The sequence below is a fragment of the Toxorhynchites rutilus genome, chromosome 3, assembly GCF_029784135.1.
Source record: "Toxorhynchites rutilus septentrionalis strain SRP chromosome 3, ASM2978413v1, whole genome shotgun sequence".
In the NCBI taxonomy this organism is placed as follows: Eukaryota; Metazoa; Arthropoda; class Insecta; order Diptera; family Culicidae; genus Toxorhynchites; species Toxorhynchites rutilus.
In genome coordinates this window covers 185,779,549-185,849,248 of record NC_073746.1, presented here as the reverse complement: position 1 = coordinate 185,849,248, position 69,700 = coordinate 185,779,549, and the positions used below count along the sequence as shown (strand labels likewise).

The following is a 69,700-nucleotide window of genomic DNA, read 5'->3' as shown; positions in this document are numbered from 1 at the left end:
GTGGTACGAAGCCAACGGGGTCACCTTCGTGCCAAAGGAAATGAACCCGCCCAACGCGCCGGAGCTTCGCCCAATAGAGAAATATTGGGCGATTATGAAGCAGGCCCTCCGGAAGAACCCAAAAGTTGTCAAATCGGAGGCGGACTTCAAGAGATAATGGATTTCTGTTAAAAAAAACTACAACCTGACGTTGTACAGAACTTTATGGACGGGGTAAAGAGGAAGGTGCGAGCATACGGGCTTGGGCTCGAAGTATGAATAAAAAAAAATGCCAAAAGTTGTTTAATAGTTTTTATTTTACTGTCTAAAATTTTCAAAAGGATCGGTCTACTGGGCGAATTTCTACAGCGTTTTTTCCGTGATGCAATTTGATGTGACACACCCTTTACTTCTAGTGAATATTTTGACTGTTGAATAAAAAAATAACTGAAGTATTGCAATACATGTACATACATGTACATACATGTATTGCAATACATGTGTGTTCAAATGTTTCAACGATCTATACAATTAATTGATTATGATCGATGAAGGATAGATTCCACGTGGATATCGAGCAGATACGTGAAGATTTGACCGTGTATTGCATTGGACCGTGGGAACTTCCCGAACCTGAGTGTGATGTGGAGATGGAGATGAGATCTATGATGTACAGAGAAATGGACCGGATCGATCGGATCTCAGGATTCATCTTTTGCATTCAGAAATCTGATCATTCGTGCTATGAAATGTAGCAACCTTGCCTCGGCGCAAAATAAACTTCAAAATAAGTAATCCGTATTCGTGGAGCAATTTAATCTGTATCAGATTAACAGACACGAAAATAATTTTAAATTGCTTAAATTTGGATGAAAATCATTACTCGATGTTGTTTAAATACATAGAAAACACTCCGAACTTAACGATTCTTCTATAAATCTTGTATACATCCAGCAACATGTTGGACGAAATACGTGTAATTTTGTAATAGAGCCCATTAAAGAATGCATTTCTTTTGTTTGAACACACGTGCTGTCGTTTGAACAAAGGCTGTGTAGGTTTTACTCATGATAGCGTCTCGCTATCATTCCTCGAACCACTTCCTTTGGTTGTCTCATAGGAATTGCAGTCGTTCGCTCTCTACCTTTGCGAATATGTTGACCATGGATTATTGACACAGCTCAAGACATCCTAGAATGACGTTGTCCTGACTGCGCCAATTCATCAAACGACACGCATAAGAATCCATCGAGGGCACTCTTTTGTATGTTTCGTCCCCCTCAACCACATAATATTAAAATATTAATTCAAAATGAGTAATGATGTTCCTAATAATTAAAGTAACTGTGTCGCATTGGATCTACACATGTGCTCTCCAATGGTTTTTTTATCAGGATTGACGACAATAGCGTGACTGTTATTTTGCATTCCGAGCATGGGTGTGATTAGAATAATTTCAATAATTCATTGTGCTCATCCAAAAAGGCTTCCAGCTCGCCGGCGATATTCCTAGTTTTAGTCGAATTGAGGTTACTGTATTGAGGTTACTTGCGTTTGTGTAGGGTGAAATTCGATGAAGAGGACGAAGTGCCATCTGGCATTAAACAACGAAAATAAATCCGTCCTGTTTAAAAAACGAACGACAAATCAATTATTTGGTATCGTTTATATAAAAAATACATACATCGCGATAAAAAAAGGAGATGAGGGTGAAAATTGGTTATATTAGGCTGTCAAAAAAGTCCTGCGGTATTTCCGCGAGGTGTCGTTGTAAGCGCGTAGTTCTAGTTGTATTCATTGTATCGAGTCATACTATAGCTTGTTGGCGCTATAATATAGTCCTTGACAGTGTTTTGTTTGGTTAAGTCGTTCGTGAGTTATAGTGTCGCAAATATGGAGCAAAATAAAAAGAAAATCCGACATATTTTACAGTACTACTATGACAAAGGCAAAAATGCATCTCAAGCTGCCAATAAAATTTGTGCAGTTTATGGACCCGATACAGTTTCCATTTCCACCGCACAACGATGGTTTCAACGTTTTCGTTCTGGTGTAGAGGTCGTCGAAGATGCGCCACGCTCCGGAAGGCCTGTCGTCGAAAATTGCGACAAAATCGTTGAATTTGCCGAGAAAGACCGGCATAGTAGCAGCCGTAGCATAGGCCAAGAGCTGGGGATAAGTCATCAAACCGTTATTAACCATTTGAAGAAGCTTGGATTCACAAAGAAGCTCGATGTATGGGTGCCACACACGTTGACGCAAAAAAACATCTTTGACCGTATCGACGCATGTGAATCGCTACAAAATCGACCCGTTTCTGAAGCGGATGGTGACTGGCGATGAAAAGTGGGTCACTTACGACAACGTGAAGCGCAAACGGTCGTGGTCGAAGCCCGCTGAAGCGGCTCAGACGGTGGCCAAGCCCTCTTTAACGGCCAGGAAGGTTCTGCTGTGTGTTTGGTGGGATTGTCAAGGAATAATCTATTATGAGCTGCTTCCCTATGGCCAAACGCTCAATTCGGACCTGTACGCCAACAACTGGACCGCTTGAAGGTAGCACTCATGAAGAAGAGGCCATCTTTGATAAATAGAGGCCGCATTGTCTTCCATCAGGACAACGCCAGTCCACACACTGCTTTGGTGACGCGCCAGAAGCTCCGGGAGCTCGGATGGGAGGTTCTTTTGCATCCGCCGTATAGTCCGGACCTTGCACCAAGTGACTACCACCTGTTTTTGTCCATGGCGAACGAGCTAGGTAGTCAGAAGTTAGCCACAAAAGAGGCCTGTGAAAATTGGCTATCCGAGTTTTTTGCCAATAAGGAAGCGAGCTTCTATAATAGGGGTATTATGAAGTTGGCATCTCGTTGGGAACAAGTCATCGAACAAAACGGCGCATATTTGACTTAAAACAGATGATTGTAACTAATTTTATGAACAAATGAAAATTCAACAAAAAAAACCGCAGAACTTTTTTGACAGCCTAATATATGGTTATAAGTTTTTTTTTTTCAAGCCAAATTTATGCAAAAAAAATACGAAAACAAAGTTTTTAAAATTTTATTTGCATGGGACCACCCTAATCGGTATCAAATATAAAGTAATAGTTATCCTAGCGGTATCATATATAGTTTACGACCTATTCTAATGCCTACCAAATTTTTTGAGTATAATATAATTAAAATCGGTCGAGCTGTTTCGGAGAAGTTTGACCACGAACATCGTGACACGAGAATTTTATACAGGGTGGGCCATTTAAAGTGGAAGGATTTGTTTTTGCAATAGCAAAGTAAAGAAGTGGAATTTAAAAATTTGTTTTTTTGAAATTCATTTATTTTGGTCCAAGGAGATTTGTTCTAACTACTTTTTGATTATGATATCTCGTAAATGATCGCCTCTGGCCTTGACCGCAAAATGTGCCCTTTTTTCGGCATTTTCCATCACTTTGCCCAATGTTTCGGCCGATATGGCAGCAATTTCTTGTCGGATATTGTCTTTCAGCGCAGCCAGGGTCCTTGGTTTACCAGTGTAGACCTTGGATTTTAAATATCCCCATAGAAAAAAGTCAGGAGGCGTCAAATCAGGTGATCTCGGTGGCCAGTCATAATCGCCGTTTTTCGATATTAATCTTCCGGGGAACATTTCGCGCAATAATTAGGTCGTGGCAGCCGCTGTATGGCATGTAGCGCCGTCCTGATGGAACCAGTAATTGTCCAATTCATTTTCACGAACAAATGGCAATAAAAAATCGGTTATCATTGTCCGATAACGCTCCCCATTCACGGTTACCGTTGCTCCATTTTCGTTTTCAAAGAAGTACGGGCCGATGACTTTATCGGCATAAATGCCACACCACACAGTAACTTTTTGGTCGTAAAGAGGTTGCGTTTCGATGAATTGAGGGTTTTCAGTAGCATAAAACCGACAATTTTGTTTATTCACTCCTCCATTCAAGTTGAAATACGCCTCATCAGACATTATGATTTTTTGCCAAAAGCCACGTTCATTTTTGGCCATTTCGATGGTCCATTTCGCAAAATCAAGTCGACGTGGTAAGTCAGATGGGTTAAGTTGTTGAGCCATTTGAATTTTATACGGAAACATTTTCAAATCAACACGAATTATGCGTCGGAGAGTGGTTCGAGCGATGCCTAACTCTTGCGAACGATGGCGACCTGATGTCGATGGAGTCTCTGCAACACTGGCTCGAACGGCATCAATATTCTCGTCGGAATGTCTTGGTCGTTGTCTGGACAGATGGCTGGCATTACCAACACTACCAGACGATATAAATTTGGCATATAATCGACGTATAGTGTTGTCTCCAGGCGATGTTTTAACTTTATTTTTATTTTTCCACGCACGTTTAGTTAACACAATTGAGAAGTTATTTTGAATGTACAGCTGAACAATTTCAGCGCGTTGTTTAGGTGTGTATTGTTCCATGGTTAAAATTGTACTGAAATGACGCTTCCAACGCGGTATGACATTTGTTAATCTGACATCTCTGTCAAAAGTTATGGGGTTGCCAGATGCTTCCACTTTAAATGGCCCACCCTGTATATAAGATGGCGAAGTTCTACACCGAAAATATGCGGTAGTATCCTAGATACAACCCCTTACAATTTTTCTGGATCTGATTCGCTCGTGAGGCCACATAGTTGGAATAAATTCCATTTTCCTACTGACTTCAGACATTGGCAGGCGAAGGAGGTACCATGCAGTTTCTTGTCCACACATCTCTACAGAGTCCACAACACCTTCAAGCTGCCCTTCTTCAACAAGGCCGTATAGTCCTGGTCAGGGTACTGTTCCTGAAGAGAGATAAGCTCCCGGTGCAAACCACTTATGCCTCGATTTGGCTTGTTAACATAGTTAATCAAGTAACATGCACAATAGTACACATCGAGTATAAGCTGTAGATACATGTTAAAGCGGTGTTTCTCAGCAATCCAAGGGTTGAAGGGATTCGTCCAGAGTTCATTCATCGCTCGCTTCAAGAAAATTGTGGGCCGTTGAACGGAAGACCGGAGCACATCAAGATAATATTCATAAGTGCGTCCACAGTCAGCAAGAAATTCCTATAGAGTTTCAAAAGCTTTGGTTTCTAACAGAGTGCCATCGAAACGAGAAGCATTTCGCGTGCGCGTTGTACAATTCTACGAACTGCACAGAAACATCGGCAAAAAGTATGCGGTACAAACCTACAACATTGTAAAAGCGAAAATGTTCTCTAGTACAGGGGTTTTTAGATTTTGTTTATGGCAGAGCACTTTTTATAGCAAAAATGTATGACATGGCATTTTTTCATCTATAAAACAAATTCTATCTGTATTGACATTACTCAACTGAGAACAACTCTATTTTGGTTACGCGTATCAGTTACACGACATCTAACCCAGAGAAAACAGAATAAATCACTATATTCTCAGTGAAATTGAATGGAAGATATTTTTTTCAAGGTGGGTTTTCAAGTGGGAGCATTTGCTATAACTTCACGGAGCTCAAATTTCCCGCGGAGCACCATTTGAAAACCCCTGTTCTAGTACATTTGCGAAACACTGAAAAGAGTCAGAATAAAGTACCGAAAGAAGACAAGAGCCCCGGAATACATACAAATGGACAATACGTATTTTGGCCGGATAAAGCGTCATCGGATTACGCAAAAAAAAAACACAATTGTTTCTAAATAACCATTCGATCCCATTTGGGTACAACCGCAAACCGACAAAACTGCCTTTGTGTCGCGCTATCGAGATTTCTTCGAGATTTTGAGTTCCTTGGTGTACAAAAATAATCGGAGAGCTACGAGAGAGCTACAGTTGATTGATAGAATCAAGAGATACATTAAAGGCTGATTTAGACGATGCCAGTCAGCGCTCTAGTTGAAGTATCCAGTGAACAGAGAACAGACACTCTGTTCAAGTTACTTGCACCAGTATCGAACAAGTAATTGGCCTCTAACTTAAACAGAGTATCTGTTCTCTATTCACTGGATACTTCAACTAGAGCGCTGACTGGCATCGTCTAAATCAGCCTTAACAAAGTAGACATAAAGGCCGTACAACGCTCCTGTTCCGACAACAAACTGAAGCTTCGCTCTCGCTGAAACTTTTGGGATGATAAGATTCAACTATCTTTCAAGGTCACTTCTTACTGCAGCCAGCCCATGGTGATAATTTATAATACACTACTTGCCTTTCAAAAAAGGTGTCTTCCATACTACCTCATACATCGGCATAGCCAGGAGTCACAAATTTCGAGAAACGACGAGCTTAAAAAAGGAAAAATAAATTCCCAAAATAAATAGACGGCTTACTGAAAATCAATTATAGATTAGATAGTTCGTAGAATTCTGTGGAATTTTGTGTTCCTAAATTAAGTTCTATATATCCTGGAAGTTCTACATAGCGGTGCAAATATTTCCATAGCACAATAAGCACCAACTTTCACTGAAATTAATTAACAAAATGTCTTTCTCACACCACCACCGCCTCGCAAACACAGGTTTAAGCTTCATGGGAACATTGGAAGCAAAAATCCTTACACCTGGATACCATGAGATAAGCTTTATCCACCTGTCGCTGGTGTCGAAGTGGTAATTTATTATATTCGTTCACAAAAAGTGCAAGTATATAATAATACGTACATTGTTTATAGGTAGACAAACTGATATAATTAGTGTCAATGGATGTTCGTCTCAGTTTCCGTGTTCGTTACGCTCACGAGTTTGTATCTCCTCATCAAGAAAAGTTTTAGCTACATTCAAACAAGTTTATATGTGAGTAACTGGTTGTTTGCATTGAGAATGATGTTCTAGTGACAATAAGCAATGGAACTATCATCTCACACCACTAAAAGATTAATATCAAAATGTGGATAATAACAGTGATTTGATCAATATTGCATTTGATCTGAATATACAAATGCAATACCGAAAAATGACTCGCCACTATCAACTATCTTTTTTTATTAAATCTTTTGATGACATCCATCGTCTTAACAAATTGAAGGCAAAATAAAAGAGACGCGTAGCTAATGAAATGGTTTCTTCCAAAGGCCGATACAAGCAAGAAAAAAGGCATCTCGATGAAACCCTGCCAACTGAACTTGGACGATGAAAGCGATGCAAAAGAAAAGCATTGCGTTAAATGGTGTACTTCATGGAAAATCCTCCGTATTTCTGCTTCAGCATTTATGCTTCTCGTCCTTTGGTGAGGAAGCGCGTTTTGCTATCCTCCTGCGTTGAATGCAAGCGAAACCAAAACTATGAATGGGGAACATTTTGCGCTTCATTTCATAATGACAGTATTTTCTCCTTATTCTCACCGTTGCAATCACCATTCATCCGAATAAATGTAGAGAAAATATAACTAATCAAGTATTAATTAAACACGAATGGGAAAACTTCCTAGTGATACCGCCGGATGAAAATTCTATTTAAATCTTTAGATAATTCCATGTATTATCTTCCAAAAATAGCGTAAGGAATATATCATAATAAACTTAAAAATATATATTTAGGATAAAAAAACTATAACTCTTCAACTAGATATTCTACATATTACTAAATGAGGCCGATATTTAACAAACTAATTAGGAATTAGCTCCGGACATGTAACATCATCGGCAATTTTATTGGACCACAAATACTCACCATTAAACAAGGTTATTTATCAAATAAGGATAATAGAATTCTATTAGCTCATCCCAGCCTATTAGGGTAATGAAAAATTTCACATTAGTAGACAACTGGTCATCAAGCTTACCTGTCATTTTAAGACGATGGATTGCGTCAAGAGCTTTGAAATACATATCTTCTCACGAAAATATCAATCAGTTATAAGAAAGTGCATATAAATACTTCCCATTCCCTTATATCATGGTACATTCGACTCCTATTTCATGTATACATGAATAGAAACCATGTACGGAAACAAAATAAAGGAAACAATCATAACTAATAAATGCTTGAGGCAACCATATGATTTAATGGTCGCGAGGCCTTTCAGTCTAGAAGGCACCTTTATTATTTAGTAGCGATTTCATGTTTCGCTCCACCTACCCTATGTAACGTTATTCATTCAACTCTTTAATTTATCTGATGAGAAGGCAACCATTCATACGGCTTCTGTACAAACAGGAAATGCAGCCTGGGCGGAAAAGCTAGAATTTCATACAATCATATGTTGTGAGTCTTATGCAAACGTCATATTTATTGTTTGTACGTGATATTATGTGTTAATTATTCTCAGATATTTTTCGTTACACGATCATTAGTAATTAAAAATCACAATAATGTATAACAAATGACGTAACTTCACTGATGAAGTGATGAAGATTGACTACAGAAGTTTTCAAATTTCTTCGATAGTACACACGTGAAGAAAACGAGGAGGTCTCGATGATGATGTAACTTGATGCGCGACCAACGATAAGATTATTTTGATGAATTTATTCAGAAAACCAAGATTGAATGCTACATATTGACGAATTTACGTTGGATTTACAACCAGATGGCGCAGCGAGTAAAATGAGGATATTTTGTTTTTTTGGTATGAAATTCGTTCAAATTTTCTAGACAAATCAGAATTTATCTTCAAATTTCCCGGTTTCATGTAATCTTTCCACGCTGAAAAGGTTAGAAAATCATCATTTTACAATGTGTTATGTACATTACGAGGAATGGCTTGTTATAAGTATTGTAACTTTAATTTTTTTCTACTAAGCAAACGATGAATAGGGTGTTTTGCGCTAAAAATACTGCAAATCCTTCTCGTATCGGCCCCTACATAATCAATTATATCAGCCAATTTGATATTATATCGATTTCATCGCAATTATCCATAGTATCAATAACCGGTATGCATTATCAAACTTAAAATTTTCGAAGATTTTCTATGACTTTGGTCAAATCGCGTGTTGAAACCATCGTAAGTATACAAAACTCCAACTTTCTTATCATATACTGACGACATCCAATGGCTGAAATGAATCTAAATTGAAATGAAATGAATAATCACCACCGAATCTTGCTTTTCAGTGCGTAAAATAAACAAACACCCTCACTTTTGTGGTTCTGAGCTCTAATGTAGATGTCGCAAGAGCTGATTCAGCTTTGCGTAAATTCGTCAATGGTGTTTACCACTTCCCACTACTCCACTAACCGGAATGAAAGCTGTAACACGAATTTGGCAATGATTTTCTCATTTAACTGTGGTTATCTTAACTGATGGAACTCGAGTGGTTAACTTCATCAAGGATGACGTTTTATCTTTATCCACTCCAATATCTCTGAGTTACCCAAGGACACTTTACGTTATGCGGTCGTGAAAGATAACTCAAATAGCGCGCTTTGAATCATCGTATTTGTTTGGTTCCTCATAACAATATATCGTTGACGCTTCTGGCTCTTGGATATATTCGATGCCCTGATCCGGTCCTTGTAAACCAAATTACGTTCCGACTTAGTCTTACGAATTCCGTAATCGTATCACAAACTGGATGATTTTTGATACTTTTGCATGCGTAGCGGAACGCAGTCCACTCAAGGCATCTAGAAGTATTAGAATACATCTGGTGGGTCCATTTTTTAAGAGTTCGGACACATCTTAACAAGGCTGTGCCTGCTATAATATTTTTTTCGGGATGATCCGACAAACGTCATAATCTTCATGATGCAAGACGAACTGCTTGCAGTTTATTGTTGGCATTCTCCAGATTAGGGGCGGTTCAAAACGGCGTCTGTTCTCCAGGTTAGGGGCAGTTGAATCACCGTCTACCGGTGTTCCGGCGAGACAAGGGGTTGGTCGCAGGACTTGCAAGCCGCCACCGTAAAAAAGAGTAAGCAGTGAATAATGAACAAGGAAATTCGAACCGGAACAATCGGCATGGACCCACGCGGACTATAGATTGGAAACTCGGGACGTGGCACTGTCGATCTCTCAACTTCCAAGGAAGCACTCGAGCGCTCCCCGACGTATTGAAGAGCCGCAAGTTCGACGTCGTAGCGGTGCAGGAGATGTGCTGGAAGGGCTCAACGGTACGTACGTTTCGGGATGGTTACACCACCTACCAGAGTAGCGGCAACACATACGAGCTTGGCACAGCTTTAATAATGATGGGCGAGATGCTAAAGAGGGTGGTGGTCAATTAATCCTCGAATGTGCAGGTTGAGAATCAAGGGCCGATTCTTCAACATTTGTATCATCAACGTACACAGCCCACACTTCGGGAGAACCGATGATGACAACGAAGAATTTTACGCGCAGTTAGAACGTTAATACCGTCACTGCCCAAAACATGATATTGGGATCGTCATCGGGGTTTTCTACGCTCAAGTTGGCCAGGAGGAACAATACAAACCGATAATTGGAGGGTTCAGCGCACACCAGCTGTCCAACGAAATGGGCTGGGCCTAAGACTTATCGACTTTGCCGCCTTCAAGAATATGGCCATTCGGAGTATCTTCTTCCAGCATAAACTCCTACACAAGTACACCTAAGGTGTTCTAATCAGACAGAAACACAAATCGACCACGTTCTGATTGACTGCCGGCACTTCTCGGATATCATCGGCGTCAGATCCTATCGGAGTGCTAACGTTGAATCGGTTGAATCGATTGAAGATGCGCCCGAAACTCGCTGTTGTCAACAACATCCGGTACCGACGTCCGCTTCGGTTGAATTTCTGATTAGAATGATTCATCCGAGGCTGATTAGAATGATTAAAGCTACAATGGATGGTAGGACATGCTGTGTGCAGATTTCGGGTGGACTGTCGAGTTCATTCGTACCCCACATGGGACTTCAGCAAGGTGATGGCCTCTCTTGCTTGCTATTCAACATAGTGTTACAGGGTGTTATGAGCCGAGCGGGAATAAACACGAGGGACACGATTCTCAACAAATCTAATCAGTTCATCTGCTTTGCTCATTCGCTATCCAACTCTTGACGAGTAAAGTTCAGTGTCGGTATTGTGCGTTGCCACTTTTGCTATTGTGCTATTGGTACGAGTGAATCGTGTACGAGTGAAGGTCATTGCTGTCCGCTTTCGACCTGACTTTTTGTGAAGTGGAACGAAGGAACAAAGGAAGCAGCGCTCTTGCAGCGAGCCGGATTGCGGCTGTTGAACTGATTCGGCATAACGGGATCGCCATCGCGTGACTGTCGCAAACGGGATTCATCATCACGTGGCTGCGTAAGCTATTCTTGCGCTATTGTGTTGTCTCCGTAGCGCGTAGCCTCTGTCTCTCCCTGATTAGGGCAGTAGAGCGCATTATTGGAACAACTTATATATTAAGGTACACATATTTATTATTAATATTATTATTCAATTCATTTGTTCATTGTTTGATATTATTATCATAATTTTTTTTTTTGCTATTTTTTTTTAAGATTATTGTTAAAATCAAAAATAATTTAGAAATAAGACAGAAATTTTTGTAAAATGGAGAATAGTGGAGGATCTCCAGAGATGGAGATCTCCGATAATGAATCTCATACAAGATCTGGGAAAAAACATAAACGAGTCCCTCATAAGGAAGATAATTCTTCTGGGGACGAATCCGCTCATCCTACCAAGCCCCCCTCTAAGAAAATTGCAAGCCTCCCTTCTCAACCCACTGTTACTTCCACTCCCCCTCTCCCATCATCGATTTCGCTTCCCCCTTCTGATGCTTCCGATCCAACCCAATCCTCGTCCTCGTCCTCATCCTCATCCTCGTCCTCGTCCTCGTCCTCGTCTTCCCCCTCTGTTGTCTCCGCTCCACGTGTCAGAGTTTATCCAGAAGATGCACCTGGAACTGGCCCTTGGGTTGTTTTCCTCCGGCCAAAACCGAAACGAAAAAACCTTAACGTGATTCAGATCATGAAAGATCTGGCCAGATACACTTCTGTATCTGAAATTCGCAGGGTTAGACCGAACAAATTGCGAGTTGTCGTGAATGAACGGAAACACGCAAACGAGATTGTTGCTGATCAACATTTCACTCTCGAATATCGAACATTTATACCCTCCCATAACGTAGAAATTGAGGGGGTGATAACTGAAACGGGTCTGACGAGCGAACAAATAAAAGCAGAAGGAAAAGGCAAGTTCAAGAAGCTCCCCTCAATGGAAGTGAAAATCTTGGACTGTCGCCAACTCGGGAAACTTTCCCATGATGGGGACCAAACTAAATTTACGCCGTCCGACTCGTTTCGAGTCACCTTTGCTGGTGCCGCCCTCCCTGACTACGTTATGGTGGACAAATTGAGACTACCTGTGCGACTCTTCGTGCCAAAGCCCATGACTTGCAACAAATGCAAGTCAGTTGGTCACACTTCGGATTATTGTGCCAACAAGGAGCGCTGTGCCACTTGCGGAGAGCAACATGAGGGGAAATCCTGCAGTGCGACTGAGCATAAATGTCCATATTGCGGGGGATCCCCACACGAGCTCTCAGTTTGTGAAAATTACAAGAGTCGCTGGGAGAAACAGAAGCGCTCTTTGATGGAACGCTCGAAACGCACTTTTGCGGATATTTTAAAGGGCGCTTCTCCACTGGCCCAACAACAACAACCAATCAACACACAAAATGTCTTCGCCACGTTGCCCGTTGACGAAATAGAAGCGGACACAGCTAACGGGGGCACACCGTTCATTTTCCAAGGGAATCCCCGGCGCAAAAATGTGACCACTCCCAAAGTTCAAGGACAAGCCCCTCCGGTGATACCCCCTGTTAGCATGCCTAAAAAATCGAGTGCAGCGGACAAGCAAAATCAGGTTCCTCCTGGTTTCCGTGGGAATAATTCACCTTCGAATGGCCCAGCACTCGAAGGGACATCAAAAACCCCAACTGTCCCTATTTTTCCGTCCAGTTCAACTTCCCAATCGGGATTTATAAAGTTGTCTGACCTTTTGGACCAAATCTTCAAGTGTTTTAATGTTTCCGACTCCATCAGAACCCTTGTCATCTCAATGCTTCCAGTATTAAAGACAATTTTGCAACAATTGATGCAAACATGGCCCCTCCTTGCAATGATTATCTCTCTTGATGTCTAATTTAAATAGAGAGGTCGGAGATATCACTGTTTTACAGTGGAATTGTCGTAGTCTTATCCCTAAATTGGATACATTCAAAATTTTAATTCATAACTACAATTGTGATGTTTTTGCTCTGTCCGAAACTTGGCTTTCTTCGCGAGATGATATCTCTTTCCACGATTTTAATATTATACGCTTGGACCGTGATGATAGATACGGAGGGGTGCTTTTGGGGATCAATAAGTGCCACTCATTTTTTAGAATTGACCTTCCACCTATTGGAGGGATCGAAGCTGTTGCTTGTCATGCAAACATCAGAGGCAAAGACCTCTGTATTGTCAGCTTGTATTGGCCTCCGAGAGCTGCGGTTAGCCGCAAACAACTTGATGACATGTGCTCACTCCTTCCTGAGCCACAATTGATCTTGGGAGACTTCAACTCTCACGGAACTGCCTGGGGGGAACAGTACGACGACAATCGTTCATTGTTGATATACGACCTTTGTAACAGCTTCAATATGACCGTTTTGAGCACTGGGGAAACAACACGTGTACCTAAACCTCCTGCTAACCCAAGTGCTCTTGACCTCTCGCTTTGCTCGAATTCACTATCGTTAGATTGCAAGTAGAATGTAATCCAGGACCCCAACGGTAGTGATCACTTGCCAATCAAAATTTCCATCACCATTGGGTCGAATTCTTCTGAATCTATAAACATGGCATATGACCTCACAAGACACATTGACTGGAAAAAATATGCGGACGCGATTGCTCTAGCCATCAATTCCAGAGATGGTTTACCTCCATTGGAGGAGTATAACTTCCTTTCTCGTTTGATCTATGACAGCGCGGTTCGCGCTCAAACGAAACCCATCCCAGGTTCCACCATTTCCCGAAGGCGTCCCAATCTATGGTGGGATAGCCAATGTTCCAAGCTTTATGTAGAAAAATCGAATGCATTTAAAGCTTTTCGGAAACGTGGAACCCCTGAAAATTTTCAAACGTATTTAGCCCTTGAAGATCAATTTAAAAACTTAATCAAAGGGAAAAAACGTGCTTATTGGCGAAATTTCGTGGGAGGTTTGTCACGAGAAACGTCAATGAAAAAATTATGGAAAGTGGCTCGAAACATGAGAAATCGCTCTTCAACGAATGAAAGCGAAAAATATTCACATCGATGGATTTTTAATTTTGCACGGAAGGTTTGTCCTGATTCCGCTCCTGTGCAAAAAATTGTTCGAGATATACCACAAGATAGGGGCGATCTTGATTCCGAGTTTTCGATGGTAGAATTCTCTCTTGCTCTGCTCTCATGTAACAATTCTGCTCCGGGATCGGATAGAATTAAGTTCAACTTGCTGAAAAACCTCCCTGATGTGGCGAAACATCGCTTGTTGAATTTATTCAATCGGTTTCTGGAGAATAATATTGTTCCAGATGATTGGAGACAAGTACGAGTTATAGCTATTCAAAAACCCGGAAAACCCGCGTCCGACTTCAATTCGTACCGCCCAATAGCAATGCTGTCTTGTATACGGAAATTGTTGGAGAAAATGATCTTGTTTCGCCTTGATCGATGGGTTGAAACGAATGGCCTACTCTCAGATACACAATATGGGTTCCGCAGGGGCAAGGGGACGAATGATTGTCTTGCGTTGCTTTCTTCAGAAATTCAAATGGCTTACGCCGAAAAAAAACAAATGGCTTCAGTATTCTTGGACATAAAGGGGGCCTTCGATTCTGTTTCAATAGAGGTTTTGTCGGACAAATTACACTCTCGGGGTCTGCCGCCTCTATTGAATAATATGTTATATAACTTGCTTTGTGAGAAACATTTGAACTTTTCTCACGGAGATTCGGCAGTAAGTCGGGTCTCTTACATGGGCCTCCCCCAGGGCTCATGTTTAAGCCCCCTTTTGTACAACTTCTATGTAAGCGACATCGACAATTGCCTTACACAAAATTGCAGCCTAAGACAACTTGCAGATGATGGAGTGGTGTCTGTCGTAGGATCAAACGAATCCGACCTGCAAGGACCCTTACAAGATACTTTGAACAATTTTTCAGCCTGGGCCATTGGTCTAGGGATCGAATTCTCCACGGAGAAAACAGAGATGATGGTTTTTTCTAGGAAGCATAGACCAGCAAAACCAAAGCTTCAACTTTTGGGTAAACCGATCACTCATGCTATGTCATTCAAGTATCTTGGGGTCTGGTTCGACTCCAAATGTACTTGGGGGGCCCATTTTAGGTATCTGAGTAAAAAATGCCAACAAAGAATAAACTTTCTCCGTACAATTACCGGCACCTGGTGGGGAGCCCACCCAGAAGATCTTATAATGTTGTATCGAACAACTATTCCCTCAGTGATGGAGTATGGCAGTTTCTGTTTTCAATCAGCTGCCAAAACACACCTCATTAAACTCGAGCGAATTCAGTATCTTTGTCTCCGTATTGCGTTGGGATGTATGCCCTCAACGCATACCATGAGTCTCGAGGTTTTGGCAGGCCTACTCCCACTAAAAGATCGCTTCAATTTATTATCTCTTCGGTTCTTCATCCGGTGTAAGGTCATGAACCCATTGGTGATCGGAAATTTTGAGCAGCTGATCGAGCTAAATTTTCACTCCGGATTCATGAGTTCATATCATGAATTCATCTCCATGCAGGTTGATCCTTCTTCGTATATTCCCAACCGTGTTTGTTTCCCTGACTACATCAATTCCTCTGTGCATTTTGATCTGTCCATGAAGCAAGATATCCATGGATATTCAGATTACCAACGATCGAGGATCGCTCCAACGATCTTCGATGAAAAGTATGGGGGTATCAATTGTGATAATATGTACTTTACTGATGGGTCCACTATAAACGAGTCCACAGGATTTGGAGTGTTCAACGAATTTTTTAGCACCTCACACAGTCTTCAGAATCCTTGCTCAGTGTATATTGCTGAATTGGCAGCAATTCATTGGGCGCTGGACAGCGTCGCCTCACGACCTGTTGAACACTATTACATTGTAACGGATAGTCTTAGCTCTGTCGAAGCTATCCGTTCAGTGAGGCCGGAAAAGCACTCGCCGTACTTCCTTGAGAGAATACGAGAAATTTTGAGTGCTTTATCCAGACGCTGTTATGTCATTACCTTTATCTGGGTCCCTTCACATTGCTCCATTCCGGGTAATGAGAGGGCTGACTCATTAGCAAAGGTAGGTGCAATTGAAGGCGATATTTATCAGCGTCAAATCGCCTTCAATGAATTTTATTCTTTAGTCCGCAAAAATACCATCGCTAACTGGCAACGCAAGTGGAATGAAGATGAATTGGGCCGGTGGTTTCACTCGATTATCCCTAAGGTTAGCCTCAAACCGTGGTTCAAAAGTCTGGACTTGAGTCGGGACTTTATTCGCACCTTCTCCCGACTCATGTCCAATCACTGTTCGTTAGATGCACTACTCTTCCGTTTCAATCTTGCCAGCAGCAATCTCTGCGTTTGTGGCCAAGGTTATCACGACATCGAGCACATTGTTTGGTCGTGCGAGGTGTATCTGGTCGCCAGATCGAATTTAAAAAACTCCCTTCGGGCCCGAGGAAGACAGCCCAATGTGCCGGTGAGAGATGTGTTGGCTCGGTTAGACCTTGATTACATGTCCCATATATATGTTTTCCTTAAAGCTATAGATCTTCGTGTGTGATTGCCCCTACATCCTTATACCCTCCTTTACTTCCTTTGCGGGTAATTCGTCCCCTTGCTATAAATAGTAGAATAAGTTGAAATGTAAATACACTATAGATATACGAATAGATTTATAAATTGAGTGTTCATCAACATTGTTACAATTTCCTTATATCCCATCCTTCTCCTAAAAATATGTCACCCTCCTAAACTCGAGTACACCGCGAGTAATCGGTTTTCCACCTTACTAACCATAGATGTAAGAAAATTGTTTATATATATAGTTTTAAAATTATATTTAAGAATTCGGCTCCTTTAAACTTAAGTAACTGAGCCTGTAAAAATAAACGAATTAAAAAAAAAAAAAAATCTGCTTTGCTGATGACATGGATATTGTAGGCAGAACATTCGCGGCGGTGGCTGAAGCGAACACCAGACTAAAACGCGAAGCAGTGAAGATTGGATTGAAGATAAATGCGTCCAAAACGAAGTACATGCTGGCAGGCAAAACCCGTCCGTCCGACGCCGCTTAGGCAGTAGTGTAACCATCGACGGCGATGAGTTCGAGGTTGTTGACGATTTCGTCTACCTTGGCTCACCGGTGACGGCGGACAATGACAAGAGTAGCGAGATTCGGAGGCGTATTATAAGCGGAAGTCGTGCCTACTATGAACTTCACAAGCAATTGTGGTTGAACAGACTGAGCCAAAATACAAAGTGTACACTGTACAAGACGCTCATTAGACCGGCTGTTCTCTACGGGCATGAAACGTGGATAATGCTAGAGGAGGACCTGCGTGTGCTCGGAGTTTTCAAAAGACGAGTACTAAGAACTATCTTCGGCGGCGTGCAGGAGAACGGAGTATGGAGGCGAAGAATGAACCATGAACTCGCACAGCTCTTCGGCGAACCCAGTATTCAGAAGGTGGTTAAAACTGGACGGATACGGTGGGCAGGGCATGTTACAAGAATGCCGGAACTACCCTGCGAAGATGGTGTTTGCCTCAAATCCGACAGGTACAAGACGACCAGGAGCACGGCGAGCTAGATGGTTAGATCAGGTGGAGCGAGATCTGGCGGCGAGCATGCGATGCCCAAGAAACTGTAGACCGACAGCTCACAACCGAGTGAATTGGAGAAATATTGTTCATCAGCTCTTGTCATGAGACGGAAAGCCAGTTAAATAATAAATACAAGTCATCCACCAATGATAATTACCCATTCAAGATCCAGGCCAGCTTTAGGCAAACCCATCGTGCTTTTGGAACTTCGTGAAGAGACGACAAAGTTCAACCAGCATTCCACATAAAGTTATCTTCGACGATGCTCAGGCTAACGCGGGCACATACGCTGCTAACCTGTTTGCCTCGAGATTATTATTATTATTATTATTATTATGTTTGGTTTATTTCGGCCGGCTTTAACCTTTTAGGTCATTCACCGTATCTCGGAAAATGTATGGTTTTACAAATGTAAACAATAATGCAATTACATGACATAATGGAAAATGAACAACACATTTAACAATATTTTCATCGTTGTCAATCAGTATATAACGAAACCTCCTCGTACAGGGGCGTTGCGGAGACGAGACGGGCAGCGGTCTTACAGAATAGATTGTCTCGTCCGTTTGTCTTATCTTCATCCTAGCAAATCCTGATTTTCAGTACAACGCATGTGATATTTGCGGGCTACACTCAGGTTCCCCGCAGCACCTGCCGCCGGAGGCTCATCAGTTGAAGTCGGAACTTCTCCGGACAGGGATGCTACAGGGAAGGTGCTCTTTTAAATTTCCCAAAACAGGCCGGCATCCTTCAGGAACGATAGAAGAACCTCCTCTCTAACAGGGTCATTGCTGAGAACATCCCTTATTGATGTTGATAGTTGGTAATGTTCTCGCAGGTCATGATACTCCGCACAGTTGATTAGCATATGTTCGACTGTTAATCTGGTGTTGCATGTTGTGCAGATTGGTGGATCACATCTGGTGATCGTGTGAGCGTGGGTGACCTTCGTGTGTCTCGCACGCAACCTGGACAGGACCCTTTGTTCCCGTCTGTCGTCCCTATCGTTCCATCGGTTCAAATCGCCTTTAACTTTGCTTAACAAGCCTGTCGAGCTTCTCCAGTGTCGCGTAAAGTGAATGATGGTCTCGTTTTTGAAGTTTTTAAATATGTCAGCCGCAGGAACGGTGTCCGTCGCGAATGCCTGTGCCGACCTACCAACTGCCGCCAGTATGTCCGCCCGCTCGTTGCCATGAATGTTGCTGTGACCGGGGACCCAACACAAAGTTGTCATCGCTGCGCAGTTTACCTCTATTGCCTGAATGAATGGGTGCCGTGACTCTCCCGCTTCCAAGGCTGAGAGCACCGACAGCGAATCGGTAAAAATGACCACTGGAGTATTAGCTGGAACACGACCTACAGCATGTGCTATGGCCGCCGCTTCCGCCGAAAAAACCGAGCACAACTTTGGCATTTTGAGACATAGGCCCCTTCCGATGCCGCTGATTCCGATGCCGACTGAATTGTTACACTTGGATCCGTCAGTGAACACTTGCATGTGGTGGGTGAATCTGGTGTTCACCAGTTCCGCGAACTTCGCTGTTGCCACGCTAGAGTTGGGGTTTGCCCCTAGTGATGATGCCAGGCTGGTGTCGATACTAAGTCCACTCTCGAACCATGGACGTTTGCATACACGGTGCAACCGGGCTAGCTTCGGAAGGTCAGTTCCAGTAAAACTGCGATGGATCTCTTTACTCACCTGGAGCAGCACACAGTCGTTCCCTGTGGTTTTTTCGAGATAACTGAGAGCACGTTTGATAATGGTGACCGCAACGATCCAACGGAAAGGAAGAACACCTGCCTCAACACAAGCATCAGTCGCCGGAGTACCGGGCAAAAGATTCGAACAGAGCCTCACCGATCTGTTGTAAAGTGGGGCAAGTACACTTGTTAAGCCGCTTCTGTTGGTGCACGTTGCTTCCACCCCGTAGAATATGCGACTATTGATAAGAGCTCTGCTGATATTCAACCCGGTATGTCTGTTCCATCTAGGGTGACGCGAATTGATCGTGCGTAGCAGTCTTAAGCGGCTCTCGCAATCTTGTTTGATCCTGCGAAAATGTGGTATGAAACAGAATTTCCGGTCGATGGTCACACCAAGTATCTTAGGTTCGCGTCTGAACGGGATGTTGATGCTTCCCAATTTCACCGGAACACCAGTTGCCACATGGTGTGTGTTGCAGCAGTGTGTTATCGAGCACTTTTCTGCAGCAATCGAGAATCCGACTGATTCAGCCCAGCGTCCAATCGCGTTTACTGCTGTTTGTATTTTTCTACGGACTGGGCGAACCCTTCTTCCTGACACTACGATGACAATGTCGTCCGCATACATGAAGGCATACACGTCCCTTGGCAAGCACTGGAACATGGAGTTGACACTAACTAAGAACAGTGTTACAGCAAGCGCGGAGCCCTGAGGAACACCGTTTACCTCCACAAATTCATCGGACTGGCATCCCCCAATCCCAACTCTGAACTTGCGGTTAGCTAGGTAATCCTGCAGGAATACGCCGAGTCTACCTTTTACGCCCCAATCGAGAAGCTGACGAAGGACTCCCTCACGCCAGACGGAATTGTACGCCTTGGCAATGTCGAGAATGCCTATATCGATGTGATGGATAACGTTATCCAACCCTGGTGAACTGCCTTTGGCTGTCGAAAGGGCATAATGCAGTTCAGCTCCAGCAAATGGCCTGTTATACATCTGCGCAGAATCGGGCGGGAAGACGACAGGAGATTGTCGTTCTATTCTTCGTTTACGTTCTAGAAAGCGCGCGGGCAGAGCAGTGTCAGCTGATAGCGAGGCGAAAAAAAATCCCATTCGGTTAGCGATCTCGATCGGATTTGTGATGGCGACATTGTTTTCCACTATGGTGAAACCAGTGTTTCTTCTTTTTCCGGCTAGTGCATTCACTCTTCTCCAGAGCTCAGCGGTCGACGATTCTGGGGAAATACGGTCTAGAAATGCTTCCCGGCTATTCTTTTTAGCCACTATGATGGCCGCCCTGGCCAAGTTTCTCACTCTGCGAAACTCTTCCAATTTCGCTGTGTAATCGCGATGGTTCGTCGGTATTTTGCGAAGAGCTCGGAGTGCCTTACGTCGAGATTTGATGGCTGTTTCCACCTCTGGGCACCACCAGTGGACGGCTCTCTTTGGAGGAGAACCACTTGTGCGAGGAATATGTTCACTCGCCACACGAACGATGATGTTTTCGAACTCTTCAAGTGAAATCCCACGATCCATCTCATTCGGGGTTAGTTCGCTTGATATTTCATTTTCATAACCATCCCAATCGGCCTTTTCGTATATCCACCTACGTCTCCGAGTGGTGGCCGGACGGCAGCTGCCGTGGCTCACCATTATGGGATAGTGATCACTGTGGCACTTATCTGGAAATGTTGACCAGCTGAGTGAATCAACTATTTGGTGGGAGGAGATAGAGAGGTCTATTGCTGACGTTGATCGACCCCGTGAGAAGGTGATGCTACCGTCGTTCAAAATTATCGCGTTCCGACTCTCTACAATATCTGCAATTTCCAACCCCCTTCGGCTGTCTCTGGCAGATCCCCAGAGCGTATGGTGTGCATTAAAGTCACCCAGGAGCAAGAATGGTGAGTCGATCTGGTCTATTAAGCCGTTAAGCATGGTGCAGAAATTGGGCTGGTTTCGCGGTACATAAATAGATACAACCGTAATGGCTGCTGGAAACAACATCTTTCTGGCTACTGCAATCAGTTCAGTGTCCAAATCTACAGAGGTGGACGGGATATCAGAACGGACCGCAATACCAACAGATTGGAAAATGTTCTCCCCGATTGCCGCCTCCCATGAATAGCGGCTACCAAGCCAACTCGATGGGTTTGTATCACTACGAATATGCGTCTCTTGTAGAGCTAAGCAGAGCGGATCTGTACGTGCGATGATGTTCTGCAAGTCTCCCAAGTTATTGCGGAGGCCATTCATGTTCCACTGAATAGCGAGTATGATGTTTGAGTTCCTACTGGTACTGGACGATGTTGGACTCGATGATAACGAGTGCTCTGGAGGAACGTAATCGGAAGCAGTGGACGTGTTCGAGTTGTATAAACATAAGGAACTTACCCGGGAACAACCCGGGTTCCCCGCAGCACCTGCCGCCGGAGGTTCATCATTTGTACACGGCACCTCCCCGGACAGGGATGCTGCGAGGACGGGTGTTGTGTGTGTTTCGTTGCTCGTTACATTTGTGATCTCCACTCTTCTACATCGCGTCAACGGATGAATACGAGGCAGGTAGAGAGAATTGACGAGTGGAATTGAAGATATGTATGGCATGGATTCTGTTGTACAGACATTTGCTGCTGTTTGTGAAGGTACTGAAAGCAAATAGGGAAGGGCGCCAGTTGTGTTCGTGGAAGTATTTATAGGAGAACTTACCCGGGAGCAACCCGGGTTCGCCGCAGCATCTGCCGCCGGAGGCTCATCGTTAGGAGTCGGAACTTCCCCGGGCAGGGATGCTGCGGAGATGGGAGCTATACTGACTACACTAGATGCTTCTTCCTGAGTTGAGATTATTGTTGTTGTTGTTATTGTGTCGTGCGTAAGATTTACTTCGAATGTTCTGAGTTGCGTTGTTTGTTGATGTAAAACTGTTGGAAATGGAGATATTCGATGACCGGTCCCAGAGGTGGTTTCACCATCAACGGGTTGGAGCAAGACGTCCCGGATGGATTCACTTTCCTGCTGCGCTTCTTCAAGAAGTGAGGGTGGTACTCCACATTCCCATCCCTCAAACCGGTTGCTTGTGTTGTTATGCTGCAGGCTTATGTTGGTTGTAGTGTTTGATTTGGGCTTTGGCGTAGGTTTATTGTTATTTCGTCTTTGCATTATTGGGTCGGTTAGGTGATTTAAACAAGTCTTGGCTGGTTTCGGAATCGGTTAGATCCACCTCTTCCACTGCAATGTTGTTGACTGCTTGTCTGGTCATGATTGGACTTCTTGCGTTGTTGGATACTTTTTTGGGAGGTGGTGACATGCCAGATGTTTGTTGTTGCGAATGAGAATGCTGCTGTATTGTTCCTCGTTTCGATTTCTTCCTAATTCCTTCATGTTCTGGTTCGCTGGTCTGTGAGTTCGATCGTGATCTGCTTTGAAGCGACGTGTCGATGAATTTTTTCATTTTCTGACTTTGTAATTCAAGCTTCTCAATTTTCGTGTCTCTGTCTCGGATTAGTTGTAGTAATTCATTGATTTTGTCGTCTTTCTCCTTGTTCTGTTCGATGATGGTATTCATTTTCTCTTCCAGTGCTTGTCTTTGTTCCAATTCCTTTCCAAGTTTAGAGATTGGGCAGCTACCTGTGCATAACTACCATTCCCAGTCGCTACACGTTTTCTCGCATCCACATACGAGAGATTGTAGTCTATCTTCGTGCGGATCACTGCAACTTCAGTTTTAAAAATCTCACATTGACGGCTGCTAGGTCGGTGGTCGCCTTTACAGTTTCGGCAGAATGGTTGTTCTTCGCACGTTTCTCTCTCTTCATGTTCGTTGGAGCAATTGTAGCATCTTCATTCAAATCAGAAATACTCATGTGTTGTTATTTGTCGATTTCATTGGGAATTGCTCAATAAATAAATTCGCAAGAAAATCGTTGCTTTAGTTGGATGTTTATTATAATGATTTTTCAGTTTTTTTATGGAATCAAATAAGATTGCTATATAGTTTCAGAAATTCATATTTCTTACGCTTGTCGATTTGGGGTGGAAAGCATCGAATACGAATGTGTAGAATATCAGTAGAAAAATTAAAATCTAGATCGATACATAAATAGAAAAAAATTAAATCATATCAATTAATTGGTACATTTTCCGCTACTTCGAACAAACCGTTCAATAAATTACCAACCATTTAATTGAAATTATCTCCTGCAACACAACTGAAATATACCACCCCGTGATTTCATTGTCGGCTATTAATACTTTGCTGAAGGTTTCTCCTGTTCCATTATCGTAGAAGTTCCGTTTACAAAACAGAGTGCGTTGAATGCGAGAATGTATAGAGAATGTATACAATATGAAGGATGTGGTGCGTAGGCGGTGGCGGTGGTCAATTGATGACGTACGAATGAAAAGCGGAGGGGTAAAAATCAGATTGACGTTGGTCATAGCTGCGTTGACCCATTGTGAATTGAAATTTTGTCGTCTTTCTCCTTGTTCTGTTAGATGATGGTATTCATTTTCTCTTCCAGTGCTTGTCTTTGTTCCAATTCCTTTCCAAGTTTAGAGATTTCCGCTTGCTTCTCTTTTAATTGGTTTGACAGAGTATTTAATCTGGCATGGTCGAGACGAGGTTGGGCAGCTACCTGTGCATAACTACCATTCCCAGTCGCTACACGTTTTCTCGCATCCACATACGAGAGATTGTAGTCTATCTTCGTGCGGATCACTGCAACTTCGGTTTTAAAAATCTCACATTGACGGCTGCTAGGTCGGTGGTCGCCTTTACAGTTTCGGCAGAATGGTTGTTCTTCGCACGTTTCTCTCTCTTCATGTTCGTTGGAGCAATTGTAGCATCTTTTTATATCATTAGGGCAGTTCAATCGTGGGTGGCCGTATTCGTAGCACTTGAAGCACAACATTGGGTTCGGATAGTAGGGACGTGTTCTTACGCGAAGTACTCCCACTTTCACTGTCTCCGGGTAAATGGATTTATTAAATGTCAGAATAATAGCTGGGATGTTCTCTTTATTGCTTTTTAAAATTCTCCTCGCTTTTATAACCCCTTGACCTTTCAATTCCTTTTCGATCACTTCCACACTAAGAGATAATAGATCGAACGAAGATATGACACAGCGGCTGATGTTGAGTGTAGGATGTAATACAATCGATACTTCCGTTCCGTCGAAAAGTTGGGACATTTGGAGTAGTTTTTTAACCTGGGTGGCACTTCTCGTTCTCAATATATATCGAGTGCATTTTGCCTCGCTTTTTGCACTCTCTATAGCTCCGGCGAAGTTTTCAATACTCTTCCCTATGATGAACGGATTACATGGTAGGTTTGCTCCGTTCTTTCCCGTGAGCAGAAGGGTGGTGACGGCTCCAAATTCACTTCTTGACCCGCCGGGATCGTCCCCGCTACTGCATGCCATGTGTTTCTGTACTAAGCAATTTTTTCGGGTTCGTCACTTACTGCTAACTTAATTATAGTGGATAAAAAAAAATTGGTGGAGACGCTTGGTCTTTATCGCACACTAATTTTGAATATTTGAATCCAATGGAGACGCGAAACACTGAAGTAGCTCTCTTTTGGTCTTGGACCCTGTTACTTCGGTGTGTGAAGTAAGACGGTAGCAATAATTCCACTCACGTTTACGACGCAATGGTTTCAAATATGATATCGCCGGGTGGCGGAGCACTAATTCGAACTATCTCGGGTGGCAGAGCCCAACTTTTGAATTGAATTCGATAAACACTTCTGAACTTAGGATAGCTTAGCAGAACGACCGATTGGTATGGAGGCTCTACATGAACTGTTGCCTCGAGATTATTTTCTACTGAAAAAATGCTTCATATAACTAGCGAGCCCTATTGTTCGTCTCATCAGCCAATCGCTTCAGGAAAAACAAATTCCAATGACTTGGAAAGCTGATTTTGTCGTTCCTATACATAAATCAGGTAACCGCAATCACATGGCTTTATGGTACACCTTTCAACCACAACGAATTTTATGTGCTACGTTATCGCACTATCACGTGAGGCAGAATACAGAAGGCAAGTTGATGCGGTGTATGTCGACTTCGCGAAAGCTTTTGACACAGTCTCACACTTTGTTACGAGACATTTAATATAATTTATTTTGCGTTATCGTTTCGTCTCGCTCTCTCTCATCATTCGCATGAAAATGCGGAGCTCACTCACCTTAAAACGCCGTACGTGGCGTCAGCGTCCTTTGTTCTTCAGCGTCACCTATTCCTTCTGCCAACCGGAGAATGTGATGGCCCGTGCACCGCGAGCACGTGGAATTCTTCCTTGTGGATTGGCGAAACACAGCCAAAGCCAAATTCACTGTGATATTGTCGATACGATGAAATTATGACACAACGCGCGACTTTCACGACGCGATCGGTAGCGGCTTTTAACAAGAATATTAACGCGATCTAAATAAACGCACAGACTCCCACGCACCGCACTTCTGACCAATACGAAAGTGGTCTTACGTTTATAACCACGTTTTTTCACAACACTCAGCCCGCGCGACTACCGGGTCTACAAAAATACCGCGACTACAATTCAGCAGCAATGGCGGAAATCCGGTCGGCCTCGCGAAATAGCCGTATCCACTCATCAATTTCTTCACTCCTGCACCACAACAGAGCAGCAGCAGTTCAGCAACCAGCAACAAGGCGTAAATCCGGTCGACTTCGCCAGACTTATTAATTTCTTCACTACCGCACCACGACAGAACAGCAGGCATTCAGCAACCCGCAACGATGGTGGAAATTCGGTCGGCCTCGCCAGACAGCCGTATCCGCTTATGATTTTCCTTCAGGCCGCACCACACAAAGCCCAACCGGCCACTTACGTAGTCAAACACCGCGGAAAAAGAAACACGACCGCGACCGTGCAAAGAAAAACTCCCGAATAATCTGCTCCTATTGTGATCTCAATCATACCACCATGCGGGTACCAAAAACTTTTCACGCTTCGAGCGCGACGGAGCACTCAACCGTACTTGTTGGCGGTACAATTACTTCTGCCCTTACTTGGTCCGCTTCAGGGAATATGGAATAATGAAACGGTGATGCTGGTGGAACAAATATTTAATCGCATATGGCCGAGTGTGTGTATGTCAAATGTGAAAAAGATCGTTGGGAGTGTAATGGATACTCAGTGCAATGCGTCTATTTTCATGAAGAAACAAATTGCGACATATGTCTACTCCGTATATTGTTCTTGCAAAGGCAAGAGAGAATTGGTGATCTAACGCAAAACGTAAACGATCGGTGAGACATCTGGATTTCGTTTTTGAACTAAGAAAATGATGATAATGTAACCTAAAACTCAAAAAACGAATAAGGTATGTTTTACTTCCGGGCTTTCCAAGATAGTTCTTACATGCAGGAACCATGCATTTTTCAATTTGTTTTTGATTGTGCACTCGAATTTCCTTTTTTGATTCAACCGTTGTCAATATTTATGCCGTTTTCACTACTGAAAGAGGTAAGAAAATAACATGTTATATATAAAATTACGCAGGATTATTTTTTTTCCATACTCATCGCAATCAACTAATCTTTTATGACTATAACATTGTAATTTATGGAAAGAACTACAAACCTTTCATAAACTCATATTACAAGTTTCAAAACCATCATCACTTTCACCGTAGCGCCGCCTAGGTGTAGATTTGTGCGTTAGATCGCCAATCGCTGCTTCTAGAACTCCTTTGACAAAGCTAAAGGGTTCAAACGGTGCGAGTAAGCATACGAGTCGGTCTAGTCAGTTACTGCAGTGCAGCTACTCACACCGTGTGAACACATCATGCCAGTTAATGTCATGTGTAATCCGGCGTGCGAGCTACTCCAAAGTTTTTTGAATTTAAGCCGGGTTCAGACGGTGCGAGCAAGCATACGAGTCGGTCTAGTCAGTTACTGCAGTGCAGCTACTCACACCGTGTGAACACATCATGCCAGTTATTGTCATGTGTGATCCGGCGTGCGAGCTACTTCAAAGTTTTTTGAATTTACTCGCACTCGCATGCTTCAAAACGTCAAAAACAGAATTTAGCGTTCGAATCAGGGATGCCAAATGTAAAGAAATGTCTCTATTTTTAAGATATTTGAAAATATGCGAAGATATTTATAGACTTGAAAATTATTGGAAAAACAAATAAAACCCTCATAGTTTCTTAACGAAATCATTGTTATTCTGTTTTGCACGCTGGCGGGGCACGCTTTCTTTTTGAGATAGTTTTCTGGAGAATGTCTAATATAGAATCATTATCAGGCACAATTTTCATTCAAAATTCACTCACAACTTGCGAAAAAAAGTAAGGTTCTAAGAAACAGAATACATATTCGATTTAAAAAAGTACATTTTCATTCATTATTTTAATTTTTGACGCGTGTGAATAAAATTTTAAAAAGTCTTCTAGACTATCATTTAAAGCATCACATACTTCCGGAATTATCTTAGCTATGGATGCTTTCGAGATTCTAAAAAATATCGACAACAATCTGAACAATATTCCAGAAGAAAGGCATATCAATGTCATTTATATTATCACTCTTGCAGGTACAGCATCCTTCATGAGTGTATCTTGGCGTTGTATTTGTGGAGCAATTAAATTCAACAGTTTTTCCACTTGTTCAGGTGTTATTCTCAACACTGCTCTGTAATCTCTATAAAATTGTGTAATGATACATTCAACTGAAAACCTAAGATGAAAACTACCAATAAAGAAGTCGATTTCGGACCAATCATTTGACAAATTCGGACCTGATTGCTGTTTCTGACTATTTGATGGACATTTGAAAAATCGCCTGGCATCCCAGGTAAACCCGTGCCGTAGTATCTAGTTTCTCGCCAGCAGCTCACACTATGTGAACGGACAAGGCGAGTCAACCAATTGTCAAGCGAGTCCACCGGGTCAGTAGCTGCTCATTGTCAAGTCAGCTACTAGCAACGTATAAATGGGCCTTTACTCGCACTCGCATCCATCGAAACGTCAAAAATAGAATTTAGCGTTCGAATCAGGGATGCCAAACGCAAAGAAATGCGTCTATTTTGAGATATTTGAAAATATGCGAACATATTTATAGACTTGAAAAATTATTGGGAAAACAAATAAAACCCTCATTATTTCTAAACGAAATCGTTGTTATTTTGTTTTGCACGCTGGTGGGGCACGCTTACTTTTTGAGATAGTTTTTTTGAGAATCTCTAATATAGAATCATTATCAGGCACAATTTTCATTCAAAATTCCCTCTCAACTTGCAAAAAAGTATTGTTCTAAGAAACAGAATACATATGCGATTTAAAAAAGTCCATTTTCGTTCATTATTTTAATTTTTGACGCGTATTTATTCCACCTGCAAATCTACTATCATAATCATTTCACAAATTGGTACACGAAGCTGCTGGCAAGGCGAAACAAAAAAAAATAAAAAAGTCTTTTAGATCGCCATTTATAGCATCACATACTTCCGGAATTATCTGAACTATGGATGCATTCGAGATTCTAGAAAATATCGACAACAAACTGAACGATACTCCAGAAGAAAGGCACATAAATGTAGTTTTTTAATTTCACTCTTGCCGGTATAGTATCCCTCATAAGTGTATCTGGGCGTTGTATTTTTGGACCAATGAAATCCTTGTTCCTTATTCAGGTGTTTTTCTCAACACTGCTCTGTACTCTAGAGGATCATCATCGTAGAGTTCCTTCAATATTATATGATTTGCTCTTTTTTCTTGCATCCAATTCCTGGCCCAAATCCTATTGCCTTTCTCCTTTTTCGGATAGTACCTTCAGTTCGAAAAAATTCAGCACAAAGTATTTTTATACACGGTCAGCATGTATTTCGCGATAAAATTGTGTAATGATAAATTCAACTGAAAACCTGAGACGAAAACTGCCAATCGAGAAGTCGATTTCGGATCAATCATCTGGCATCCCTAGTAAGCCAACGCTGTAGTATCTAGTTTCTTGTCAGCAGCTCACACTGTGTGAACGGACAAGGCGAGTCAACTAATTATCAAGCGAGTTCACTGGCCCAGTAGCTACTCACTGTCAAGTCAGCTACTAGCAACGTATAAATGGGCCTTAAGGCCCATTTATACGTTGCTAGTAGCTGACTTGACAATGAGCAGCTACTGACCCGGTGGACTCGCTTGACAATTGGTTGACTCGCCTTGTCCGTTCACATAGTGTGAGCTGCTGGCGAGAAACTAGATACTACGGCACGGGTTTACCTGGGATGCCAGGCGATTTTTCAAATGTCCATCAAATAGTCAGAAACAGCAATCAGGTCCGAATTTGTCAAATGATTGGTCCGAAATCGACTTCTTTATTGGTAGTTTTCATCTTAGGTTTTCAGTTGAATGTATCATTACACAATTTTATAGAGATTACAGAGCAGTGTTGAGAATAACACCTGAACAAGTGGAAAAACTGTTGAATTTAATTGCTCCACAAATACAACGCCAAGATACACTCATGAAGGATGCTGTACCTGCAAGAGTGATAATATAAATGACATTGATATGCCTTTCTTCTGGAATATTGTTCAGATTGTTGTCGATATTTTTTAGAATCTCGAAAGCATCCATAGCTAAGATAATTCCGGAAGTATGTGATGCTTTAAATGATAGTCTAGAAGACTTTTTAAAATTTTATTCACACGCGTCAAAAATTAAAATAATGAATGAAAATGTACTTTTTTAAATCGAATATGTATTCTGTTTCTTAGAACCTTACTTTTTTTCGCAAGTTGTGAGTGAATTTTGAATGAAAATTGTGCCTGATAATGATTCTATATTAGACATTCTCCAGAAAACTATCTCAAAAAGAAAGCGTGCCCCGCCAGCGTGCAAAACAGAATAACAATGATTTCGTTAAGAAACTATGAGGGTTTTATTTGTTTTTCCAATAATTTTCAAGTCTATAAATATCTTCGCATATTTTCAAATATCTTAAAAATAGAGACATTTCTTTACATTTGGCATCCCTGATTCGAACGCTAAATTCTGTTTTTGACGTTTTGAAGCATGCGAGTGCGAGTAAATTCAAAAAACTTTGAAGTAGCTCGCACGCCGGATCACACATGACAATAACTGGCATGATGTGTTCACACGGTGTGAGTAGCTGCACTGCAGTAACTGACTAGACCGACTCGTATGCTTGCTCGCACCGTCTGAACCCGGCTTTAAGGGTTATGGATTTACCCTTTTTAAGCTCGTCGGAACTATTTTAATAAAGAGTGATTTATGATTTTTTTTTGCATTATGAATAATATTCGAAATAATAAACAAGCGAATTAAAAGAAACGAATGCGTAGTCCTACGTTCTAAGCGGCCGTGTCTTGGATACAACCCCCTATATTTTTTGTAAGTAATCAACAGGGACTTTTGTCTCGGGGTCATTCACTCGCTTCATTTGCGGATATTTATTCATACGCACTCAAAAAATCGAATGATTGCGACATTGTATTTTCAATATTTTGGGCCTATACTATACAATAGATTTACCTACATCTTTCAAACGACCACTTCACAAATCGAAGGTTTTCCGATTACATCCTGTTTCAATAATTAGTTTTAAGTTTTTTATTTTTTTTTATAAATCGTTTATTTTTACAGGCTCAGTTACATTAGTTTAAAGGAGCCGAATTCTTAATTATATTTTTTAAAACTATACATATACAATTTTCCTAACACTATGGTTAGTAAGGTGGAAAACCGATTACTCGCGGTTTACTCGAGTTTAGAGGGTGACATATTTTATGTTTTTTAGTTTCGTTTAAGTTTAAGTTTGAGTTTTTTGTTTAAGTTTGATTTACAATAAAAACTTCAAACCCGAAATAAACAAATTGAGTTATGACTATTCCGGGTTTTTGGAAGAACTGGGCGATATTCACACAATTAACGGTATATTATTCGCAGTTGCGGACATTGTTCACATTTATTGAAATAAACTTCAGAACCTCAAGGTGAGTTTAATGAAATGCACTATATAACAATGCCAATTAGAATAAACATTGAATAAACTATCAAACTTTGTTCAAGAGTAAGTTATGAATTTTAGTTTCCTTCGATATGATTGTGAAGACATTTGAAGACTTTTTTTTTCGTACCGTGTGAAGAAATTTGAAAAAATCACCTGGCATCTCTGGTCAGTAGGTCGTTATCGCTCTGCAGCTGAAAATCTACTGCGTTTTGTTTGTAGGAAAAATACTGATGATGCTAGGATATAAACACAACGAAGCTTGTGAAACTTTGTTTTAGTCAAGGCGCCTTTATAAAACCAGGTGAAACAATCATATGAAATGTACTTTCAGCCATATTGGAATTATTGGTATTATTTACAAACAGATCTGGTGAAAATCTCTACCCGGTTGGAAGATCAGGAAAAACATCAGAACGACTGCTACGACGCTTATTCGAACGCTGCCGTTCGGCTTTCGCGGATTTACGTGAAAAAGAAGGGATGATTTTGTAGAATTTCATTCTCATCCATTACATCCACTACTCTCGCATTTGAAAATGCAAACATGGCGTATTCTAGCAATAACAAAACAAAACAAACAACCCTCGCTCCTCAAACCGTAATCCCCTTCTTATTGAAGTTGCTTCACCTGTTATACATTTATACAAGCGCCTTGGTTTTAGTATACATGAACATACAGTCAATCGCAAAACTAAGTATATATTTCTGTCTGTCTGTCTGTCTGATTTTTATGGACTCGGAAACTACTGAACCGATCAACATGAAAATTGTACAAGCTGGGGATTTCCTGTACAATTTACTGTCAGAAAAGCACATGATTTTCTCTCATGGCAGCTCGAAATCTTCTCGTTACAGTTTTATGGACCTACCACAAGGCTCCTGCTTAAGCCCCCTCTTGTACAGTATTTACGTCAATGATATGGATGATTGTCTAACTAGAGACTGCACGCTGAGACAACTTGCAGACGATGGAGTCATTTCCATCACGGGTACTAATCCCGTCTGCAAAAGTCGTTGCAAGATACCCTGAACAATCTGTTCACGTGGGCCCTTAAGCTGGGTATCGAATTCTCTACGGAGAAAACTGAAATGGTCGTTTTTTCTAGGAAGCACGAACCCGCCCAATTCCAGCTTCACCTATCCGGCAAAACGATTATGCACTCTAAGTTTTTCAAATACCTTTGTGTATATTTTGATTCTAAATGTACACATGTACATGTACACAGACACATTGCGTATCTGAAACAGAAATGCCAGCAAAGAATCAATTTTCTCCAAACAATTACCGGAACATGGTGGGGTGCCCATCCAGGATTGATCCTCATTAAGTTGCACAAAACAACGATATTATCAGTGTTGGAATATGGCAGTTTTTGCTTCCGATCAGCTGCCAGGATTCATATTCTCAAGCTGGAGAGGATACAATATCGTTGCTTGCGTATAGCCATGGGGTGTTTACATTCGACACATACGATGAGTCTCGAAGTCTTGGCAGGAGTAACCCCACTTACTCTTCGGTTCACAGAATTATCCTACAGATTTCTCATCCGTTGCAAGATCATGAATCCATTGGTGATCGATAACTTCGAAAATCTACTCAAGTTTTATGTCTTTATACCATGAGTACCTTACCCACGACGTGCACCCTTCACCAGGCATCTCCAACCAAGTTTGCTTCCCATACTTTTGCAATTCTTCTGTCATTTTTGATCTGTCCATGCGACAAAAAATCCATGGAATCCCAGATCACCTACGCTCCGATTCTATTCCGCCGATATTTTCGGCAGAATATGGGAAAGTTAGATCTGATAAAATGTTCTTTACTGACGGTTCATACATAAACGGGTCCACTGGCTTCGGCAACTTTAATGAAAATTCTAGTGCCTCTTTCAAACTCAAAGATCCTTGTTCCGTGTATGTCGCTGAACTGGGTGCGATATACTACGCACTAGGGATCATTGAAACATTGCCCATCGACCATTATTTTATTTTTTTAGACAGTCTCAGCTCAATAGAGGCAATCCGCTCAATGAAAGTTGATAAACGCTCATCTTATTTCCTAACGAGAATAAGACATCTATTGAGTGTTTTGGTGGAAAAATTATTCAAGATTACCTTAGCATGGGTTCCCTCTCATTGCTCGATTCCGGGGAATGAGAAAGCGGACTCGCTATCTAAGGTGGGCGCTTCAGCTATCTAAGGTGGGCGCTTCACTTTTTGAAAGGCAAATTACTTATAATGATTTTTTCCACATTCCTCGTCAGCACACGCTCGTAAGTTGGCAGCGCATGTGGAGTGAAGATGAGTTCGGTCGTTGGTTACACACGATTATCCCTAAGGTCTCGACGAGTGCATGGTTCAAGGGATTGAATGTAGGTCGTGATTTCATTCGCGTGATATCTCGGCTTATGTCCAATCACTACAACCTAAACGCGCATCTTTATCGCATTGGGCTCGCAGCAAGCAATCTATGTGATTGTGGCGATGGCTACCACGACATCGAGCATGTTGTTTGGTCGTGTATCCGGTTCCATGCTGCCCGCTCTCAGCTCTCCAGAGCATTGAGGGCACAAGGCAGACAATCGGATATCCCCGTCCGGGATATCTTAGGTAGCCGTGATCCTGATCTTCTGCTTCATCTATACCTGTTCCTCAGAAACGCCGATGTCAACGTTTAATGATGTTTCCTTCGTTGTGTCTCTGTTTCATATCCCTCCTATCCGATCTATAAACTTTTACTTAGTCGCGGCAATACATACACAAACTCTTTACAGATACACGGGCCGAAGGTTGTGCAGTCCACTGATGATTCTACAAGAGCCAAAGGTTGTACCGCTCATGACAACTCTACACGAGCTGATGATTGCGCCGGCTAGTGATCATTCTATCCTGGATTCCTCGAGTCGAGAAAGACGCACCACGCTAAATATGGGATGCAGACTAGGGGAGCGTTGCAGATTAACGGTCAGCTGCATCCCAATAGGAAGTATCCCATGTCGGGCACACGTACAGAGCACTGAAGACTGCAACATTCCAATTATGAGAACACTTGTAATACTAGCCTCGAGCCAACCGCGAGTAATCGGTTACATATTACTAACATAGTTGTAAGCAAACATTGTCAAAATATTGAACTCCCGGCTCCGTTAAGCTGACGCCATATGAGCCTTAATAAAAAAATATATATATATTTTGGATAAAAAAAAAACATGAAAATTGGTATGTAGGGGTTTTTGGGGCCGGGAAAGGTTTTCGTGATAGTTTGAGACGCCTCCCCCTCTCTAAGGGAGGGCTGCCATACAAATGAAACACAAACTTCTACATTACTCGGGAATTAATCAAGCAAATGAAACCAAATTAGGCATATTGAGGTTTTAGGGTGCAATAAATGTTTCCATGGTGGTTAGACTCTACATACCCCCCCCCAACCCCTCTGAGAGGGGGGCTGCCATACAAATGAAACACAAATTTCTGCATTACTCGAGAATTATTCAAGCAAATGAAACCAAATTAGGCATATTGAGGTTCTAGGGTGCAATAAATGTTTCTATGGTAGAAATTTGGAAATTTCTGTATTACTCGAGAATTAATCAAGAAAATGAAACCAAATTTGGCATGTGGAGGTTTTAGGGCGCAATAAATGTTTTACGGTGGTTAGATACTCTTCCCCCTTTCTTAGGGGGGCATTACACGAGAATTATTCAAGCAAATGAAACCAAATTAGGCATATTGAAATTTTAGGGTGCAATACATGTGTCTACGATGGTTAGACTCTCCAACCCCCCCCCCCCCCCCCCCTCTCTGCTGCCATGCAAACGAAACACAAATTTCTGAATTACTCGAGAATTAATCAAGCAAACGAAACCAAATTTGTCATGTGGAGGTTTTAGGATGCAATAAATATTTCTATGGTGAATACACTCCTCTCCCTCTCTAAGGGGGCTGCCATACAAACGAAACACAAACTACTGCATAACTCGGGAACTAATCAAGCACAATTTGGGATGTGAGGCTTTTGGGTATGAGAAATGTTTCTATAATGGTATGACACCCCTCCCTCCTCTGGATCGGAGAGGGGGTCCCATAAAAATATTACACATATTTCAACCAATAATCAATAGTATTCAAATTCGGTGATTGCGGAGGTGTTTTGAGTTGATTGGGACATTATAGAGTAGACACTCCCGAACGATGGGATCAGTTTGCTTCGGGTCATTATCCTGTTGTACGCGTATGCTGATTATACAGGCAATTTTAAGTTCATTTGGTCCCACAGTAAAACATGGCGGCGGCAGTCAGATGATGTATGGTACGTTGGCGGTTACTGGAACCGGAACCATGAGGTTTATCGATTCGGGGATGGACAAGATGGTTTCATTGCACATCCTGAAACGTAACCTTCAGAGTCTCGTGCAGAAATTGGGTCTTTTTCGTGATTACTACTTTCAACAGGACAATGACCCGAGGCGAACTAATCTCATCGTGCTGGAGCGTCCACTCTATAATGTCCCAATCAACTCAAAACCCTTCCGCAATCACCGGATTTGAACACTATTGAGTATCTATGGAAGGGAATCAAGAAATGTTTGAAGAATAAACATTCAGGGAACGACAATTCATACTTATTCTCATTATACATGTCTATTTCTTTCATCTAACTTGCCATTTTGGTAAATAAAAATTCAAACATCAATTTAAAAAAAAACAAAAACCAACACTGCCCAATCAATGGTTAAGGCCGAGGACATAGTAAACGCGGTGCGGTGCGATTCGATGCGAAGCGATTTATTGGAGCTCATCGCGTGTTATGACATACTGATCGTTTTAGATCGCGCGTTTTGACGTAGGACTACGTCTTTCATTTCTATACCGGGGTGTAAAATCAAAGTTTCGAAAACGAAAGCGTTAGGCCGGAGACCGAGATTTTGAGCGTTAATAGCTCCTAAACAACTGAACGAAATGGTATGATAAACACTTCATTCGAAAGATAAAATGTCTACGCGTTCTATACTTGTTACTTTTTGATCCAAAAACTTGTTTCAATAGTCTTAAAATTGCTTTCAAAACAGGCTATTGAAATCACCAATCGGTATATAAGCGAGCGCCGCTCGGAAATCTACTCAGTTCTAATTGAACAGCGATTAGAGCATGTTGTCGCTGTTGTGGTGAAGCTCTTCGTTTATCATGAAAGCGCGGATGAACGGTGTCACCAAGAGCCTGTTTGTGCACCCTAGCCCAGAAGGGAATCCATCAGGAGAGTGATGCCACAAACGGTTCCCCGGGATGACATCGCTACACACACATACACGCGCAGAATTCTTTCCGTTTGGATGCCATTCAGCATCGAGAAAGTTCCGGAAAGATCTAATCATTGCTGGAAAATAATCTGCCAGTTCCTCTGGGAATTTGAAAATACATTCATGTGAAAGAGTTTATTTGAATGTTTTCTATCCATTTAACACTGTGACCAAATATGTTTCAATCAAGTGCTATTAACAGGTGGTTATCGAATTAGTATTAACCACTGGTGGAAAATGTGGAAATATCTAATCGTTACTGAAAATAATCTGCCAGTTCCTCTGGGAATTTAAAAATACATTCATGTGAAAGAGTTTATTCGAATGTTTTCTATCCATGTAACACTGTGACCAAATACATTTGGTTTTGTGATTTTTCAATCAATCGCAATTAACAGGATAGCTTCTGAAGATTATTCTTCCTCATCAGTAGGATATTTCCGTATCCAATATTGTATGCGCCCGCAATCGATTATTGCTCAGTCGCCGAAAGTTCCGAGCTCAGAGAGTTCATTCCCATCTAGTTTGCCTTCCAAATTGCCATCGTAAACCACGCCTTCTCTCGATTCAATCACGCACAAAAAGCATACTTAAGCGATATTCTGGTGGTGAGATGCATTCATTTTTCGTGAGGACATCGACAAGACAACATCGTTGCTGACATCATTCTTTGTGTGGACACCGACTGGACAACATCGTTGCTGGACGAGCTGGACGGCGAGGGATCGAGTGCCTTTCTCAAGGCAAGAGACGAATGAACTGCAAAAGTTTAAAGTCTCTATAATACAATACCTAACCTTACCATCGTTGCTGAGGGTGCTGGACGGCGAAGGATCGAGATCTGCCCTGAAACGCAAGCAGTTTGTTTGAAACTGTGAGGGAGTACAGAGAAGCCGATCCTTCAGGAGAAGAGAAGGTGACCATCGAAGCAGCCGCTACACACACACATACAAGCACGGAATTCTTTCCGTTTGGATGCCATTTAGCATCGAGAAAGATCCGGAAAATAATCTGCCAGTTCCTCTGGGAATTTAAAAATACATTCATGTGAAAGAGTTTATTTGTATGTTTTCTATCCATGTAACACTGTGACCAAATATGTTTCAATCAAGTGCTATTAACAGATGGTTATCGAATTAGCATTAACCACTGGTGGGCTTCCAGTATCGAGGAAAATGTGGAAATATCTAATGGTTGCTGGAAAATAATCTGCCAGTTCCCCTTGGAATTGAAAATTACATTCAAGCGGAAGAGTTTATTTTAATGTTTTCTATCCATAAAATGTCCATATAATACATTTGGGTTTGTGATTTGTCAATCAAGTACAGTTAGCAGGTTAGCTTCTGAAGATTATTCTTCAGAACAAGGTTTTTCGTATCCTATAGTGGATGCATAAAACCTTGTGCCTCCAACGTTACGCTCTCGTTTTCGAAGTCCCCCAAATATTCATTTATTCATTCATTCAGAATGGATTGAGATTCAACTTCAAACAAATGATATCTTAATCAACGATAGTCCTACGTCACCCTTGCGGTTATACCATAGATATAACCCACTTCCTGTTTTTTTATATTTCATTCCACTCCATTCTACATGTAAACAACCCAGCACAAGGATGCCAGATATGATAACATGTCCTCATTTTAAAATATAAAAAACACCAAAAGTGGTTTTCATTATATGCATTATGTGAATTAGAATAAAGTTGTATGATTCATCGAACAAAACGATAATAATAATGCAACAACCCAATTCTTTTTTTCGTTCGACAAGTTCAATTGTGAAGATATTTATGAAAAACATCTGGCAACAATCATTTGCGTTCACTCGCGACAAAACACTCCACAAACAGTTTCTCCGCATTGAAATCCGCATCGCATCGCGTTTACTATGTCTAGTCCGGGCGGTTTGCATTCGTGAATGAAAGAGCTTTACCGCAAACGAGGCCGCGCCCACGTCTACATCGCGTCGCATTCACTATGTCCTCGGCCTAAGTGTTGACACCAATCACTAATAAAAAAAAAGGACGCTAATTCGTAAATATCTTACAAGGCTAATTTGTTGGGAGAAATTTAAGGTGTACACTCAATTTTGCGATGCCTAGAATAGAGGTTGTTTTCAATTTTTAGAAATAAATAATTAGCAGAAAACTTTTCGCGGAATTTTATTGGACGTACAGCATGTCAAATGTGTGAGTAATTAATATGCATCAAAAGAATCAATGTATTCAAAATATTTTATACCAAATAAATGGAAAGTATCGTCAAGTAGCACTTGTACACTCAATTTTGCGATTGACTGTATCTAAAGATTGTACCATTGACTTCAGAACTTCCATACTGATAAAAGTCGATACTTGATTAAAGTCATTGTGTCTATTCCTCTTCCTTCCATATAACACCCTCCATAAAATATGATACACATTTTTGTAATTGAATTGCGAATTGCGATCAACTAAATTCGGATAATCATTGAATCATTGAAAAATTTCAAATGAATACGCAAGGATGGCCGCATGCCAGAGGGTTGGAACATATAGTTAGCACAGCTCTATTTTTGTGTTATCAGAAAACAAGGATGCCAGATTTGTACACATGTCCTCATTCGTTGACATATCTTCATTCATTGAAGATTTTCGTGAAAATGACATTTACCGAAAGATGTAAAACGTGTAAAATATCATATCGTTAGGAATCAGTGGCGTCGACTGGGGGTGCGAAGGGGGCGGATCGCGCCTGGATGCACGGTTTTAGGGGTGCAGAGTTTACCGAATTTATATTGGATAAATATGGTTGATTCCTTTTCAGGCGGGAGGGTGGAGGTGTAAATTGACTCTTCCGCCCTGGGTGCTAATGTTTCTACTTTTCTGGCGGCGGTTGCGAAAGCTTCACTCGACACCACTGTTGGGAATATTTGCCTCCCTGGTCAGAAATAAAATTAATTTATCGAGACAGTTTCCGTAGTACCATTTACCACGGCAGTGGAACTTCATACAAATCACTCGTCGAAAAGTGTCTCCTTTTTCACCGCTTGTTTACATCGACGAATATATTTTTTTCCACTATGTTTCGTAGGAGAGTGTATGCATACTGACAGTTTTCTACTACGAGATATTTAATGAAGGATGAAAGGTGGGAATGTTTATGTTTATATATGATTTATCGCACGATTTAATTGAATGCATAGAAATTGTCAACAAAACTGGAGTTAAGCACATTTTTAAATTTGAACAAATATTGATAAGAGATTCCCAGCAATTCTTGATGTTAATTGCGTGATTTGGTTACTGTATAAGTTGTTTGAAAGGAAGGTTTAGTATAATGTAATTTAATTTTGAGGATTATATTCACAAACATACGAGTATGATTAATATAAATTGCAAGTATATGATGCACCTGGCCAGCCCATACATGCAAACGTGGAGGCGATATACATACATTCTAGAAAAAAATAAATCGTATAATTATCGTTTATATTACATCATATACCCCATATACATGTCTATGGCCTCCAATTTCATATACATATGCCAGTTATACACATCATACAAGTAATGTGTCTTGGATGTAACTATATCGCCTCCAATTTTATATTTTTGACGTAGGACTATGTCTTACATTAAGGGTGCCAAATCAGAAAACAGGTCTTGTTTTTATGAAATAAAGTTAACGTTAATAACTATTTTGGCTACGAACGGATTTAAACGATTTGCATACCAATCGAATTGGAAATTTTCTAAGATTTGTTTGATATGCTATACATTACAATCCCATAGTCTGTATATGGTTTAAATTGATGAAAATTGGAAGCATTCCAATTTTCCCATACATTTGTTCTGTCCATTTGTGTGCTTTCCCGAACAGAGCTGTCAATAACGGGTAACTTATGCAGCCGCTAGAATAGAAACAACGAAGGGGGATAGCGAAAAGAGAATATTTGCGAAGTAAACTCCACCCTTGCATAGTAAGCTGTCGCTAGCGTATAAGTATTGCATCTCCTCTGAAGAAAATCTGGAGAATCTTTCTGTGCCCGAAACAACAAAGGTCGCTTATTCTGCTCGTTTTGTGTTTTATGTTTCCCTCGAGCTGTGAACGCTAGCGAATATTTCACTTGAAGTACATCTGGCATTGCAATTAACACAACCATCCGAGTCATGGCAAAGCAGGCGAAAAAAGGGAATAGTGCAAAAGATTATAGGTCGCTTCTAAACATCAGTGTTTGGTTTTGTGTGTGTTGCTTGTTTTCGTTGCGCGAAACATAGAACTTGTTCATTTCTTGTACATGTGAAATGCACACCTTCGATACTTTTAGTTGCCATTCGTATTTGGTCTCGTGCGCATCGGTTCTGTCCTCCTAGCTTTGTTGGCGGTTTTGACCGAGAGTCGAGAAACGATTTTTCATAAACGGTAATTCTCGCGATGTTTCATTTTTAGCATTGCAACTGTGTCCATCTGTTAGACGCGTGTTTAATGTTTATTAAATGGCGATGCACTTCTTCTTCTTATTCTTCTTTTGAATTATAGAGACTTGAAACTCAGAGAGTTCATTCGTCTTTGATGGCGATGCACAGAAGATGCCTCTCGTTAATATTCAGTGCAATGCGTCCATTGATATAAAGAAACAAATTGCGACATATGAGCAATTAGTGCATTGTTCCCGCAAAGGCAAAAAAGGATCGTTGCTTCTCGAAATGATTCTACAAAACTACGCAAGCCATTAAACCTTTTTATGAAATTTCGACGTAGTTGCAAATATTCTAAACGTTAACCATCAAATTTCAAAAGAAAAAAGATTGCGTAGTCCTACGTTCTAAGCGGTCGTGTCTTGGATACAACCCCTCCATTTTTTTACGATTTAATGTTTGCTGGGCAGGCCCGATGGCGGTTTTAAATTGTTAAAATATGAATGAAATTTTTTTACTTCATGTTATTTGATTACATGAAACATGTAGTACTGAACTTTATTTGACCATTTCTATATAAATTTTGCGATATTTCCACTAAAGCAAAATAAACAATGACGTATGACGTATTCGATTGCAACACTTTCGTATCATATGTAAGAGCTTTAATTACCCTAAAATCATACTTCAGATAGCCGTACGAGATAGCTGCGGCTTGATAATCCAAACAACCGGAGTTCAAATCCAATCGGAGCAATTTCATAACCGTCGCCACCACTCATATCAAACATTTATATCCCTAAAAATCAATTGATTAATTCCTATTTGCACAAACATAAATGTTTATAAAAGTTTTATATACATACAAAAATGGTGATTCCCCGGACTGAACATTTTACTTTAATATTTTCCAACATTTTTTTATGGCAGTGATGAATCGTATATTCGTATGGCCACAGACTTATTATGGTATTAGGTATTGCCCAATAACCTTGGATGTACAGTAAGTTACCTCTAATTCGTCATTTAGGTTATTGTACAGACCTGTAATGGGATAATTGTACATTTTCATCTCTAATTGGATATTTTTGTAAACATGTAGTTTGGGATCCAAAGTATGGCCCCAGATTGAAAGTCGCCACCAGACGTCGACATTGTACCACTATCATCGTGAATGTCCAATTACAGGCCAATCACGTCTAATGCGACACTGAGTAGTGCCTCGGTATGTCGAGGATTAGAGGTAACTTACTGTATATTCTATTTGGGCGCATCATATACCACCCAAAATATCAGATATTCGATGCTCTACATACTATAGTTATTCGATTTAATGTTTGCTGGGTTGGCATACTTGGCAGCTTGGTTTGTCAAGTTCATAATCTCATGTTTACAGTTTTGAGTTAAGTGCAATTGAATGACGAATTTGAACTAATTTATTTTTGTCACTATGTATATCAGAACGCAAAAGACCGGCAAACAGATATTTTTTTGTTATTAAAATTAAAAATAAAAAATAGCAATTTTAACTTTCATTTCTCTTGAAACCGGAAATATTCGGACTTGAAAATAATTTTTAACGTAATATTCCAAACATACATGTACTTACAAAAATTTATAATAATTATTATAATTATCAAGAACGTTTTCCGCTATTGGTTTTTTTGGTACTCTGTAGTAAATCGTATATACGCATGACAATAGTCGTACTAGAGACATGTATAAGTCGTATATTCATCCATCCAATCATCGGGAATACTGTTGAAAGTGGAAAATAAATGTGTGTTCGTTGCTTATGATGCGAACATAAATAACAATATAATACAGTAATTTAAATTTAATACTACATGCCGAGGCACAACTCAGTGTCGCTTTGGAAGCGATTTTGGCCTGTAGTTGAATATGGCGATGTGAGTGGACGTCTGGTGGCAACTTTAATGTGGTGCCATAATTTGGGCCCCGAACTCGATGTTTACAAAAATGTCCAATTAAACGTGTCACATTACAGGTCTGTCCAATTATCTAAACGTCGCATTAAATGTAACTTACTGTATATATACAATATTTATTCCCAGCTGTTTTGAGGCATCTCGCACAAATTGACAATATTTTTTTTTTTTATCTGTATTATAGTGATTTTCAACTCATTTGGCTGGTTCGTCACTTTTACTTCCATTTTAGTAAGAATGTCGGGAATGAGAATTGAACTCGTGACCTTTAGCGTGAGAGGCATGGATGTTACCACTACGCCAGATCGCCTCCTCAATTGACAATATCATTCAGTTGGCAGTGCAAGTCGGTGCAATTTTTATGGGCACCTTACACGATCAACCGGATTGACAATAAGTGTCTTCAATATCGTGACAGCTAGGCTTTCAACATCTGATCTAACCTCAATCAATATTTTTCCACCTTACACGGTCAATATCGCCCTCAACCCGAGACAACGAAAATATCCGCGATGGCTAGTGGCGACATTTGAGTTTGGGATCCAAACTATTCTCTATCAGATTAGAAGGCTAAAAGGCAATTTTCAATTGGTAAGATTTGAATGAAAATATCTACTTGGTATTATTTAATTAGTTGAAGCGCGTAGTCCTAACCTTAACTTAACCTATTTCCCCTGAATTTTCAGATATTCCTACTAAAATGTATTATTATAATATAACGTCAATTTCAGACATAATTTTCGTATGGGACTTCTCACCACTTGCAGAAAAAAAGTAATTTGCATTCACATAGAATACTAATTTCGGCCATGTTCAGCTGTCATTATGCTCTCAAATGTCATCATATTGTCAATAAAGTTGACCGTGTAAGGTCCGCTTTAGAGTGTAAAAAAAGTTCACTGTTTACATAAAAGCAATCTCGAATTGGTCCCACTTTTTTGCTTGAAGTTACTATCCCCTGCATTTAGTTACTACTCGTACTTCCCCACTGTCACAAATTTACATCTCCCTATTATTCACAAAATATCCATATGTACATATATGTTTACTTTAACAACTGCGAATTTTACTGTAGTATATTATACATATATGCATAATCTACAATATAAACTAGAGCGAACATTGTATGATTTATCAAACATTGTTCATAACATTTAACATTTTGGTTCAGGCGCTTATAAGAATAAGTTGAGAAAAAAACACTTGGCATCCCTGCAACCGCGCAATGTACATCAGCTTTGACATCGGCTCCCATCTGTTGACTTCGCGCGTATTTTTGCGTCGCATCACCCATCGTTTCCCACAAAATTCCGGATTTCATTCATTTCATATCGAGTTTCATTCAAGTAAAGACCTGTATTTGTGATTTCCTCAGCAGTTGACGTTGTAATTCGCTTTGTAGGCTTTGTTCAATAATAATTGTAGGTAGCACATATTGTTTACTGTGGCAAGCAATGTAATTTAACACATTGTGATTTTTAGGATCGAAAATGTTTGAGGCACGATTGATTGCTAGCACCACCTTCAAAAAGGTCCTGGAGGCCATCAAGGATCTGCTGAATGAAGCCACTTTCGACTGCAGCGATTCTGGCATTCAACTGCAGGCTATGGACAATTCTCACGTTTCATTGGTATCTCTGTCCCTTCGAGCTAATGGATTCGACAAATACCGGTGCGACCGTAACTTATCTATGGGTATGAATTTGGCCAACATGTCGAAGATCATGAAATGTGCCAATAATGACGATACAGTCACTATGAAAGCCCAAGACAATGCGGATACGGTAACGTTCATGTTTGAATCCCAAAATCAAGAGAAGGTGTCGGATTATGAGATGAAATTGATGAACTTGGACCAGGAACATTTGGGCATTCCAGAAACGGATTATGCTTGTCTCGTTCGTATGCCATCGGTTGAATTTGCCCGCATTTGTCGAGATCTGTCCCAGTTTGGAGAATCCGTTGTCATCTCTTGCACTAAAGAAGGTAAATAATTGATGATGTGTTACTTTTGGAACTGTTACTACAATTGTATCATCAAATAGGTGTGAAGTTCTCTGCCTCTGGAGACGCTGGATCAGCTAATGTGAAACTGGCTCACACTTCGTCGGTGGAAAAAGAGGAAGAAGCTGTTATCATTGAGATGCAAGAACCAGTAACGCTAACATTCGCCTGCCGGTACTTGAATTCGTTCACCAAGGCCACACCTTTGTCCAATCAAGTACAGCTGTCTATGTCAGCTGATGTCCCCTTAGTAGTAGAGTATAAAATTCCAGATCTCGGCCACATCCGCTATTATCTGGCGCCAAAAATAGAGGACGATGAAAATTAGGCGCAACTGCACTGTGTGTAAATTATACACCTAATTATGTACGATAAGGAAACAAACCATTTTGTCTTTAATATTATCATAATAAATTACTTTAAATTGTTTGTGATGTTTATTTGTTGCATTTTAGTATCGAAGCCAATGTATCAAAAATCGAATATACTGATTCATACATGAATCTAACAATGATTCGTTATTCTTACGAGCGTACGAGGATTCCAATTAGCGAGTTCTCAAAAAGTTTTTTCGATGTTTGAAAAAAAAAATGCGCAAGTACTAACAATTGCCACATCCATTGTTGTTGTCCATTGACTTGTACAATGGATCAAGACGAATGGATGGAATTGCGCCTCGTGGCGTGCCTCACCTAGAGCACCTCGATAATGCTGAAACAGTTCAATACAGGGGTCCATTGTACGTTCGAATCATTCAGGAAGGAAGTATTGTTCTCCGAACGTATTTTCTCATGAGCTCAATTTTAAAAAGGTGTGCAAGCTTTCTGAATTCAAGATTATTCAGTTTCAAGGAATAATCAAGCCAGTAATCAGAATTAATCTAGATGGAGGACCAGACGAGAACCCTCGTTTTAAAAAGGTCACAGATATTTTCGATTTATCATTTTAATCAGTCGAATCTTGATATTAGTTGCTACAGATACTCTAGCACGCAGTGCTTCCAACTGAGTTGAACATCGTATTGCCCCTCTCTCCCGGGAATAAGCAGGTTCAATACTTCATCATGATCATGGGGAATCTCACTTGGATGAAAAACTTAAAACAAGAGACCCGGAACTGGAAACAAAACATTTTGGGTATGCAGGGGAATAGTTAGCTCTAAAAATCGCATTTTTAGCGTTACGTAATTTGTGCGTCATCGCAAACAACGCTGGATTCTATTGTAAAGTAAGACTCCCAAGCGTGGTCAATAAAAGTGGTCATCGAAGGAGCAACGCTCAATTCCATGTGCCTTTTTGTAAATAACTAGTTCGATTCTAAGGGTGCTAATACACTGTTTGGCCGAAGCCAAATATTTGACTCTTTTTGACAGATAAAATTTGGTCAACGTGTACTGATCAAATATATTCTACACAAAACACGACAAGCAAATATTCAGTTATTGGATGCCTAAAATATTTTTTCAGTCTGTTCTTCGAACCTGTCGGTACATGGTTAGGTTACCTTGGATATTTCAGTTGATTTTTTTCCATGTTCGGTGTTTGATATTGTTTACTACTGTTTAAAATTGAAGAGTGGCAAACAAAATAGTGTTTGTACAAATATCAAATCAAACCTTATCTGTCAAAAAATATCAAATATTTGACCTCCGGGCAAACAGTGTACGGCCACCTTAAGAAGACGACCACCGATGCTGCTCACGCATCATGTGAAAATTAAAATTTAAAGCGAATATATTCTCAAAACTCTGGTGGTTTTTATCGAGGTAGTCATCCTCATAGTGGGTTTTCCAAATTTCTCCAACCGCTCGTAAGAATCGATCAGCGAGTTATGCTGCGATAATGTTCTTTACATATTGTGCAAACGCGGGAAGCATGTTGCTCAGGAGGTTGCTACGTCCATTAGATAAAAAATCCAATGGTTCCAACGAATCGTAATAAAAATCCTTGAGAAATCCTGCGAGGGTGGCTGTGACGGGCGCGCGTCAAGTTGGATGGCGCTTCCTAATCGGTTCACGTCTCGACCGGTGAGAAATCCCGCGAGGGTGGCTGTGACAGATTGTGTGTCAAGTTGGAGGGCAATTCCTAATCGGTACACGTCTCGATGGTGTAGTATCTCAACCGTATTAACTACCTCTCACTATACTTATCTTGGATCTGATTTACTACACCTATTAAAAACCAGGGGTACGACTAAAACGTCAAATCCCTCATATTGCCAGTGTACCCAATATTGCTGCGGTTCACTGACATTTTGGTTCTATCAATTACTGTTGTTTACAACTCGGTCCGGTTATATAGTCGAATAGTGACTAACTTTAAACTCCATGTTAAATGTGAACACCTCCATGTGAAACCGAAACATAAAAATCGCTCATGCAGTTAGAATAAAGCAGCGCATTTTTCGATTTCAATGCTCGTAAAAGATATGTTGGTAAACAAATGACGCCATGTTGATTTTGATTTTGGGTAGCCTATATTCAATTGATGTCTAACCCCTGTTAAAAACACATTGTCCACCACATACACATTCAAAGCGGCAATCAACGGCATTTGTATTTAGGCATTCAGGCAGGCTTCACGTCTTTCATTGTACTCCTTTCAAGTTAATCTGCGCAACAACGTATTTCCCGTAACACAACATTTTGGCGACGAAGAAAATGGAAAGTTCAATGGGTAAGCATTTTACTTCGAAAAATGGCAGAAATTGAAATCAAGGATCAATCTGCGCATCGAAAAGAAGATGAGAAATCAGTTGCTTAAATGCGATGCTGAAAATGCCTGATTTCATCTTGCGAAAGTGCAAGGAAAATGGCTGCAGTGTTGAATTTTGTGAGGGATCCATCGCTTAAATGCGGAGTCTGATTTTATTTTGCGTAAGAGCAAGAAAAAGTAGCAGTGCAGAGTTTTGCAATGGATCATTCGCTTAAATGCGTGGTTTAAAATGCTGATTCCATTCTGCCAAAGAGCACGTGTTTTCTATATTAGTGAACGGAATTTCTTATATGAGCGGACGCTTAAATGCGAATGGCTTTGTTCTTAGCAAATTTTTGTATATTGCATTGGAAGAAAAAAAAGGAAACTGTAACAGAACAAGTGTGAGATGTTTAATAGTATATATCAGGATTCAAGAACGTGTGCGTGAAATGCGTTATTAATACGAAAATGTATGTTACCCATAGTTTCACACTGGATTAAGTCTGACAGTTGGTATAATGCAAGTCGGAATAAACGGAATAGGACATATGATAGATCAAATTGAAATCTGGTGCATCATTTTGTATCTCACGAATTTGCGTGACGTATATGTTCTGTTTGACCATTGAAAATTGTAATATTTGAAAGAACTGTGACATAAGATCATGCGAAAATGCTTAGTCTGCGAATGATGGATGTATAATATAATTGCATTGAGACAAGTTTGTTTTGTTTCGATTACTTGCAGAAATGATTCGAACGATGGGACTACAACTAAATGCATTTGATTATGCTTCTTACAGTGATGACGTTGGCATTGAATGGCGTAAGTGGCTGAGATCTTTTGAAGCGATGATACGAGCTAGTCGTATAGAGGACGAGGACTGGAAGAAAGATCTTCTGCTTCACTATGCCGGGCCAAGTATACAGCAGTTATATGATACTTTGCCGGAATTACCAGAAGTGAACATGCGTGGGCCGCTGCTAAAGGTAGAGCATTATACGCCAAACATGACCAGTTTCAATGAAGCCAAAGCGAAGCTGAATGTATTTTTCTTGCCGAAAGAGAATTTCACGTACGAGCGTCATTTGTTCCAGCAGATGAAACAAAAAGCTGGTGAAAATATCGATGCGTTTACTCTCAGATTGAGGGTTCAAGCGGAACGTTGTGGCTTTAGAGACAGAATGGACCGTGATTTATTGAAACAAGGTGATGTTAGTCTTGAGGAAGCTCTGAGCATGGCTAAGATTTTTGAGACTGTCATCCAGCAAGAGAAATCGTTTACCAATGGAGACACAATAAAATCACACATTAGTGATATCAACAAAGTCGAGATGATATCTTCAGACAAAAGAAAGCGGTTTTCTGGATCGGGGCAGTATGAATGCCATCGTTGTGGCTACTTCGGGCATCTGGCTAAAGATGACAAGTGTCCAGCGAAGGGGAAAATGTGCAACAAATGTGATGGTAGGGATCACTTTGCTAAAAAGTGTCGTAGTAGGCAATTGATTAGATCGGATGGCTACCGCAGATTCGAACGTCCAAGTACCGAAAGAGCTTCCAAGACTGATCCAAGAACAGATAGCAATTCACATATTGTAAAGCACGTTGTTGGAGATTCATTTGATAAGAAAACAGATTACATTTTCAATGTGACTCCCTGCGACAAAAATAATGAAGTACAGTGTGAGATTGGTGGAGTATTTGTGTCTGCGATTATTGACTCGGGTTGCAAATATAATCTAATGAGCCAGTCAAATTGGGAACAATTAAAAGACAACAAAGTTATTGTATCGAACCAACGACGTGTGACATCTATGATATTCAAAACCTATGAAGGACGAACGCTTTCATTGCTTGGTGCATTCAGTACAAAGCTCAAATTGGGTAATATGAGCGACGAGGCGGATTTCTACGTGGTAAAGGGAAATGGTAAAATATTGGTCGGCAGTGACACTGCAGTGACCATGAGAGTTTTGCGAATTGGCGCTCCCGTGAATGAGATTGAAGACAATAGATGCAGTAAACTGAGAATACTCGAAGACACCGAAGTTCCTTATACTCGACTGAAGATTGGTATAAACTGTGCGCTTGAACTGTTACAGGAATCGAAGGAACAGGGTTTGAATGGATTTGACGGATTTGTTGTTTCCTTCGATAATATAATGTTGTTTAGAAGAGAAGAAAATAAACATGAATTGCGACTGGAAAAGTTTCACCAGCAGCACATGAATACCATGAATGATAGCGAATGCGTTTTTGGTGTGACTGGGGTAAGAACTAGGGCCACGCTTCGTCAACGGATGACACTTAATCAGATGCAGATAAGCCGGAAATAAATCGTGGTTTCGGACGCCAAAATTCGGAGAAAACTGACTATTTATTTATGACGCGATTTCGCTATTAACCTAGCTTGAGAAATTGATAGTTGTTTGGTCATTGCAGTTTGGACCCGAAAAAAACACGTGACATCTAGTTTATACATGAAATTACGTATTAGTTGATAAAGTTAGATTACATTTCAAAGTCATGTTAATGAACAATAAAATGAAAAAAGGAAAAAGTGAATGTAGTATCTCAACCGTATTAACTATCTCTCACTATACTTATCTTGGATCTGATTTACTACCCCTATTAAAAACACATTGTACACCACATACACATTCAAAGCGGCAATCAACGGCATTCGTATTTGGGCATTCAGGCAGGCTTCACGTCTTTCATTGTACTCCTTCCAAGTTAATCTGCGCAACACTACAGATGGGTAAACGGCTGCTGTAGATGGAAAGTAACCGGTGTATTGAACAATAAAAGGTTGAGGTGGAGTGAGAGTCCAGGAGGATGTCATCTAACCGGTGTGTGCCCCACGAGAGTAGCTGTGACGGAGTGCGCGTCATGATGGAGGGCACTACCTAATCGGTTCACGTCTCGACGGGTAAATGGATGCCTGCCAAATGGACATAAGCGCAGTGGAGAGAAAAACGAATGGTGAATAACAATATTGAGAAAAAGAGAAGAATCAAGACTAGTAAGCGTTGAAAATTCGTGAAGTGCATGAGCACATTCGCCCCCTGAAGTAGTCGCCTAGATGTGGTCCCAGGGGGAATGAGGCAACGAGTAGAGGGCTTGGTTTTTGTAGGTGAGATCCCCACTCGTTGTCTGGGTTAACCCTTCTCAGATAAGGCTGGTAGAGCGTTCCTCACCTCTATATAAAAAAAAAGACGTGACCATCAATCTACGCACGCAAGGCACGTGAGATTCTCAGCACTGGAGTATCCACAAGCCAACGTGGGGTTGGTAATGCTTCCTATGAAGAACGACCAGTCTTAGAGGTTACTGGATAAAAGCGGTAAGGTGCGAGCCTTTACTTGTCTAATTACCAAGGTAAAAAACTGATATTTACATGTATTCGGTTGAATATCATGAAAATTTTTTTTTTATCTGTATTATAGTGATTTTCAACTCATTTGGCTGGTTCGTCGCTTTTTACTTCCATTTTTGGAAGAATGTCGGGAGTGAGAATTGAACTCGTGACCTTTAGCGTGAGAAGCATGGATGTTACCACTACGCCAGATCGCCTCCCAATATCATGAAAATGTTGATAATTGCTAGCTCGAGGAGCACATTCAATTTGGCTAGATATCGTTGAAGGACCCGTTAAAGTGGGATAACCATGGGGAATAGGCTTGATCCCAACAGGTTTTGTCAATATCATATATTAAATTGATTCGATCGATTCGAAATTGGTTAGTGGTTCTCGGTGTACACTTTTTAGTTGAGTAGAAAATTTCCCGTATTGGAAAACGAATAAGAGTAGATGCATCAAGGGATACATCGGGTCTGATAGTTTTACCAGGTAATGCTGAGAATGGTATATGTCCAGCTACTAGAATGAATGATACTGCGTCATGTAATGAGCTTTCGCTCGGTTTCAGCCAAATTCCCTTCAAGCGCGGATAACAGCGAAGTATCAAAAAATCGAAACAATCGCACAGTCTTACCGATCATGCATATCGCGGAAGAACTCACGCCAATGAGTTTGCGCAATCCTGAACGTTCAAGTAATACGGACTATCTTCAACATGCCAGCAACATATTCTATTGTCGCAGATAATATTTAGTCTAGTATATGTCCAGCCGCTGCTGGGCTTGATGCTACACCTCTGTCAAACTCTCCATTGTCGCTAGTTACCACCAACACGATGGACCCGCGAACTGCAGAAGTCGATCATCAACATACAGTGACTTCGACGAGCTCCACTGCACCAACGTCATCAATGAGGAAGCAAGGAAAACATAATGCCACAAGAAAGGATTGTTCTACTGGAGCTCAGCTACTAGCAATATCACAGATTCCAGCACCTGTGCTAGCTACATCTTCTATTGCCACTGGTAATATCTACACTAGTATATGTCCAGCCGCTGCTGGGTGATATGCTACACCTCTGTAAAACTCTCCCTTGTCGTTAGTTACCACCAACGCGAGGCATCCGCTGAATCAACAAGCGGCTTCGACGAGCTCCACTGTACCAGTGTTATTAACACGGAAGAAAGTAAAACATCACGCCGCAAAAAAGAATCGTCCTACTGTACCTCAACTTGGAGCAGGATCATCCGGATTAGTGGTTAGTACAGCTAATGAACCTAATGGTAACTCGAACATTGTACACAACACTCCAGTGACTACTCTTCCTACACTTTTCGTCGCTCCACCGGTGAAACACAACTGGTTTAATTTAACTCGCTTTCTTCCTCATCGTGTGAGAACGTAGCATCATATGTTTCTGGAAAATGTAAATGTGACCCAACATTAATTAAATGTCACAAACTACTGCGTATGAATAGGCATACTAATAGACCCATAACTTTTCTATCGTTCAAATTGAACTTATATGAATCATTGGAAAGTTTGGTCTGTTCCAGAAACTTTTGGCCAACTGGTGTTTCTATAGCTCCTTTTTGATGGAAGACCCGTTTCATTCCGTTTTCAATTTACGAAGTTCCAGAACTGTTTCGGATGGCGTCGTAAGTTGTCCTGAATACGTGTCACGTACCTGCTATACAGTTAGCGGTTATGGCTTCGATAGAGGCGACTCGCTTGTCTGAATTCCAGCTTTGCTGAGTTACATTTTCAAGCTGAGTACCATTTCAGCATCTTGGACCGCCTGCGTCGAAGGTACAGTAAACGAGAAGTAGACCAAGCTGGGTTTCGCCGTGGTCTCGACAACGGAACGCAAAGGGCAAAGCATTCGCGTAGTGTTTCATTGGAACGACTAACAGCATCGTCTACACTGTTACTTTGACAAATGGCCGACCAATGATTTCGTGAAGAAATGAGTTGAGTGCAACATAATCGACTTTTTCAAAATCACGTTTACGTTCATCGATGTCTTATACGTATGGACAAGTATGGAAAAGTTCATTCGCTTATTTCTCCACACCTAATTATAAATCACTCTTGTATCTGCTTGGAATAATCATGACGAAAAGAATGCAGCAAGCAATCGTGAGATTGCACGATGAATCATTTTTTATTCTCCGACCATTTTCATTCGAGACTGAGAGTGAACATAACAAAACATAGAGTGGAAAACAACATTCAATGAATGAATACTCCCTTGGAAGGATCGCACGAAACAAAATAACGAGTGAATCAAAATAGACTGAATCTGCGTGTATGTATGATTTTAATTTCCCTTGTACTCTTTTCCTTGTCAGCATTCAAGTGCACATGAATCTACCTTCCCTCTCACCAATAACTTGCGTTAAAAAACTCGATTTCAACTATCTACTTATATTTTACTACCGCGATCGATGCTCAATGATTGCTCATTGAGTGAAAAACGAATGATTTTACAGACACTCGCTGGCTCAAGGAAAACTTTCCAATTTGATTCTATCACCATCTAACGTCATCCCGAAAGGCAAATTCTGAGCGGAATCGAGGCAGTATTTTTCCGTTTAACTCGAGTATGAACATTGCGAAGATGATAGGGGAATGTTTTCTGTCTCAAATGAAGTGAGGCATAAACAGAGAATAGAAGGGTGAGTTTTTATCTGTGAAATGAATGTTGTTGAACGAATTTCGATGCGATTTTGCCCATACCTGCGTGTGGAGTTATTGACGTGAAGTAAACTGTGAAAACCAGACATGGGTGATGGGGGTCAGCATCTATGATGGACTCCGGAGCTGTCTGTAGTTGTATCGGACACCACATATTGCGTTTCGGAAGAGAGGGAGAGGTTTGGATAAGAAACAGGATAGGGATGGAAAAGAATAATAATTTTACTGGATACTTAGTTCTCTTTCGCGCTGTCGGTCACGCACGGTATCACATGCCGTATTCTACCCATGATATTTTTCCGGGCCACAATACTTTTGGCCTACTACACTGTTTCTGAGCGGTTGTTTCTGTAGCAGTTGTTCTCTGGTGCGATTTATTCCGGGAACCGTGTTATTCATAGCACAGCAGCCCGAGTTGTATTAGATGAATCGCTCTCCAATCGACCGTGGATCAAATCTCCATCGCTGATGATTGTTGCGTGGACGTAGTTATTCTATAACAACACAAATATGGTCATTTGAGGGCACGGAGTTTGAACTCACGAACGATCGCTTAGTAATCAACCAATGTGGCTACGAAGACCCCCAATTGACGAGCGTTAAAAGCGAGTAGTCCTGCTCGGAGCAAAACGACTGAGAGGAGAGTCATTTTTAACTGTCCGGCACTCGTAGCGAAAGGGTTAATGTTTCGTTTTCGAAGGGCCAGGGTCTAGGCTGTAATCGTCCAGCTTTCTTTCTTCCTCCCATTTTGCAGTAGACTAGAAATATATCATGTACATTACTCTCAAAACTGTGAAACTGCATCCAAACGTGACAATGATTGAACTGTCTAATTATTTCGTATTGAAAAACATCAAAGTTGAATAGGATCCATTTTTTTGTAGGAACTTGTGCAACAATATTCAGGCTGAAGTTTATCATTGTATAAGTTATAAGCGAAGCACATTACGTGGAATATATTAAGCAATAAAATATTTTTTTTGACATGGTTTTCTTCGTTTATTAAAAATGTGTTAAAACAAAACTTAATCCTAAAATTAACGTATTCATAACAGAAGTACATGACGTGGAATTATGTCTCAACGATATAGTTTGGATGTACCACCAGTAGTGGATCTTCGTCTTGTGATTCCTTGTCCCCAAGGTTGGATGTTTTCAACGGTATAAGAACTTGATCCTATGGTCACATAGAAGAAATAAAATGACATTATTTTATATATGAGAAAAATTAACATTAAACATACATGATAGATCAATCGGTCCGTAACTTTCTCAACCAAAGTTTTCCTCTCGAGCAGCTCTTCCTCACTTTCAATCTGTTCAGCTACTTGCTCAAGATACCAGTTTATTAGTTCGGACTTTCTGACACCTTCTGACTGTGACTCCTCTGATTCGAAGCGCGTTTCTTCGCCACGCATATGAAGAACCAACATATTCGATAGGTTGCGATACTCCTCGAATGAAAGCGTCAACTTTTTCTTCGGACCATCAGTATCATTATCAAGGTCAGTTTCGGTATGATGACCATTCTGATGCTGGGACACTTCGTCTGCGTCCAATGCCATCGCAAGATCTGCATCTTCTTCGTCATCGAGATGAATATCTGGCTGCTCCACACGAATGATGGATTTGTTTAGTAAACGGTAAGCTTCTCTGACATGCTTTTCGGTAACTTCTTCGCAACACTCCAGTTTCGCCATCGCTTCACTCAATCGGATCATACTTTCCAGCTGACGGACTGTGATTCTCCAGGTGCTCTTCCCGGAGGTTCCTGTGTCACGTTGTCGCAAATGGCCATAATTTTCCACAAGCAGTTCCAGCGCTTCGCCTGTGATGATAGGCTTGAATTGTCGAGCAAACATAATGTAACGAAGCACATCTTCTCTGGTGTAGGCTTGGTCAACGCGGTCCTCAATATGGGAATGTAAGTCAACAATTTTCCTGGCAATCGAATAATCTACAACCTCGTTACATTCATCTACCAGAATGAAAAACAAATCAAAGCGAGACATGATAGGAGCCGTTAGTTGAATGTTTTGCTGCAGGGACTTCGAACGATCGTATCTGCCACCGATTGGATTCGCCGCTGCCAAGATTGATGTCCTAGCATTCAGAGTAGCGCGCACTCCAGCTTTCGCAATCGAAATAGTCTGCTGCTCCATAGCTTCGTGGATAGCTACCTGATCATGGGGATCCATTTTGTCAAACTCGTCGATACAGCAAATTCCGTTGTCTGCTAACATAAGTGCTCCGGCTTCGATGACAAAATCATAGCTCTCCTCGTCCTTCACGACAGCAGCTGTTAAACCAGCTGCAGATGATGCTTTTCCCGAGGTGTAAACAGCTCGAGGCGAGAAATCTGCCACTTGCTTGAGGAACTGTGACTTTGCTGTACTTGGATCTCCTACAATGCAGCAGTTGATATCGCCACGTAAAGTCGTTTCTAATGGCAAAAAAAGTTTAGTTCGAGTGAAATATTTTTTTACCCTAATCTGTGTATGTACTTACTTTCGTGCGTAGTTTTTGCAACGCCTCCAAACAGCATCAGCAGAATACCACGCTTAACTTCTTCGTTACCATAAATGGACGGAAACAGACTGTTCATCAAGTTCGGATAGATCTTCGGATCACGAGACATTTCGTAGACTTTATTCCATTCAGCATCAGTCATGTGCTTCTTCATATCCTCAGCAGTCACTTCACTCATGGGCATATCCGTTCCGCCGAACCGGGAAGAAGTGACTTGCACTGAACAGGCCAAAAAGGCCATTTTGTAATTCAAATCTCGAACACCAAGTGCCTTCAAACCACGCACACCTTCAGCCACGTTGTCTCCCTGCTTATGATGTGAACCAAGTTCAGCTTTCGCTCCTGGCATCTGCAGAGCGCCCACATCAGGAACGACAATAAGCGTACCCGTGAAATCATAACGATCCCCTGCCTGTACAGTTTCCACAATTTCCGCGCGTAAAATAACTTCTACCGAACGTGGAATGCAACCCCTGGGAAGCTCAGCTTGTGTTTCCTGAATGCGAACCTTTTGGAAATCGATGAATTGTGATTTATCTACTTCCAACATGAAACGACGTCGATTTGCACAAACAGGGTTACGACAAATGGTTGGAAGTGTGAACTTAAACTGCTGCTCAACGTCACGGATCTCGGTTTGACAATCTAAGCATACAAAAGTTCCAGTCACCAGCTCCGGGTGGACCGGATGTGTGCGTACAACCTGGCCCGAAATACGAACCAATGTTCCTATTTTAGACGTCTTCAATTCACGTACATTGTGTCGCGTTGGAACGTCTACGAACGAAACGAAGCATTCCTTTTCCTTCTTGAGCTCTGTTCTGTCCTTCACGAAATTTGACACAGCTTGGCATAAGAACGGGAAGGTCCTATAATACTCCTCGATGATTGTTGTAAGGAGATTCTGATTGTATTTTTCAATATCCTCGAAGCTCACTTCAAGCGTGCAACGATCCGGATTAACTAGCTCTGCCGCTGCTTTCAGATATTTAATCTCACCATCTTCCTTGAATCTAAAGATTTATGTTAGATGATTCCCCAATAAAACAATCCACAATACTCACTCCTCCAGGAAATCTTGGAACAATTTCTGGCATCGTATCCCAACTTCATCTTTAACTCGAAGTTGTCCTACGTGAGCATCGGCAACATCCATAGTTATTTATTGTATCCACCACGAACACTGAACTTTTAAAACAAACCGAAAATGTTCAGCGGAATCAAGCGTTCTCACAGCACCGGAGACGACAATAAACAGTAAACACCGCAGATAAATCAACCGCCATTTTTCAGATGCGCGCCAAAGCGAAACAGTTTTGCTGTCATGCAATAATGTGTAGGGCTGGCAGGAAATATTTCACACTCTAGCAGAAACATTTCACATGGAATACAGTCTAAATTGTTTTAGTCAGAATACAAATAATGCACGGCACGAATAAAAAGCGATTCAGATGACTTTTAACAGCCGGGTGCTATGATTGATGCTAGGATCGTTAGCAAAATCTCAAGCAGAACTGTCAGTGGGATACCCAATTCATATGAAAACAAAGGGAAAATGTCAGTGGGATACCCGATATGTTGGCTCCTGTCAGTTCAATGGGGGTTCTCTAAAGACGTCACCCGGCTGACTTTTAAATAATCGTTCAATGATGTTATTGATCACAATTCATGACAGGTAAGGGGCTGTCCACATACCAGTTGAACAGAGAAAGTATGATTTTAGACTCCCACTCCCCCTCCTCCGCACATGCAAACAAAATATTTTTGTTCCAAAACATTTGAGAAATTTTGAAAAAAAAAACGTTTCCGAAAAATCTCTGTTGTTGTAGAGTCCAAACATGCCTGTCATGATAGTCCCCCTTAATCCGCGCGGCAAATGACGTGATATGACTGAAGTCACTGCATTCCCTTAGGCGAATGGCGTGACTGTTGCTCGTCACTAAGTGAGATATGGAGTCGTGTTCTCATTTGTTATTGACTCGGGTATTAAAACGGAGCTAAAAAGTAAGGTGGCTTCCAGAATAAAGTGGTAAAATTTGCAGTCTCACGTCACTCGCCGCGTAGAATAAGGGGGAGTGTCTTATTACTCAGTGTTTCATAATAGATTTTTCAACTAGCAATGATCGCACCTCGGTAAAACCTCATTGGTTCATAATAGATGAATATAAGGAGCCATTGAAACGCTGCTCATATAATTGCTATTTTCTGTACACTGCACTGCGATGAACAAAGAAAAGCAATTATGTTTTGACGTAGGACTACGTCTTTCATTTCTATACCGGGGTGTAAAATCAAAGTTTCGAAAACGAAAGCGTTACGCCGGAGACCGAGATTTTGAGCGTTAATAGCTCCTAAACAACTGAACGAAATGGTATGATAAACACTTCATTCGAAAGATAAAATGTCTACGCGTTATATACTTGTTACTTTTTGATCCAAAAACTTGTTTCAATAGTCTTAAAATTGCTTTCAAAACAGGCTATTGAAATCACCAATCGGTATATAAGCGAGCGGCGCTCGGAAATCCACTCAGTTCTAATTGAACAGCGATTGATGCATGTTGTCGCTGTTGCGGTGAAGCTCTTTATTTATCATGAAAGCGCGGATGAACGGTGTCACCAAGAGCCTGTTTGTGCACCCTAGGCCAGAAGGGAATCTATCAGGAGGAGAGTGATGCCACAAACGGTTCCCTGGGAAGACATCGCTACACACACATACACGCGCGGCTATTTACAGGTGGTTATCGAGTTGGCATTAACCACTGGTGGGCTTCCAGTATCGAGGAAAATGTGGAAATATCTAATCGTTACTGAAAATAATCTGCCAGTTCCTCTGGGAATTTTCAAAATATATTCATGTGAAAGAGTTTAATTGAATTTTTTCTATCCATGTTACACTGTGACCAAATATGTTTCAATCAAGTGCTATTAACAGGTGGTTATCGAGTTGGCATTAACCACTGGTGGGCTTCCAGTATCGAGGAAAATGTGGAAATATCTAATCGTTACTGAAAATAATCTGCCAGTTCCTTTGGGAATTTTCAAAATATATTCATGTGAAAGAGTTTAATTGAATGTTTTCTATCCATGTTACACTGTGACCAAATATGTTTCAACCAAGTGCTATTAACAGGTGGTTATCGAGTTGGCATTAACCACTGGTATGCTTCCAGTATCGAGGAAAATGTGGAAATATCTAATCGTTACTGAAAATAATCTGCCAGTTCCTTTGGGAATTTTCAAAATATATTCATGTGAAAGAGTTTAATTGAATGTTTTCTATCCATGTTACACTGTGACCAAATATGTTTCAACCAAGTGCTATTAACAGGTGGTTATCGAGTTGGCATTAACCACTGGTATGCTTCCAGTATCGAGGAAAATGTGGAAATATCTAATCGTTACTGAAAATAATCTGCCAGTTCCTTTGGGAATTTTCAAAATATATTCATGTGAAAGAGTTTAATTGAATGTTTTCTATCCATGTTACACTGTGACCAAATATGTTTCAACCAAGTGCTATTAACAGGTGGTTATCGAGTTGGCATTAACCACTGGTGGGCTTCCAGTATCGAGGAAAATGTGGAAATATCTAATCGTTACTTAAAATAATCTGCCAGTTCCTTTGGGAATTTTCAAAATATATTCATGTGAAAGAGTTTAATTGAATGTTTTCTATCCATGTTACACTGTGACCAAATATGTTTCAATCAAGTGCTATTAACAGGTGGTTATCGAGTTGGCATTAACCACTGGTGGGCTTCCAGTATCGAGGAAAATGTGGAAATATCTAATCGTTACTGAAAATAATCTGCCAGTTCCTTTGGGAATTTTCAAAATATATTCATGTGAAAGAGTTTAATTGAATGTTTTCTATCCATGTTACACTGTGTCCAAATATGTTTCAACCAAGTGCTATTAACAGGTGGTTATCGAGTTGGCATTAACCACTGGTATGCTTCCAGTATCGAGGAAAATGTGGAAATATCTAATCGTTACTGAAAATAATCTGCCAGTTCCTTTGGGAATTTTCAAAATATATTCATGTGAAAGAGTTTAATTGAATGTTTTCTATCCATGTTACACTGTGACCAAATATGTTTCAACCAAGTGCTATTAACAGGTGGTTATCGAGTTGGCATTAACCACTGGTGGGCTTCCAGTATCGAGGAAAATGTGGAAATATCTAATCGTTACTGAAAATAATCTGCCAGTTCCTTTGGGAATTTTCAAAATATATTCATGTGAAAGAGTTTAATTGAATGTTTTCTATCCATGTTACACTGTGTCCAAATATGTTTCAACCAAGTGCTATTAACAGGTGGTTATCGAGTTGGCATTAACCACTGGTATGCTTCCAGTATCGAGGAAAATGTGGAAATATCTAATCGTTACTGAAAATAATCTGCCAGTTCCTTTGGGAATTTTCAAAATATATTCATGTGAAAGAGTTTAATTGAATGTTTTTTATCCATGTTACACTGTGACCAAATATGTTTCAATCAAGTGCTATTAACAGGTGGTTATCGAGTTGGCATTAACCACTGGTGGGCTTCCAGTATCGAGGAAAATGTGGAAATATCTAATCGTTACTGAAAATAATCTGCCAGTTCCTTTGGGAATTTTCAAAATATATTCATGTGAAAGAGTTTAATTGAATGTTTTCTATCCATGTTACACTGTGACCAAATATGTTTCAACCAAGTGCTATTAACAGGTGGTTATCGAGTTGGCATTAACCACTGGTATGCTTCCAGTATCGAGGAAAATGTGGAAATATCTAATCGTTACTGAAAATAATCTGCCAGTTCCTTTGGGAATTTTCAAAATATATTCATGTGAAAGAGTTTAATTGAATGTTTTCTATCCATGTTACACTGTGACCAAATATGTTTCAACCAAGTGCTATTAACAGGTGGTTATCGAGTTGGCATTAACCACTGGTGGGCTTCCAGTATCGAGGAAAATGTGGAAATATCTAATCGTTACTTAAAATAATCTGCCAGTTCCTTTGGGAATTTTCAAAATATATTCATGTGAAAGAGTTTAATTGAATGTTTTCTATCCATGTTACACTGTGACCAAATATGTTTCAATCAAGTGCTATTAACAGGTGGTTATCGAGTTGGCATTAACCACTGGTGGGCTTCCAGTATCGAGGAAAATGTGGAAATATCTAATCGTTACTGAAAATAATCTGCCAGTTCCTTTGGGAATTTTCAAAATATATTCATGTGAAAGAGTTTAATTGAATGTTTTCTATCCATGTTACACTGTGTCCAAATATGTTTCAACCAAGTGCTATTAACAGGTGGTTATCGAGTTGGCATTAACCACTGGTATGCTTCCAGTATCGAGGAAAATGTGGAAATATCTAATCGTTACTGAAAATAATCTGCCAGTTCCTTTGGGAATTTTCAAAATATATTCATGTGAAAGAGTTTAATTGAATGTTTTCTATCCATGTTACACTGTGACCAAATATGTTTCAACCAAGTGCTATTAACAGGTGGTTATCGAGTTGGCATTAACCACTGGTGGGCTTCCAGTATCGAGGAAAATGTGGAAATATCTAATCGTTACTTAAAATAATCTGCCAGTTCCTTTGGGAATTTTCAAAATATATTCATGTGAAAGAGTTTAATTGAATGTTTTCTATCCATGTTACACTGTGACCAAATATGTTTCAATCAAGTGCTATTAACAGGTGGTTATCGAGTTGGCATTAACCACTGGTGGGCTTCCAGTATCGAGGAAAATGTGGAAATATCTAATCGTTACTGAAAATAATCTGCCAGTTCCTTTGGGAATTTTCAAAATATATTCATGTGAAAGAGTTTAATTGAATGTTTTTTATCCATGTTACACTGTGACCAAATATGTTTCAATCAAGTGCTATTAACAGGTGGTTATCGAGTTGGCATTAACCACTGGTGGGCTTCCAGTATCGAGGAAAATGTGGAAATAACTAATCGTTACTGAAAATAATCTGCCAGTTCCTCTGGGAATTTTCAAAATATATTCATGTTAAAGAGTTTAATTGAATGTTTTCTATCCATGTTACACTGTGACCAAATATGTTTCAATCAAGTGCTATTAACAGGTGGTTATCGAGTTGGCATTAACCACTGGTGGGCTTCCAGTATCGAGGAAAATGTGGAAATATCTAATCGTTACTGAAAATAATCTGCCAGTTCCTTTGGGAATTTTCAAAATATATTCATGTGAAAGAGTTTAATTGAATGTTTTCTATCCCTGTAACACTGTGACCAAATATGTTTCAATCAAGTGCTATTAACAGGTGGTTATCGAGTTGGCATTAATCACTGGTGGGCTTCCAGTATCGAGGAAAATGTGGAAATATCTAATCGTTACTGAAAATAATCTGCCAGTTCCTTTGGGAATTTTCAAAATATATTCATGTGAAAGAGTTTAATTGAATGTTTTCTATCCATGTAACACTGTGACCAAATACATTTGGTTTTGTGGTTTTTCAATCAATCGCAATTAACAGGATAGCTTCAGAAGATTATTCTTCCCCATCAGTAGGATATTTCCGTATCCAATATTGTATGCGCCCGCAATCGATTATTGCTCAGTCGCCGAAAGTTCCGAGCTCAGAGAGTTCATTCCCCTCTAGTTTGCCTTCCAAATTGCCATCGTAAACCACACCTTCTCTCGATTCAATCACACACAAAAAGCATACTTAAGCGATATTCTGGTGGTGAGACACATTCATTTTTCGTGAGGACATCGACAAGACAACATCGTTGCCTAACGTGCTGGAGGAGGTGGACGGCGAAGGATCGACACATACACGCGCAGAACTCTTTCCGTTAGGATGCCATTCAGCATCGAGAAAGTTCCGGAAAGATCTAATCATTGCTGGAAAATAATCTGCCAGTTCCTTTGGGAATTTTCAAAATATATTCATGTGAAAGAGTTTAATTGAATGTTTTCTATCCATGTAACACTGTGACCAAATATGTTTCAATCAAGTGCTATTAACAGGTGGTTATCGAGTTGGTATTAACCACTGGTGGGCTTCCAGTATCGAGGAAAATGTGGAAATAACTAATCGTTACTGAAAATAATCTGCCAGTTCCTCTGGGAATTTTCAAAATATATTCATGTGAAAGAGTTTAATTGAATGTTTTCTATCCATGTAACACTGTGACCAAATATGTTTCAATCAAGTGCTATTAACAGGTGGTTATCGAGTTGGCATTAACCACTGGTGGGCTTCCAGTATCGAGGAAAATGTGGAAATATCTAATCGTTACTGAAAAAAATCTGCCAGTTCCTTTGGGAATTTTCAAAATATATTCAGGTTAAAGAGTTTATTTGAATGTTTTCTATCCATGTAACACTGTGACCAAATATGTTTCAATCAAGTGCTATTAACAGGTGGTTATCGAGTTGGCATTAACCACTGGTGGGCTTCCAGTATCGAGGAAAATGTGGAAATATCTAATCGTTACTGAAAATAATCTGCCAGTTCCTTTGGGAATTTTCAAAATATATTCATGTTAAAGAGTTTATTTGAATGTTTTCTTTCCATGTAACACTGTGATCAAATACATTTGGTTTTGTGGTTTTTCAATCAATCGCAATTAACAGGATAGCTTCAGAAGATTATTCTTCCCCATCAGTAGGATATTTCCGTATCCAATATTGTATGCGCCCGCAATCGATTATTGCTCAGTCGCCGAAAGTTCCGAGCTCAGAGAGTTCATTCCACTCTAGTTTGCCTTCCAAATTGCCATCGTAAACCACGCTTCTCTCGATTCAATCACGCATAAAAAGCATACTTAAGCGATATTCTGGTGGTGAGATGCATTCATTTTTCGTGAGGACATCGACAAGACAACATCGTTGCTGAGGGTGCTCGACGGCGAAGGATCGAGATCTGCCCTGAAACGCAAGCAGTTTGTTTGAAACTGTGAGGGAGCACAGAGAAGCCGATCCTTCAGGAAAGAGAAGGTGACCATCGAAGTAGCCGCTACATACACACATATACGCACGGAATTCTTTCCGTTTGGATGCCATTCAACATTGAGAAAGATCCGGAAAATAATCTGCCAGTTCCTCTGGGAATTTAAAAATACATTCATGTGAAAGAGTTTATTTGAATGTTTTCTATCCATGTAACACTGTGACCAAATATGTCTCAATCAAGTGCTATTAACTGATGGTTATCAAGTTAGCATTAACCACTGGTGGGCTTCCAGTATCGAGGAAAATGTGGTAATATCTAATCGTTACTGAAAATAATCTGCCAGTTCCTCTGGGAATTTAAAATTACATTCATGTGAAAAAGTTTATTTGAATGTTTTCTATCCATGTAACACTGTGACCAAATACATTTGGTTTTGTGATTTTCAATCAATCGCAAATTAACAGGATAGCTTCTGAAGATTATTGTTCCCCATCAGTAGGATATTTCCGTATCCAATATTGGATGCATAAAACCTTGTGCCTCCAACGTAACGCTCTCGTTTTCGAAGTCCCCCAAATATTCATTCATTCAGAATGAATTTAGATTCAACTCCAAACAAATGATCTCTAAATCAACGATAGTCTTACGTCACCCTTGCGGTTATACCATAGATATAACCCACTTCCTGTTTTTAATGTTATAATTACCTAAATTTCTGCATTTGAATATTCAAGTGGATAATGAAACAATCAGATCAGTAGTAAAATTTAATAATATTGGTTCTTAGCATTATAACTCCTCGGATTCGACAACGAATTATTCCACATACTCAGCATTTACTCATACCGTTGGTGTAAGTCACTCCATCATCTTTATGCGAATAATATAATATCATGTTGCTAAAATTACCAACATTGCAGATTGCCTTCACAAATTCAATAATTTGAAAAAACACGAACCTGCTGTTCTTATCATATCCCAGAGTATTCAGGAAAAAAGAGCACTATCATAGACTCGCAACAAATCCAAAGCTCCTTTTCTAGACATTTCACTAAATTTCTTCCAAACTTTTTTGATTTTATCCGATAACAACTGAAGCTACCGCCGGAGACGTTTTTACTATTATCGGAAATGTAAATACTAACGCTACAGACAGAGCAACCTGGTGATTACGTCTAGCTATGCGAAAAAAGTGCGCTACACATACAACGTCCCGTCACCGTGAAGTCAACGTAAAGGAATGAAACGTCAAATATTCTCCCATGGAAATCGTATGGTAGCATTCACATACACAATCACCGGTAACTTTGACGTCGGCAAAATATGTCCAAGAGAATAGTTGACGGGCGGTGACGGTGACGTTGTATGTGTAGCGCACTTGAATGTTCATTGATACGATTGATTGTCCGCATAAATAGAAGCAAGCGTTTTCCAAATGGAAAAAAACATGTTTCAATCCGCAAAATCTCCTAGGTTCTCGTTTTGCCGATTATATCCTTCAACTGGACAGATTATTTCATTGGAAATTTGCATGATTACGCTTGTAGGCAAAAAACAACAAATTTGCATTCTTCCAACACTAATGGTGTTGGTGATTTCGTCTCTTATGCAAACATAGGCAGTCCAGGGGGACTCGATTATATGCACTTTCCGATTTCTTTTTACTGTATATTGTGCGTCTATTCCTTAACTGGACACGACGATTAGAAATAGTCGCACTTCAAACGGTCGTAAAAATAGTCGCGTTTGCATTTGACAGATAAATCTGTCATATGTGACAAATCATATTATCCTGTTTGCTCATGTTTTTGCAAGCAAGTATTTTCGTGAAATTTAAATGATTGATAACAGCATGCAAAATCCAATTCTTAAAAACGTTCAGCATCGTCGGGCTAATATAAACACAAAATATCATTGTCCATATGGCTACTACTTCCTGGGATTATCACGATTTACGCGAAGTGTAAACCAACCATTAGTTTCTAGAACGTATTTTATGAACGAGAAGATATAAGAAGACTACGCAAACGACAGAGCTTTTCCGAAAGTTTGATGTAGACAAACGAACCTGACTGATGAACCTGGTTCTATACTACATGCATATGAAATGACTTCGAAACCCTTGGACGGAAACTACGTCCAGACTATCCAGAAAAAGTTTCAATGTGGATGATGAATGGTGCTTGTATACATTGTGGTGCGAATAATATATAATTCCTCTCTTCTGACCGGATAACTGTATTCACAATGCAATTGAAGTTGTTTTCAGATTGATTGATATATATATTTCAAAGAGAGTGATAATACGTCACTATTGAGTACTGTCCAACGCACACTTATCAAATTTACCTTAAATGACTGCACGAAATTATTTCCAAAATGCTGTTATACTTTTGGCGATATATTTAATTAATCGGCTATGTATTAAAAAACTACAAAAATGATCAATGTTTTCTTTATTTTATTCATCGAATAAATCCGTGCAAGAAAATCGGTACTAAAATTAGTGATTAATATCGTTAGCATCAGTAATTTTCGATGCCAAATTCTGAATTCGTTTTTTAGCACTTCGAGTTCTTGTATCTGTGCATGAACATAGGAAGCTTTCATAACGAGGGAGTCAGTTCGTTCATACAAAGTATCGTTAGATGACAAAATACTCTCGGTAATATTATAAGTCAATTCATGCATCGCTTGAAGTTGGTTTCCTTCCGAGAGTGACACTGCTCGGAACAGGTAAAGGTATTGATCCGGTGGAGCTTCTGTCATGACCTTTGAACGCATATCTTCCGGTTACACAAGGATGTAATTCGTCCAAAAATGTCCTGAAAAAAATGAAAGAGTCTTGGTATCACTGGTTTCTTTAGTATCAAAATTAGATAGTAGTGATATGTTATATTTTCTTACTTTAGTTTCTCTCGGTATTTTCATAGCTGTCTATATCATGTTACAAGAACTTAAAATTACGAAAACCAGCATCTTCACTAAGAAACTTGCTCGGAATGTCATCCGTCTTCTGGAAAGCTATAAATATTTATTATTACAAAAAATACATGAAAATTATTGTAATCCAACCGCAAAATTCCATATCGAACCTTTTTTTCAAAACACTATTTCACCAGTTAATTTATTTATAGTTTGTTTTTAATTTTCGTTTTGACATTTAGAACAAAGTTGAGGGGTGATCAGTATAGGTTTTCCATGAATTTAATCAGCCCTCGTGAAATGCGACTATTTAAACAGGTAGCTGAAATGACCTCAGAATCCAACAGTCAAGTAAATTCACAATATAATCGAGTAAAAAAATATGTTTTATTAGTTTTATATAAATATATTTATCGTTTATTGAATATAAAAGAGGAATTACATTTTTGATTCATCCCCTTAAAGTCAGAAAACACCTTTCCCAATTAAAAAAAAATGGATTGATCGAGAATCTATAAGGAGGTGATATACGAACATATTTGATGAAAAATCCTATTAACATATGGTCAAACTTCTATATATATGGTTCACGATGTGCGCCCTTCACCAGGCATCTCCAACCAAGTTTGCTTCCCATACTTTTGTAATTCATCTGTCTTTTTATCTGTCCATGCGACAAAAAAACCATGGAATTCCAGATCATCTACGATCCGTTGTTATTCCGTCGATATTATAGCCAAAATATGGGAAAGTTAGATCTGATTAAATGTTCTTTACTGACGATTCATTCATAAACGGGTCCACTGGCTTCGGCATCTTCAATGTGAATTCCAGTGCCTCTTTCAAACTCAAAGATCCTTGTTCCGTGTATGTCGATGAAATGGGTGCGATATACTATGCTCTAGGGATCATTGAAACGCAGCCCATCGACCATTATTTAAGTTAGTCTCAGCTCAATAGAGGCAATCCGCTTAAAGAACGTTGATAAACGCTCATAAGACAACTATTAAGTGTTTTGGTCGAAAAATTATTCAAGATTACCTTAGCATGGGTTCCCTCCCATTGCTAGCTAAGGTGAGCGCATCAGAAGGCACACTTTTTGAAAGGCAAATTACTTATAATGAATTTTTCCACATTTCTCGTCAGCAGACACTCGTAAATGCAGGTTTAGAATTCCCGTGAACGTGGATGTGAACAAACACTTTTTTGTAATTCATCAGTCCATATATAAAAGGCGAGGAAAACAACTTGAAACTATAGGAAGAAACTTTTATTAGTTGAAAAACATACGAGGGCGGTCCGATAAGTACTTAGCCTCATCGCCCGATGGTGTCAGTATCACAAGAGATATTAATTATCGCGTAGTACATTATCATAAACGGCTACTATCAAAATTTCAGCCGAATCGGACTCGTAGTTTTGTTTTGACCGTGTGTGGAAGCGGACGTGTCCGCGGATTCGAGAAAAATGGAAAACATGGAAATTCCACTGTCGCCACGGTCAAATTGGTCTAATTGCACTACGAATTGCTGCCCCATCCACCGTATTCTCCAGATTTGGCCCCAAGCGACTTTTTTTTTTGCAAACTTGAAAAAGTCACTCACCGGGCAGAAATTTGAATGGAATGAGAAGGTCATCGCCGCTACGGATGCCTACTTTGCAGACCTCGGGAAAACGTATTTTTCAGATGGATTAAAGATGTTGGAGCATCGCTGGGTCAAGTGTATCGAGCTAAAAGGAGACTATGTTGAGAAATAAATCGCCACTTTTCCAAAAATTTTGTTTTTTTTATGTGGGCTAAGTATTTCTCGGACTGCCCTCGCATTTAAACACAATTCATATTGATAAAAGTGGATTAATTCAATATTTCACAACGATTCTGAATTTCCACCGTGGAATCGAGATGTTGGTGAGCTCACCATAGTTCACCGACTTCGTTGAACGTGAAAATGAAAACAGTGGTGAATATAGACGTCAAAATATTGATCCGTTCATGTTCACGTTCGAATGTCCTGAGGCATCCTAGAAATTATTTCGTCGTGAACTGTAAAAGGATATGTTTAGCAACTCTCGAGTTTTTAACACTCTTATACTCGCGCATTGGTCTGTCAGACCGATAAATCAAAAATTCGTTCATTTCTCAGAAAATATTAACACTATGACTTTGCGATTCTCTCTAGCTTCGTTATTCGTCGTTCGTCATCGTTTAGCGTATCGCATGTGTTGGTACAAATAGGACGTGTGTCACTTTTTTAACACTTTCGGTCTGACACACCGACGCGAGTATAGGAGTAACTTTTTTGGACAAGTGCCTTTTTTTCATATTCTAGAATATTGTTGAATGAAATGTATAAATTAATGTTAGTGGCGTGGAATATTTATTAAATATAATGCATATCATCATTACCGGACTTTTCTTATCTTATTTCAGTTCCTTTTGTAACTGG

General features: G+C 40.4%; 2 protein-coding genes across 3 annotated transcripts; one reads left to right on the top strand and one right to left on the bottom strand.

The window, feature by feature from the left end:
- Positions 1-44,341: 44,341 nt before the first annotated feature.
- Positions 44,342-45,529, top strand: LOC129777494 (proliferating cell nuclear antigen). 2 transcript variants are annotated; one of them, XM_055783784.1, is made up of 3 exons: positions 44,342-44,521; positions 44,579-45,082; positions 45,142-45,529. In XM_055783784.1, exons 2-3 carry the CDS (start codon positions 44,587-44,589, stop codon positions 45,426-45,428), a joined length of 783 nt encoding a protein of 260 aa, XP_055639759.1. In that variant the 5' UTR covers positions 44,342-44,521; positions 44,579-44,586; the 3' UTR covers positions 45,429-45,529. The 2 variants fall into 2 exon arrangements, with proteins under 2 accessions (XP_055639759.1, XP_055639758.1); XM_055783783.1 differs by having other exon boundaries at positions 44,344-44,517.
- Positions 45,530-54,848: 9,319 nt separating this feature from the next.
- LOC129776963 (DNA replication licensing factor Mcm6) lies at positions 54,849-57,684 on the bottom strand. The gene is made up of 4 exons (XM_055782950.1): positions 57,455-57,684; positions 56,370-57,403; positions 55,106-56,304; positions 54,849-55,038 (listed from the first exon to the last, which is right to left on the bottom strand). The coding sequence occupies exons 1-4, from the start codon at positions 57,544-57,546 to the stop codon at positions 54,934-54,936; spliced, it is 2,430 nt and encodes an 809-aa protein (XP_055638925.1). The 5' UTR covers positions 57,547-57,684; the 3' UTR covers positions 54,849-54,933.
- Between the last annotated feature and the right edge of the window lie 12,016 nt (positions 57,685-69,700).

Coding starts and splice junctions, on each gene's coding strand:
- LOC129777494 (XM_055783784.1), top strand. CDS start 44,587: ATGTTTGAGGCACGATTGATTGCTAGCACCACCTTCAAAAAGGTCCTG. Junction 45,083..45,141: donor CATCTCTTGCACTAAAGAAG/GTAAATAATTGA, acceptor ATCATCAAATAG/GTGTGAAGTTCTCTGCCTCT.
- LOC129776963 (XM_055782950.1), bottom strand. CDS start 57,546: ATGGATGTTGCCGATGCTCACGTAGGACAACTTCGAGTTAAAGATGAA. Junction 57,404..57,454: donor TTCCAAGATTTCCTGGAGGA/GTGAGTATTGTG, acceptor ATAAATCTTTAG/ATTCAAGGAAGATGGTGAGA. Junction 56,305..56,369: donor TGCAAAAACTACGCACGAAA/GTAAGTACATAC, acceptor TTTTGCCATTAG/AAACGACTTTACGTGGCGAT.